The sequence below is a fragment of the Diceros bicornis genome, chromosome 15 (assembly GCF_020826845.1).
Source record: "Diceros bicornis minor isolate mBicDic1 chromosome 15, mDicBic1.mat.cur, whole genome shotgun sequence".
In the NCBI taxonomy this organism is placed as follows: domain Eukaryota; kingdom Metazoa; phylum Chordata; class Mammalia; order Perissodactyla; family Rhinocerotidae; genus Diceros; species Diceros bicornis.
The window spans coordinates 66,468,785-66,540,873 of record NC_080754.1 but is presented as its reverse complement, the minus strand read 5'-3'; the positions used below and the strand labels follow the sequence as shown (position 1 = coordinate 66,540,873).

General features: G+C 39.9%; 1 long non-coding RNA gene across 1 annotated transcript; it reads right to left on the bottom strand.

The window, feature by feature from the left end:
* Positions 1-13,516: 13,516 nt before the first annotated feature.
* On the bottom strand, positions 13,517-68,709 carry LOC131415032 (uncharacterized). Its single transcript, XR_009222303.1, has 3 exons — positions 66,455-68,709; positions 30,211-30,273; positions 13,517-13,928 (listed from the first exon to the last, which is right to left on the bottom strand). It is a non-coding gene; the product is annotated as an uncharacterized LOC131415032 (long non-coding RNA).
* Positions 68,710-72,089: the final 3,380 nt, after the last annotated feature.

Below are 72,089 nucleotides of genomic sequence, written 5' to 3'. Positions count from 1 at the left end.
TCTCTCCACATCCTCTCCAACACATGTTGTTTCCTGTCTTGTTAATTATAGCCATTCTGACGGGCGTGAGGTGATATCTCATTGTAGTTTTGATTTGCATTTCCCTGATAGTTAGTGATTTTGAACATCTTTTCATGTGTCTGTTGGCCATCTGTATATCTTCTTTGGAGAAATGTCTGTTCAGGTCTTTTGCCCATTTTTTAATTGGGTTGTTAGTTTTTTTGTTGTTGAGATGCATGAGTTCTTTATATATTTTGGAGATTAAGCCCTTATCAGATGTATGGTTTGCAAATATCTTCTCCCAATTGTTAGGTTGTCTTTTCGTTTTGTTGATGGTTTCCTTTGCTGTGCAGAAGCTTTTTAGTTTGATGTAGTCCCATTTGTTTATTTTTTCTATTGTTTCTCTTGCCCAGTCAGATGTGGTGTTTGAAAAGATGTTGCTAAGACCGATGTCGAAGAGCGTACTGCCTATGTTTTCTTCTAGAACTTTCACAGTTTCAGGTCTTACATTCAAGTCTTTAATCCATTTGGAGTTAATTTTTGTGTATGGTGTAAGGTAAGGATCTACTTTCATTTTTTTGCATATGGCTATCCAGTTTTCCCAACACCATTTGTTGAAGAGACTTTCTTTTCCCCATTGTATGTTCTTGGCTCCTTTGTCAAAGATTAGCTGTCCATAGATGTGTGGGTTTATTTCTGGGCTTTCGATTCTATTCCATTGATCTGTGTGTCTGTTTTTGTGCCAGTACCATGCTGTTTTGGTTACTATAGCTTTGTAGTATAATTTGAAATTCTTGATTGTCTGCAGAGAGAAGTGTAAGAAAATTGCTAACAGGCTTTGCTGAAATTGCTTCTGGCAAAACTAAAGGAGAGGTGACCGTAGCTCTCGTGTGAACAGACCCATCCACGTCTGCTGGTGTTAGCAAGGCCTTCGGTTCAAATGTCTAATTCCGCCTGTACAACAGTTTTTTCTCCTCAGTAGTAAATGACCTGTATTTCATAAAATGTATGAGGTTCTTGCACCTGAAACAGCCACTGACAGGTTATTGTCTGTTTGTCCATGATAATCTGCACCACCCTGTCTGCAGGGAGTGAGCTGAGCCCCTGGGCAGCACTGGCAGAGGGAGCCATCCCACGACTCTTCTGTGCGAGTGCTCCTGTGTGCAACCGCCCTAAAGAATGAGCCTCTACTATGTCTTAACAACTGTAAAGGGTTGGTTTGGTTTGGTTTTGTCTATAGCACAGAAGATCGAATAAGAGAAAATGAGATTAAAGTAGGAGAGATTTCTACTAGACTTAAGGAAGAACTTCCACACTGCCAGAATGAAAAAAATGCTGGAATGGATTATTGAGGGAGAATGCCTTGCCTTTTGTCAGGCACATCATTAAGAAAGACGAACTTTTCTAATGGGAGAAGACCAGGTCAGATACTCTCTCATAATCCTTTCCAGGTCTGTGGGTTTATAATAAAAAAACTAATATCACATCAGAATTCTCTTGTTTTCATGTATATCATTCAGTGTTGCTCATTGAGTGGTGTTGCTGGGGAATGGTTTATGCTACTTCTCTGGCCAAGCGAACACACACACACACACACACACACACACACACACAGAGAAGGGGAGTCAAATAATTCTTAAGCATTCCCACAGATTCCAAACTGTATGAATCTGGCAGAGGAAAGAAGTTCACCATTTCTCTCCTTATCAAACTGATTCATCTCTGAGCATGGTCCATGAGCACAGACCTCACTGACCAGACCTGGAGGGTATTCCCCCATGGATGTTCCCTTGGCAATGAAAGGTGTTCTCATAGACCCCATCTGTCATCACCCCACCTCCTTCACCCCTATCCTCACTGTGCTTTCATCTCCTTCTTTTCTCCCCCTATGTGGGAACCACCCTCCTTCTCCAGAGTGGCCCTTCTCCAACATTAGCAAGCCTTTGGCCTTCTCCTGTCACTTGGAAATCCTTTCAGTCCCTGCTACGGGCTATAAGTTACAACCTGTCTTTCTTCCACCTGTTCCTGCTACCGGATGGGAGAAGAGGGAAGGTTTATTTATTTTTTATTTTTTAATTAATTAATTTTTTTGTGAGGAGATCAGCCCTGTGCTAACATCTGCCAATCCTCCTCTCTTTTTGCTGAGGAAGACTGGCCCGGGGCTAACGTCCGTGCCCATCTTCCTCCACTTTATATGGGACGCCGCCACAGCATGGCTTGCCAAGCAGTGTGTCCCTGCGCGCCCAGGACGGGCCGGCAAACCCCACGCGGCTGCAGCAGAGCGCGCGCACTTAACCGCTTGTGCCACCGGGCAGGCCTCAGCGGGAAGGTTTAGATCCTGAAAGTGGAGATGTGGTCAGAAGGACATGGACTAGAGAGATTTGCTTTCTATTTCTTTTCTTCTTCTCTGCTTTGGCCATTCCATTTAAAATTTCAGACATCTAGCATCAGATTGTTAATCTCCTGCCAACAGCCCTCAACAGGTCCATATGTGGGAGCCGTGTTCCACTTGCTACTATAACTTAGGACCTCATCAATCAAAAAAGCACCACTTTCCTCCCAACCTTGTGTAACACTGCAAGGCCCTCTTTTATTAACTAGTCTTGGGACTAGCCATTGCCCTCTACTAACAGTTAAAGGAAAGGCATCCTCACCACACATGTAAGGTGTTATGTAAGTTGCAAAGGTCAGCAAACTGTGGCTCTAGCCTGTGAGCCACACCCAGCCCACTGCCTGTTTCATAAGTAAAGTCTCACTGGACACAGCCAATGCCCATTCATGTACCTACTGTGTATGACTGCTTCTGCTCTGCAACAGCAAAGTTTACTGGTTGCAACAATGATCATGTGGTCTGCAAAACCTAAAATATTTACTATTCGGCTCCTTATAGAAAAAGTTTGCCAACCCCTGATAGAGTGTATCATGTTCCAAAGGACGACCCCTTCAAACAAAAGGACTAATCTTAGCTGCTGCTTTTAAGGATTTGGGATAGTTCTTTCATTTTTTCTTTTGAATAGGAGACTTAGGCTCCGGAAAAGTTTATCTTTCCATTTTTCTTTCCCTGTACCCTGCATGCCTTCAATGTGCTAAAAGAGTTGTCATATTTAAAACGGCACAATAAAATTAACATCTTTCGTCTCTACTAGATATTTAACTTCGATGGGCAAGTTCATAAACTTGAAAGCTTGGAGTCGTTCTTGACTCCCTTTCCTCATCCCTTTACCTGTATCCAGCTAGTCACCAAGTTCTATTAATTCCACTTCCTAAATGTCTCCTACATTAATCCCCCTTTCTCTATTCTCAGTACCCTACTTGAAGCCCTTATTTCTAACCTGAACTATATCAGTGGCCTCCTACTTATGCTCGGGCCTCCAAGCCACCCACCCTTACTAAGTCATTCTCACTATGTATAGCTATAGGCTATATGGTACTAACCTTATGGGACCACTATGTATAGTGAGAATGACTTAGTAATTCTGTACGTATAGTGCTTCCCCTACCCTTCACTAAATCACTCACGATATGTACAGCCTCCTCTGACATACACTAGTTATTCTCACCACATGTATACCACTAATCTCAGAATTAGGGCTCTTCTGTCATTAAATACAGTAATGTGTCACTTAATGATGGGGATAAGTTCTGAGAAATGCGTAGTTAGGTGATTTCATCATTATGCAAACATCATAGAGTGTAGTAAAGGAGAACAAAATTTGCCACCCCAAAATGCATCTCTTTAACATGAGGATTATTTTAGGCTGATTATTTTTAAGAAACAAAAGACTCAGAAAGTTTTTCTTATTACTCCCCCTTAACTGCCTAAAAGAATTCAGATAAAAAAACCTGTCTTGGGAAGGGAGCTATCACCTTAGCAAAACATGAACAAGGTGGTACACAGGGAAGAACTCAGAAAAGCCTGTTTGTTGGGCTCCCCTCTGTGCTTTTCTGTTTCTGTGTGGCCACTTGTTTTCCAAACGTTTGCTTCTTTTCACTTACCTGTGAATTGCCCTCCTTCCCTTTGAAGTCCCTGACTCTCCCCACCCCCAAAATTTTTTTGTCTTTAGCTGAGGATGGTATTTAACATGAGGGCTTTGACCATTTTGGTGAGTTACTCAGTTTTCCTGGGTTCCTCCCATGTATACATGTTATTAATCTTTTGTTTCTTTTTCTCCTGTTAATCTGTCTCATGTCAATTTAATTCTTAGACCAGCCAGAAGAACCTAGAAGGATGGAGGAAAATTTCTTCCTCCCCTACAGTACTTACCCAAACCTAGATGGTATACCTACTACACACCTCAGCTATATGGTACTAACCTTATGGGACCACCGTCGTACATGTGGTCTGTGGTCGACAGAAACATCTTTATACAGTGCATGACTATAGTACCACTATTAACCTAGTCACTCAAGACAGAAATCTAGGAATCATCTTTGATTTGTCATTTTCTTTCATACCCCACAATTAATCAGGAAGCACTGTCAGCTCTACCTCCAAAAATTTATAGTAATTCTCACAGTCAGAGTTAAAGAAAGTTAAATTGACATTTATGTTGCCAGCCCAAGTTAAGAACCAACTGAAACGTAGACATGGAAGTCACACAAACGGAGATCAAAATATCATCTTTATCAGGAATAGAGCTAATATCGATAGCTCATTCTTCTACCTGCAGGTGAATGCATCCTAACACTGTGAGCCCACAGCTGGATAGACTGCCTATCTAGTCACAGGACGCATGGGTCACCGCAGACCTCCCTGTGCAGGGCAGAGGGCCTGCTCCTGAGGTACTCACAGCAGGAGGAACAGGGCGGAACACATGTGTGCAGTGGGCAGGCAGAGCTCCAAGGGCAAGGAGGAGGGAGGGAGTGGAAGAGCCTGCTGGTATCATCCAGCACTGCCTGTGTGGGCTGTAAGTCTGACAAGTTCTGGGAGGAGGAAAGACGAGGAAGTCTACCAAAAAGTCACAGGAAAGAAGATTCCCTTCATCCAACATTCCCAGACTTTTGTTCTCTTAACCGATTAAGCTTAACCATTAACTAGTAGTGTGGCTGCCTTCTAGGGGCAATCCTGGTCCCACTTTCAAAAGATTATTCCCCCAACACCAACTATAGCTCTTTGAGGATGCTAGTGGGCAGTGTTTTATTTTTTAACTCCAGGAGGCTCTAAAATGGGTCAGAATAACACATTAATTAAATTAACTCTAAAACCTGCATCCAAGGCTAGAAATTTTTTCTCTATTCTATTTCCCTTCACAAACTATGTCTAGCCACATTGTCCAATGTAGCTCAACAAAGGCCTGGCAACGAGACAATTTGACAACATAAACATTCCAATCATAAAAATGCCAGCAACATACAAAGTCCCAAATATTAACTGCCTTTTTTTTAACAGATTTTCCTGGGAGGAAATTAAAAGTCAAAAATTAAATTCCATGCAAATTAGTCCAAAGATTTCAGAGGTCAAAAGAATTAACGTCCAAAATCACATTCTCTTGCACTTGTGAGTTAAAGATCCAAAGAAATTTAAGCCCAAACTTCATTCTCTCCAATTTCTTATTTCTGCCTACTCTCAGCTAGAAGAGTCTTTGCTCTTTGCCCCAAGTAGAGCTGGGGTGTCTTTGGCTGCTACAACCCAGGCTATCTTCTATGGAATAGATGTAGGTCCTTAAGGGTGCATACTGAATGCATCTCCAGTATGTCCTGTGTTTAAAGGCTTCAAGACTTTACAGAAGACTAAAGACTATCACAGTACTGGCCCCAACCCACCAAATCTAGAAAATGACTCAATCTTGTTATCACAAGTAAAACTATGTTTCCAGAGGCCAGAGTTAGTGGTGCCAAAGACCTTAAGAAAGATTCAGCGGTAGTGGATAAAAGGAAGTGAGACCAAGAGAATAACTTGGTTTAACCTCTTCATGATGCCAGTGAGTCTAGGCTAGTTATCTGAAGTCCACAATCTCTGAGTTTACACTGAATCAGGGTCAATCTCCCATCTGGTAGTTAATTTTGACATCATATCTACATACGAGGGGGTCAGTACTAGGGACCTGCATATAGCCTTCTTTCTAAGATAGTAGCATTTGAGACATTACAGTCTTGCAGTTAGAAATTTGCAGCGGTGACAGCCCAAATCACCAGGCTTTATTTGACGTGCCACTGTCTTTCCACTTATTCATAATCTCTAATTTCCCGTTTTCTCTTTGAGCTCCATGTCTCTGGCACCCCAGTGCTGAACTGATTGTGGGCCTCATCAACAACCCATGAGCAGGCCTTTTTGGTCCTAGGCCACAGAGGGTGCTTCATTGCCTCTTTCTATAAAATTGCTTAGGACTCTAAAATCTGCCTAGGAAAGAGATTTTCGCCTACTGATCATATTTCATTCAGCTGAAGAATTACTCTTAGCAGATTCCTGAACTGAATTACTGTTGATGGTTTAGAGCTTGTGTTTCTCGTGGTCTACGGGAATCAGTTCCTTTCCAGTGATTCCTGGTTTTTCCTCTACTTTTGAATATTCTAGGCCTTGAGCAGCATCTATGTCTGGGGCATCTTTAGAGTGCTAGTATATGCCTCTAGTGCTTCATTCCCCTCTGCTGTTACCCAGTTCCTTCCAGAAAGACAGTTGAATTTCTAAAAGTTTAACTTACTTCTTAAATTGGTTCCTTTCTTTTTCTAACACACATAGGGCTGGAATCGAGGGCCTTCCTTCTTTTATTTTGTCTTTGCCTTCCAGCTCAGAAAATAGTTTTTCTAGCATATTCCTCTAGCATTTGATGTGTAGGGGTCCACCTTAGGGAGAAATATGAAATCAACAAATTCTAAGGCTACCAAAAGCCACACTGTTCACACAAATCTTGGCCAGCTTTTCCTGGCCATGTTGGATAGTCCCACGTGGAAGATACTATCCCATCAAACCAACAACCAATCCTGGCCTTCACTCAGTTGATTATTGTTCTGTCTGGCTCTCCATTTTTATTTCTCATCTCTGCGGTGACATGCCTTAAATGCCAATTCCATAAATTTCTCTGACATGTGCCCTCAAGGCACAGGCAAAATCTGCTTGCCACCTGCATTAACCGTCTGTCTCCAAATCTAACCCATATGACAATCATTTGAGTATGTTGTGTTTATCTTCCTGGTCTTCTCCTTTCAAATCTGTCCAAATTCTTTCTGACCACTTGGGTATGACTACCTCAGTCTTCAAAAGATTGCTTTTATTGTGGATTCTTCATCTGCTCCTTTCAGAGAAGCCTCTCAGCTCATTCTTGGATCTGGCTTCTTGCAGGCAGAGGGGATGACTTCAGTCAGCAGCCTTACCTCTTCTCATTTGTTTTTTAATGGGTCCAGTCACTACCACTGAACTAGTAATAATTAAAATGTCTTTATCTTTTCTAATACCCTCTTTATGAACAATTGAACCTGAGTACACCTCCTACTCCATTTGTATATATCGATCCTTGTCTCCAAGAGCTCATGTAGATCTTCCTATATGTCTAGTCTCTCCACTAAGTGCTCATTCTGTCTCTCCTATAGACTCAATGTTTACGTCCTCTCAAAATTCATGTTAAATCCTAGCATCCAATGAGATGGTATTTGGGGGTAGAGTCTTTGGGAGGTGATTAGGTCTTGAGAGTGGAGCTCTCATGAATGGGATTCCACCATGTGAGGTCACAGTAAGAAGATGGTTGTCTATGAACCAGGAAATGGGCGCTCACCAGACACCAAATCTGCTAGTACCTTGATTTCAGACTTCCCAGCTTCCAGATCTGTGAGAAATAAATTTTCATTGTTTATAAGCCACTCAGTCTGTAGTATTTTGTTATAACAGCCTGAATGGACTAGGAGAGTTTCCTAAGAAAAGTTTACTCTCCCTCTAGCTAATCATCTTGTCTTCCTTTATTTTGTTTTCATTCTTCCACTGCCTTTGCTCTTATAGTCAAACTGAAGCATAACTTTCAAATCACCCCAATTCTTCCTTGATTTCCTGAGGAAACTTCATTGTTGGGGATGGAGGGTCCAAGTACAGGCCTTTGAGTTGTTTTTTTACCTCAATCCAAGAAAACGGCACATTCTCTTTACCTTAAGAGCTTCCATTCCTGTGTATGAGTTTATTAATAAAATTTACCACCTTTTTATGGGTGGGATTTCCAACTTGAGCCTCCAAAATCCAAAGCCACGGTCAGAACTTGTGTAACAAATCCAGAGCCACTTGAGACCACGTGGTAGGGCTGATTCTTGAGTCTATGGACAAGCCTCATAAATGTTAATTGTGTCACAATTTTTTCTCTTGGTCTCAAAACAATATAAAGTGGAACAAAATTTGAAACAGCTGATCTAACACTGCCTACCTAGAGCTGGCAATAATAATTTAAAGCCAGAACCTTGTCTACCATCCAAGCCATCATCATCTCTAGCCAGAATCACTGCAACAATCCCTAACTCATCTCCCTGCAACAATTCTTGCCCCGCAAGAGTCCATCTTCCACATGGCTGTCAGAATGATGTTTTTTAAACTTATATAGGGTCAAAGGACACTATCAAGAAAGTGAAAAGATAACTTATAGAATGGGATAAAGTTTTTGCAAATCATATACCTGATAAGAGCCAAGTATCCTGAATATATAAAGAACTCTTAAACTCAACAACAAAAAACAAATAACCCAATTTAAAAATAGGCAAAGGACTTGAATAGACATTTCTCCAAAGAAGATATACAAATAGCCAATAAGCACATGAAATGACTCTCAGTATCGTTAGTCATTAGGGAAATGCAAATCAAAACCACAATGAGATGTCTCTACACATCCACTAGGATAACTGTCATCAGAAAAACAGACAATAACAAGTGTTGGTGAGGATGTGGAGGAACTGGAACTCTCATGCACTGCTGGGGGGAATGTGAAATGGTGAAGCCACTTTGGACAAGGATGTGGCAGGCCCTGAAAAAGTTAAATGTAGAGTTACCATATGACCTAGCAAGTCTACTCCTAGGTATATACCCAAGAGAAATGAAAGAATATGTTCATACAAAAACTTATATGCAATGTTCATAGCAGCATTATTCACAATAGCCAAAAAGTGAAACAGTCCAAATGTCCATTAACAGATGAATGGATAAACAAAATGTGGTATATACATACAATGGAATCTTATTCTGCCCTAAAAAGGAATGAAATACTGCTACATGCTACAACATGGATGGCCTTGAAAACACTATGCTACCTGAAAGAAGCTAGACACATAAGCTGTATGATTTGATTTATATGAAATGTCCAGAATAGGCAAATCCATAGAGACCAAAGCAGATTATTGTTTGCCAAGGGCCAAGGAAAGAGGAAAAAGGAGTAACTGCTAATAAGTACAGGGTCGCTTTTGGGGATGATGGAAAGGTTCTGGAATTAGTGCTAATGGTTGCACTCATTACAACATGCTAAAACCAATGAACTGTACACTTTAAAATAGTAAAATTTATGTTATGTGAATTATATCTTAATGTTCAAAAACACTAATAAGAATAAAAAACCTTAACATCAGACCATGATCTTCCAGCGGTTAAACTCTGCAATGGCCTCCTATAGCACCCAAATAAAATCCAATCTCATCCCCCAGGCCTACAAGGCTTATATGATATGACTCCTACCTGCCTCTCTTATCTCATCTCCTATCACTCCCTTAACTGCCCACCCCCTATTTATATTACATTCCAGGCTCACTGGCCCTCCCACTTTCAACTCAGGTCTTTATACTTAATCTTCCTCTTGCTTGGAGTATTCCTGCCTAGGGCTTTTTATGGTTGCCTCTTTCTTCTTATGAAGGTCTCAGATCAATGTCACTTCTTCAGAGAAGCCTCCCTCACCATCCCCATCACTTTCCATAATATTACCTTGTATTATTTTCTTCATGGCACTTATCACTATCTGGAATTATTTGTTTACACAGACATTCTCTGAGAGCAGAGATTTTGTCTGCCTTGTTCACTGCTATCACCCAAGTGCTAGGAATAATGCCTGGTATAGAGTAGACGCTCAAAAAATATATTTTGAATGAATGAATGGGACCTAATTTGTGCACTTTGGAAATGTAGACATTGTTTTGGTATTTGGGGTGCTGACAGAGCTGTACCTGATTTGAATGAGAACCTCAGAAACCCCATTCCTTGACACATTTAGGCCATGTGTATAGCATCTAGGGAGTAGGGTAAGAAACAAGAGGGGTAGAGATGTACCTCAGCATCATTTCCAAATTATCCAAAGAAAAAATTTTGTAGTTGTAGAAACCATGATTAAAATTCCCAAAGTTGATGAATCAGCTATACAAATCTTGCAACGTAATTCATGGTTCTGTTTGTTCTCTGAGAGGAGAGTTGAGGTGCATGTGCCTGATCTGAGTATATTGGAGATCAAAGGGAGGACGGCTATGAGGCAACACAGTGAGGTATTCCTGTGACTGCAGCTCAGCCCAGCTTCCAGGCTTATGTTTTGTTCCTAGAAAGTGGCAGTTATACAGAACATGGCCCCTGTAAACCACAGAGTACAAAGCACATCTGCTTTGGGCCCCAGGAAGAAGGTAAGCCAGGAGAAAGAGGTGGCGTAACAGCCATTAAGGATGGAATTAAGGGGGCTGGCCCCTGGGCCTAGTGGTTAAGTTCGGCGCGCTCTGCTTTGGCAGCCTGGGTTTGGTTCCCAGGCATGGACCTACAGCACTCACTGGCAGCCATGCTGTGTCAGCATCCCACATATAAAATAGAGGAAGATTGGCATAGATGTTAGCTCAGGTGAATCTTCCTCAGCAGGAAAAAAAAAAAAAAAAAGAATGGAATTAAGGAGCAACCATGTACATGCCTGTGTTGGGACTCAGGGGGATGTCAGGGTATCGGAAACGACAGGGCTGACATCAAGAGGGTAAATGAGGATGCTGGGAACCAGGAAGACACCTTCTGAAGCAGATACCCTCAGGCTTCTATGAAGGAGCTGAGGCCTGGGGTCTCCATATTTTGCTGGTGAAGACTGAGCCACACACGGCTGTTTCCTCAGTATGTCCTAAGGGAAATGTGGTTACACATATATATAGGGGACAGTGCTCATATTCTCTTATTCAAATGAGGAAATATCCTATCTTTATGTTGAGATGATCTATGAATCATATATGACATAAACTAAGTGGAAGCAACATTGGGGGGAAAATCATCACTGTATATTTTAGTGAGTTTGATCATCAGGCAAAAGAAAATGCTTACCTCCAAACTAAGCTAGATAGAAAAAGAATGTAAAGATAATTTAGGTTTAGATTATCAAATAAGGAGAAAAGTTTACTGAGGCAGGGAAAAAGGCTGTGAGGGATGAGAAAGTGAGGAGGTACAAGGAAATTACAGGTTAGTTTGGAAATAATAACCACCATTGTGAAAAAAGAGTCGAGTTTTAAGCTTGAAAAGATAAGGCTTTGTTTAAAATCAGTTTGAACAATTACATGCAAATTTTGAAAGTAAGTGAAAGTGATTTTTAGAAAGTTAAAATATAAGAAAATGAGCAGAACATGATGTGGCCCAGCTTGCCCAGACATTGAGGGATGTCTTAGGCTGTGAATGAGACGCATCTCAGGTTGTAAGCAGCCTAGTGCTAGCTTGTACAGAGTTGCACTCTCAGAACAGCCTGCTGGGTGGCCTCCAGTCTCAAGCCATCCTGCACACTTCATTGCCTAACTGACCTGCTTGAAACAGGCCTTTAGCCACTACAAGACCTTCAACACCTTTCCACATCTTACTAAATCAGCCGTGAACTCTGCCTGGCTCTCTCAGCCCCATCCTACCTTTTCAATCTTCCTTCTTAGTTCTCTCCAGCACACACCCCTCTCTCAGGCCTGACTCTGCTTGTCCTGCTGCTGGGCCTTTGCCCAGGACGCTGCCGTGGTCTGAAACGTACGCTGTCTCCTGTCTGCCTTGTCAGATGCCATCCACCAAGGCTAAGCTTACATTTAGTCTCACCGTGGGTCTTTCTTGATTACCCCTTTTTTTGAACCCCTAAAACACAACTGCTCGTTTATATACTGCCACGTATTAGTCACTATTCCTTTACACGTATTAGCACCAGGAACTGGAGGAAAGAGAGGAGAGAAGTTAATAACAGAAGAGTGAAATCCCCATTTTAGATTCCACCGCTGGGGTGGGTATTGCTGGAGAATGGGGGGCGCACAGCAAAGTGGCCCGAAGCCTTTGGGGCAGGAGGAGAAGTTGTAATGAGGGAGGGCCAGCTGTAACGAGCACCCTGTTGTCCAGGTCACTTGGCAATAACATCTTAAGTTCAGCACCATGAGGAATAAGAAATTTAACACATGGATGTTCTAGATAATGGAAGCTTACCATGCAAATTCTTGGACCCCCCTCCAGACCTACTGAATCAGAATCTCTGAGTGTGGCGCCCAGTAATCTGTGTTTTAATAGCACTCTAGGTGGTTCTGATGCCCAGTAATGTTAGAGAACCACCACTTTAGAGCATAAAAACTTGAAAAGCATTCTATTAAATTATTTCTATAATATATTACATACTTCCTTGCCTTCTGGAACAGAACAGACTAAACATAAAGTGCTCCTTTCCTGTGAGGCAAGAGTCACCATGATGAACACTCCTTGCCCAGGGCCAGTGTAACAGGCAGCACAGCAGACAAGACATTCAGGCACCACGCTGCCAGAGCCATGGTCCAGCCAGTCCCCTCACTCAGGCAGCTGTGGTTTGGGCCCCCAGCCCTGGTCATGATTCATAACAACAGTGCAGGGCTCTTCAGTGCAGGGCTTTCTGAAAACAATGCAAAGACTAATTGAAACTGAATCAGAGTACAAAAGAAAATGCATGTTGTTCACTAATTATACTTACATGTACTACTACAACAAATACTGCACAGAGGCATTCTGCTGTCATATTCCAATATCCCTTTATTAGAGAAGTGGTAGAAATTCTTAGGCAACTCTTAGGAAATGTTTCTGTTCTCAACTGGATTTCATTTCTTATACCATCTAGGCTTTACTGATCCTCTCCAGGTAACACTCTGTTCTTGCCCAGAAACAACTGCTTCCTCAGAAGTCATTTAAAAGAGTCAAAATCTGCATCTGCAATTGCTTGAAGTTCAGATGTTACTAAGATATCTCCCCAGACAACGGCTACAGGCATTTAGCTTTCTTTGAATACTTTGTGCTGAACCTGCCACCAGCATCCTCTTGCTTGGGACTGGCAGCTTTTCCACACTCACAGCTCTCTGTCAATCTCCACCACTATTTCTGTGCTCTGCCCATCCTGAGGCTTTCAGTGAGATTTACATCCAGTTCAGTTCCTTTTGGGAAGAAATAACGTCCAGACTGAGTCCAAACTGAATGAGATTTCCTTGGATTCAAGCAAAAATGCATATGACAATTTGACAGATACTGCCAGTGCCTCTCACAGGGGTTTACCGAGGTTCCCAGAGATGTAGAGGGTGCCTGTTTCCTCACAACCTCACCAGCAGAGACAGAACTTTCTCTTTCCTGTGGAACATCTTTGCATGACAGCCACCATTAGAACTTCAATCATCTCTCTTCAGATGCTGACCCTTCCTCTCGGATGCAGTTTTCTTTTTCAATTGAATTGAAAGAATTGAATTGAGAAGTTACTTTGAAACTAGTTCTCACAAGCATAAAATCACATAACTTGCAGCCTTGCTATGATATTTGTAATGACCTCTATTCTTTTTCGCTTTGAAGATGAGTTGAATCAAGAGTCTTAAAATCAGAAAATGAAGTTATAAATGATCCAGCCCCTGTTGGTATAACAGCGTTGGAGTCTTGTGGTATCTGTCTCCTATTCCAAGACATCTCTTTATTTCCATTTGTGGAAAAGCACTGTTATTTATCAAGAGTCCAAAGACTCCCTTCCCACACAGCACTGTTCCATTCTTCACTTCTAAGACAGCTGAAATAGAAAAGTTAATCACTAATGCAGAATGTTAATAATAAGGGAAACAGGGTAGAGGGGAGAGACATATAGGATCTTTCTGTACTTTTTGTTCCATTTTTCTGTAAACCTAAAACTGTCCTAAAAAATAAAGTCTATTAATTTTTTTAAAGTAAAAAACAGAATAGGCTGTGTAACAAAATGCTGTTTTTATAATTGAGAAATACACGCACAGAAAACAACCAAACACATTTTACAAAAGCTCATACAAAGAGAAGATACTCATTTAATACATTAGAATGGTTGTCTTTGGGAGCAGTGATAACGGAAGTGAAGCAATAAAATGGAATTAACAAAATGAGAGAGGGATATTGCATGGACCAACAATGATAATATACCATGAACTGAGTATGATAAAATCTGTCCTTGTGAACCTGAGGTCCAAAAAGAAAAAAAAAGTAGTAGTTCTCAAACTGGGCAGGGGGTAGAATTTAGAAAAATTTAAAAACAACACACATGCTTGAGCTCCATTTCAGACCAACTGCATCAGAAATTCCAGACATGGAGCACAAACTTGTGCGTTTTGCAAAAGCTCCTGTATTAGCCAGGACACTTTTAGTTACAAAAATACAACTCAAAGAAGTATAAGTAATAAAAGGGACTGGATTGGCTCGTGTGACTTGGAAGTCTGGGGAGTAGTCCAGCTTCAGGCAAAGATGAATCCAGGAGCTCAAGCAATCTCATCATGCTCTCCCTCACTGCGGCCTGTCTCCATCTTAATCACTCCTGTTGCAATAGGTTCTCTTTCCATCTAGTGGGGAAGGTGTTACTGACATTTCTGGTCATGTGGTCCCCTCTGTTCCTGGGGGCAGAGGGGAGTGAAATGGACCACTGTAACTGACAAGCCCTGGAGGGCCCTGGGAAGTGGAGTAGAAGTTCCCCAATAGAAGCACCGAGCAAGAGATAATTATCCTATGTTCCCAGGCAGTTTAATCAGAATAACTCAAACAGTCCCATGTACGGCAGGATGGATCTTCATGGCAAAAAAAAAAAAAAAAATCACTGGAAACATTTTCCAGGTTACCCATTCTCGTCTCTTGCTCACCTGGGCTCTGCTGCTTTGTTCAGTCTGGTCATGAACATGCCATCATGGGATGGTCACACCATCCCGTCCCAGGAATACAAAAATATTCATTTGAACTTGCCACAAGTCTGGCTTACAGCTCTCCTCAGTAGGCTTGGGATAAAAAAGTAAAGATATTTAGGGCACCTGGGTGTTCTGTGCTTTCCCATACATATTATTATCTCATTTAATTCTCACAACAATATAGATAATGAGTCTAAGATGGAGAAAGACTGGCTGAGTTAACTTATTTAAGGTCACAGCATGCAACAGTGAGAGTTGAGGGGGCTGGCCCTGTGGCCAAGTAAAGTTCCATGTGCTCTGCTTCAGTGGCCTGCGAACCTGGGTTCGCAGGTTTGGATCCTGGGCGCAGACCTACTCCACTCATCAGCCATGCTGTGGAGGTGTCCAACATACAAAATAGAGGAAGATTTGCACAGATGTTAGCTCAGGGCGAATCTTTCTCAAGCAAAAAAAGAGGAAGACTGGCAACAGATGTTAGCTCAGGGTGAATCTTCCTCACCAAAAAAAAAAAAGTGAGAGTTGGAATTTGATCCCATGTTTTATATCTCCACATCTTACCCCTGTCCAAGGTGCAATGCTGCATAGGTAGTATTAATAATAAAAATAATTATTACCATAAAAATTGCTGCTATTTATTGAGTCCTTCCTATGTACCAGGCAATGTTTTGCAAACATTATCTCACTAACCCTCACAACAGGCTATGAAGAAGGTATTATCATCCCCATTTTACAGATGGGAGGACTGAAGCTCAGAGAAGTTAAGTGATTATCCTAATCACATAGCTTGTAAGTGGTGGAGCCAAGACTTAAAACCAAGTACATCGAAGACAAAGGATGATTTCAAAAGGTCCTATACTTTATGATTTCATTTAAATAACATTCTTGAAATTACAAAATTAGAGAAATAGACAGCAGATTAGTGGTTGCCAGGGGTTATGGATAGTGTAACTATAAAGGAGCAGCATGAAAGAGATCTTTGTGGTGATGTAATAATTGTATATCTTGATTGTGACGGTGGTTACATGAATATAGACATGTGATAAAATGACATAGAATTACACACATGCATTGTACCAACATCCATTTCCTGGCTTGGATATTGTACTGTAATTACATAAGATGTAGCCAATGGTGGAAACAAGGTGAGACCTCTCAACATGGGACCTCTCTGTATTATCTTTGCAACTTCCTGTGAATCTATAATTATTTCAAAATTTTAAAAAATTATTTCAAAATTAAGTTTTTTAAAAAGTACATCTGATTCTAAAGCCCGTGTTCTTAATTGCTGTCCTACATCATGGGGTCATTATTTGAAGCTGAGACTAGCAGTCGAGCAGAATATAGCTCCAAAGAAACTGAACATGACTATACAAATCTAAGGTACTATCATTGGTGGTACTAATATGGAAATGTCAGTTCTCTAAGAAGATAACTTCAAATATATTTTGCTTCCAGATTTTTAATGCATAATAAATCTAGACAACGTGCTTTGCCCCATATACGTGTAACTAGTCTCAGTTATGCAGCTCAGCAAATTTGCTTGGCCTCTACCTATCCCCCGCCCCGCTCCACTTCTGCTACTTGCAACTACCATCACGCCATCTCCATCAACTTCTCAGCCTCCCCTGGAGATGGGGGCTGGGCTTCAGCACAGTCTCCATCAGAAGGAGCCAAAAGAGAAATTCCTTCTCCTCCCTCCAGGGGCTATTCTGAGTCTCAGGGGTTTTTCCTTCCTTGCCTACCACATTTCTCTTTTTCCCTCACTCTTGCTGCTCTGGGATTGCACCTGGTAAATCTTTAGTAGGCAAGGTTTGCCTCAGGTTTTGTTTTCTAGGGAAGCTGGACTAAGATAATGTGTATTACTGAAAAGCTACACTCAAACCAAATTTTATTAAATTGAATTATACTTTAAATGCATTTAAGGAGATTTTCTGCTTAAGATTATTTTAATGGAATAAGAACCTTTCTGTAATTCATATAAATACGTTCTCCTGTCATATTTACTTTTTCATAAGGTTAGATTTTTGCACATTAGATTTTTACAACTAAGTTTAGAGGGCATGGGCAAATGGCTAGTACTGAAACAAACACAATTTTTAAAAATATATTTTTAAGAAAGTTTCTCCCCAGTAGCAACAAGCACACCCAGTGCCCAGATTTTGAATTCTAATACCATTCTCTAATAAAAAGAACCAGGGCTCCTTGGAGAAATGGCTGATTCTAGGGCTCAGACAAGGAAAATACTAGATGGAGCATCCTATAGTGCTCAAAAAATGAAAGGACGGGCCATGTCAAGGAGATAAGGGAGCCAATGTGAAGGAGCTCCCAAAACAAACCTGGAAGAATTTGAGAGCAAAAATAATGTAGTATTAAATTATAACCCAAAGTATAAAATAAATGTCCAGGAATCCATACTGATATAAATAAATGATTGAAAAAATTAACAAGGGAGAAGAGACAAATCTTCCATTAGAATTTCAAATCAATTTTTGTAGATACTCCCTCTCCAGGAGGGAGAGCTTTATCCCTCTTCCCCCCTTGAGTGTGGGCTGAGCTCCGTCATCGCTTCTAAAGAATAGAGCATCTTCACAGTGAAGCAACCTGGCAAACTCTCCCTAGACTAAGTGATCAAGGTTAATAGAACCAGTGATAAGTCATATTGATAGCATATCTCCCTAACACAGTGTGTTGAGAAGGGGACCTCACCTCTGTGGTCATCCTCCCCATCCCATAACCCCAGTCTAACTAGAGAAAAAAATCAAATTGAGAGGCATCATACAAAATACCTGACCAGTACTCCTCAAAACTGTCAAGGTCATGAAAAATAAGGAAAGCCTAAAAAATTGTCACAAATCAGAGAAGGCTAAGGTGACATGATGACTAAATGTAATGTGGTATCCTGGATGGGATCCTGGAACAGAAAAAGGACATAAGTGGAAAAACTGGTGAAATCTGAATAAAGTTGGGAGCTTAGTTAAAAGCAATGTGCCAATGTTGGTTTCTTAGTTGTGACAAATGTGGCCTGGTAACGTAAGATGCTAACAACAGAGGAAACAGGTGAGGGGCAGACAGGAACTCTGCATTATCTTTGCAACTTTCTTGTAAATCTAAAACTATTCTAAAATTGAAAGTTAAAAAACAAAAAGGTTCTAACTTACCAAGTACTTATAATGTACTTAAAAAACAGAAACCAGAAAGGAGAAATATTGCATATAGATCCAGCAGGAGAGGAGAAAAAGTGCACTGCTTATTTTTTACATGAATTATTGTACTCCCTTTTTAAGCCTACTTTGCTTAACACTGTGACCCAGTTGGAATTGAGCTCAGTAATGCAGAAAGAGACATTCTGATGTATGAGGGAAGTCATTAAAATCTGGAAATCTCCATATCCCAGATTATCCAGAACTGTCTGGGTCAAAATCTGGATACAGGTGAGGTGGGGAGACACTAAGCTATCGAGGGAAAACTTCAGGTAAGATTCTATTTGCTCTTTGGCCCTGCAGGAGCTCACCATGGCACTGTCCAATTTTCTCAGATGAAAGATGTTTAGAAATATACAAACTACAGCATCATTTTCCCTTTCATGGATGGTGGTGATTTACATCCAAAAACTAATTAGAAAAAATAATTATTCCCAGTGATATACTGATTTTAATAGATTCCTATAGGTTAAGTGACTACAAATGCTACTCTAGAGGAAAATATTAGATAAGAATTAAAAACTTAGCTTATATTTACTTCCATGTTATAAACTGATCATCATATAAAGTTTATAATTTAAAAATTCTTAGCTAATTTTATCATATAAATCCAGTGATAGAATAGGTATTATTTTCATCTTATAAATAAGAAAATCTGAGGATCTGAATAATTAAGTAAATGGTTGCAGAGAATACAACTAGTAAGTAGCTGAACGAGGTTTAGACATTTAGCACCCAAGTTATCTGGCTTCAGTTCTTGACCCAATGCTGGTCACTCCATATTCTCGGCCTGCCTGGCACTGCCAGGTCCCTTTATAAGCTCAAACCTTCCAGCTTGAATGGGGTAAAGGTAGCTTCTGGTACATTCTAGGGATAAGTTGTGCCTCTCGCATGCTGGCAGGTGAGCTTAACTTTGCAGTTTGTACTGTCTTCATCATATGTTGTCAAGCAATGGGAATTGGCCTTTTTCACAGCCACAGTTTCACAAAAAACACTTGAGTTCCAGGGAAGGTGGAGGAGGTTTCCTACATGGCATTTAAAAATTCTCCAATGAAGGCATCACACTCCCTGACTTCAAAATATACCTCAAAGCTATAATAATTAAAACAGCATGATACTGGTACACAAAACAGACACACAGATCAATGGAACAGAATTGAAAGCCCAGAAATAAAACCACACATATACGGACAGCTAATCTTTGACAAAGGAGCCAAGACTATACAACGGAGAAAGGAAAGTCTCGTCAATAAATGGTGCTGGGAAAACTGGACAGCCACTGGCAAAAGAATGAAAGTAGACCATCTTCTTTCGCCATACACAAAAATTAACTCAAAATGGATCAAAGACCTGAAGGTGAGACCTGAAACTATAAAACTCCTGGAGGAAAATGTAGGCAGTATACTCTTTGACATTGTTCACAGAGGGATCTTTTTGAATGCCATGTCTACACAGACAAGGGAAACAAAAGAAAAAATAAACAAATGGAACTTCATCAGCCTAAAGAGCTTCTGCAAGGCAAATGAAACCAGGATCAAAATGAAAAGACAACCCACTAGCTGGGAGAATGTATTTGCAAATCACATATCTGACAAGGGATTAATCTCTATAATATATAAAGAACTCACACAACTGAACAACAAAAAAACAAACAACCCAATCAAAAAATGGGCAGAGGATATCAACAGATATTTTTCTAAACAAGATATACAGATGGCCAATAGGCACGAGAAAAGATGTTTATCACTAATCATCAGGGAAATGCAAATCAAAACAACACTAAGATATCACCTTACGCCCATCAGAATGGCTATAATCACCAAGACAAAAAACAACAAATGTTGGAGAAGTTGTGGAGAAATGGGAACCCTAATTTACTGCTGGTAGGAATGCAAACTGGCGCAGGCTTTATGGAAAACAGGATGGAGATTCCTCCAAAAATTAAAAATAGAAATACCTTATGATCCAGCTATCCAACTACTGGGTATCTACCCAAAGATCTTGAAATCAACAATCCTAAGTGGTTTATGCACCCCTATGTTCATTGCAGCATTATTCACTATAGCCAAGAAGTGGAAGCAACCCACGTGTCCCTCGACTGATGACTGGATAAAGAAGATGTGGTATATATATATACAATGGAATACTATTCAGCCACAAAAAAAGACAAAATCATCCCATTTGTGATAACATGAATGGACCTGGAGGGTACTATGTTAAGCAAAATAAGCCACAACGTGAAAGACAAACACTGCATGATTTCACTCATATGTGGAAGATAAACTAACACACAGACAGAGAGAACAGTTTGGTGGTTACCAGGGGCACGGGGGTTGGGGGGAGACTCAAGGGGTGCAGCGATGCATTTATATGGTGACTGACAAACAATAACGTACAACTACAATTTCACAATGTTATAAACTATTATGACATCAATAAAAAAAAAGAATGGAGGGAAAATGAGGAAGCAGCATCCTCTCACACTGCTGGCAGGAGTGAAGACTGTAATCTTTTTTTTTTTTTTTTTTTTTTAATTTTTTTTTTTTTTTTACATTTTTATTGATATTTTAATGGTTTCTAACATTGTGAGATTTTGGGTTGTACATTTTTGTTTGTCCTTCACCCCATATATGACTCCCTTCACCCCTTGTGCCCACCCCCCACCCCCACTTCCCGGGTAACCACAGTCCAGTTTTCTCTGTCCATGTGTTGGTTTATATTCCACATATGAGTGAGATCATACAGTGTTTGTCTTTCTCTTTCTGGCTTATTTCACTTAACATAATACGCTCCAGGCCCATCCATGTTGTTGCAAATGGGACGATTTTGTCTTTTTTTATGGCTGAGTAGTATTCCATTGTATATATATACCACATTTTCTTAATCCAATCGTCAGTCGAGGGACACTTAGGTTGCTTCCACTTCTTGGCTATGGTGAATAATGCTGCAATGAACATAGGGGTGCATAAGCCTCTTTGGATTGTTGATTTCAGGTGCGTTGGATAGATTCCCAGTAGTGGGATGGCTGGATCATAGGGCATCTCTATTTTTAATTCTTTGAGGAATCTCCATACCGTTTTCCATAGAGGCTGCACCAATTTGCATTCCCACCAGCTGTGTATGAGGGTTCCTGTTTCTCCACATCCTCTCCAACATTTGTTGTTTTTTGTCTTGGTGATTATAGCCATTCTAACGGGCGTGAGGTGGTATCTTAGTGTTGTTTTGATTTGCATTTCCCTGATGATTAGTGATGTTGAGCCTCTTTTCATGTGCCTATTGGCCATCTGTATATCTTCCTTGGAGAAGTGTCTGTTCATTTCCTCTGCCCATTTTTTGATCGGGTTGTTTGTTTTTTTGTTGTTCAATTGTGTGAGTTCTTTATATATTATGGAGATCAACCCCTTGTCAGATGTATGTTTTGCAAATATTCTCTCCCAGCTGGTTGGTTGGTTGTTCATCTTGATTCTGGTTTCATTTGTCTTATAAAAGCTCTTTAGTCTGATAAAGTCCCACTTGTTTATTTTTTCTTTAGTTTCCCTAGTCTGGGTAGGCATGTCATCCGAAAAGATTCCTTTAAAACCAATGTCAAATAGTGTGTTGCCTATATTTTCTTCTATGAGTTTTATAGTTTCAGGTCTCACCTTCAGGTCTTTGATCCATTTTGAGTTAATTTTTGTGAATGGCGATAGCACATGGTCCACTTTCATTCTTTTGCATGTGGCTGTCCAGTTTTCCCAACACCATTTATTGAAGAGACTTTCCTTTCTCCATTGCATGTTCTTAGCACCTTTGTCGAAAATTAGCTGTCCGTATATGTGTGGTTTTATTTCTGGGCTTTCAATTCTGTTCCATTGATCTGTGTGTCTGTTTTTGTACCAGTACCATGCTGTTTTGATTACTATTGCTTTGTAGTATGTTTTGAAGTCAGGAATTGTGATGCCTCCTGCTTTGTTCTTTTTCTTTAGGATTTCTTTAGCTATTCGGGGTCTTTTGTTGCCCCATATAAATTTTAGTATTCTTTTTTCTATTTCTGTGAAGAATGTCATTGGGATTCTGATTGGGATTGCATTGAATCTGTAGATTGCTTTAGGTAATATAGACATTTTAACTATGTTTATTCTTCCAATCCACGTGCATGGGATATCTTTCCATTTCTTTATGTCATCGTGGATTTCCCTCAATAATGTCTTGTAGTTCTCATTGTATAGGTCCTTCACCTCCTTGGTAAGATTTATTCCTAGGTATTTTATTCTTTTTGATGCAATTGTAAATGGTATTATCTTTTTGAGCTCTCTTTCTGTTAGTTCATTATTAGCATATAGAAATGCAACTGATTTTTGTAGATTGATTTTGTACCCTGCAACTTTGCTGTAGTTGTTGATTGTTTCTAACAGTTTTCCAACAGATTCTTTAGGGTTTTCTATATATACACTCATGTCATCTGCAAATAGTGAGAGTTTCACTTCTTCGTTACCTATTTGGATTCCTTTTATTCCTTTTTCTTGCCTAATTGCTCTGGCCAAAACCTCCAGTACTATGGTGAACAGGAGTGGTGAGAGTGGGCAGCCCTGCCTCGTTCCTGTTCTCAGAGGAATGGCTTTCAGTCTTTCCCCATTGAGTATGATGTTAGCTGTGGGTTTGTCATATATGGCCTTTATTATGTTGAGGTACTTTCCTTCTATTCCCATTTTATTGAGAGTTTTTATCATAAATGGATGTTGTATCTTGTCAAATGCCTTCTCTGCATCTATTGAGATGATCATGTGGTTTTTATTCTTTGTTTTGTTGATGTGATGTATCACGTTGATTGATTTGCGGATGTTGAACCATCCCTGCGTCTCTGGTATAAATCCCACTTGATCATGGTGTATGATCTTTTTAATATATTGTTGTATTCGGTTTGCCAATATTTTGTTGAGGATTTTTGCATCTATGTTCATCAGCGATATTGGCCTGTAATTTTCTTTCTTTGTATTGTCTTTGTCTGGTTTTGGTATCAGGGTGATGTTGGCCTCATAGAATGATTCAGGAAGTGTTCCATCTTCCTCTATTTTTTGGAATAGTTTGAGGAGGATGGGTATTACATCTTCTTTGAATGTTTGGTAAAATTCACTGGAGAAGCCATCTGGTTCTGGACTTTTATTTTTTGGGAGGTTTTTGATTACTATTTCAATCTCTTTACTTGTTATTGGTCTATTCAGATTCTCCATTTCTTCTTGGTTCAATTTTGGGAGGTTGTATAAGTCTAAGAATTTATCCATTTCTTCTAGATTGTCCAATTTGTTGGCATATAATTTCTCATAGTATTCTCTTATAATCCTCTGTATTTCCATGGTATCCGTTGTAATTTCTCCTCTTTCATTTCTAATTTTATTTACTTGAGCCTTTTCTCTTTTTTTCTTAGTTAGCCTGGCTAAGGGTTTGTCTATTTTGTTTATTTTCTCGAAGAACCAACTCTTTGTTTCATTAATCCTTTCTACTGTTTTTTTGGTCTCAATATCATTTATTTCTGCTCTGATTTTTATTATTTCTCTCCTTCTGCTGGCTTTGGGCTTTGTTTGTTCTTCTTTTTCTAGTTCTGTTAGGTGTAATTTAAGGTTGCCTATTAGGGCTTTTTCTTGTTTGTTAAGGTGGGCTTGTATCGCTATGAGTTTCCCTCTCAGGACCGCTTTTGCTGCATCCCATATGGTTTGATATGGCATGTTATCATTTTCGTTTGTTTCCAGATAGTTTTTGATTTCTCCTTTAATTTCATCAATGATCCATTGGTTGTTCAGTAGCATGTTGTTTAATCTCCACATTTTTGTCACATTCCCAGTTTTTTTTTCCTGGTTCATTTCCAGTTTCATAGCCTTATGGTCTGAAAAGATGCTTGTTATGATTTCAATCTTCTTAAATTTATTGAGGCTTGCTTTGTTTCCCAACATATGGTCTATCCTAGAGAATGTTCCATGCGCGCTTGAGAAGAATGTGTAGTCAGCTGTTTTTGGGTGGAGTGCTCTGTATATGTCTACTAGGTCCATCTCGTCCAGTTTTTCATTTAAGTCTAATATTTCTTTATTAACTTTTTGTCTGGATGATCTATCCATTGCTGTAAGTGGGGTGTTAAGATCCCCTACTATTATTGTGTTGTTGATTTCTCCTTTTAGGTTTGTTAATAGTTGTTTTATGTACATTGGTGCTCCTGTGTTGGGTGCATATATATTTATAAGTGATATGTCTTCTTGATAGAGTGTCCCTTTTATCATTATATATTTCCCTTCTTTGTCTTTCTTAACCTGTTTTATCTTGAAGTCTACTTTGTCTGATATGAGTATGGCAACACCTGCTTTCTTTTGTTTGCCATTAGCTTGGAGTATTGTCTTCCATCCTTTCACTCTGAGCCTGTGCTTGTCTTTAGTGCTAAGATGTGTTTCCTGAAGGCAGCATATTGTTGGGTCTTGCTTTTTAATCCATCCTGCCACTCTGTATCTTTTGATTGGAGAGTTCAATCCATTTACATTTAGGGTAATTATTGAAATATGAGGGTTGAATGTTGCTGTTTTGTCACTTATTTTCTGGTTCTTTTGCATTTCCTTTGTTTCTTGTCCCATTTGTTTTGGACTGCCAATTCAGTTTGGTTGTTCTGTCTTATGATTCTTCTAGTTTTCTCTTTGTTTATCATATGTGGTTTTAATTTGATTATTTGTTTAGTGGTTACCTTGAGGTTTGGGCGAAAAATCTTCTGTATGAGATAGTCCATTATCTGATAGCCTCCTATTTCCTTATACTAAGTCAATTCAGTCACTTTCCTCTTCCCCTTCTAAGTTGCTCTTGTTATACCTTATTCTATCTTGTGTTGTGGCTGTGTGTTTACAGTGATGAGGTTAAATTTATTTTTGGTGAATTTCTTCCTTTGATCTTTGAGTTTAGTATTTAAGTGGTTGCTAACCTATTCCGGTAAAGATCTACTATTTCTCTGATTTTGTCTACCTACTTTTCTCCTTACTCCAAGCTTTGTGTTCCCTTTCTCTTCTTGTTTTCAGGCCTGAGGGCCTTCTTGAGTATTTCTTGTAGTGGCGGTCTCGTGGCCATGAACTCCCTTAGCTTTTGTTTATCTGGGAGAGTTACTATTTCTCCATCATATTTGAAGGATATTTTTGCTGGATAGAGTATTCTTGGCTGAAAGTTTTTGTCTTTTAGTATTTTGAATATATCATTCCAGTCTCTTCTAGCCTGAAAAGTTTCTGTTGAGAAATCCGCTGAGAGCCTGATGGGAGTTCCTTTGTACGTTATTTTTTGTTTTTGTCTAGCTGCCCTTAATATTGTTTCTTTGTCGTTGACCCTGGCTAGCCTTACCACTAGGTGTCGTGGTGAAGGCCTTTGTCTGTTAATATATATAGGAGTCCTGTTGGCTTCGCTTACTGGTATTTCCTGCTCCTTCCCCAGATTTGGGAAATTTTCAGCTATTATTTCCTTGAATAGGCTCTCTGTTCCTCTTTCCCTCTCCTCTCCCTCAGGAATACCTATAATTCTTATGTTACATTTTCTAATAGAGTCCGATATTTCTCGGAGTCTTTCTTCATTTCTTTTTAGTCTTAGTTCTCTCTCTTCTTCCATCTGGAGTATATCTGTATTCCTATCCTCTAAAGTACTAATTCTTTCCTCCATATTGTCAGCTCTGTTCTTTAAAGATTCCAGATTCTCCTTTATCTCCTCCATTGTGTTCTTCATCTCCATCAGCCCTGATAGGTTTTTCTTTATGATTTCAATCTCTTTTGTGAAGAAACTCCTAATCTCATTGAATTGTTTGTCTGTGTTGTCTCGTATTTCGTTGAGTGTTTTTATGATAGCTATTTTGAAATCTCTGTCATTTAGTTTATGGATTTCTGTGTCTTCGGGGTTGATTTCTGGGTGCTTGTCATTTTGTTTCTGGTCTGGTGATTTCATATATTTTTGCATTGTGGTTCCTGTGTTGGTTTTGATTTTCCTCATCCTGGAAGTCTCTGGTTGCACTTTCCACCTGCCGCCACTGTGTGGTGGTGAAGGGCTGTGTAGTCTAAGCCCCCTGCGCTCTGCCCCAGTTTTTCTGCTGCGATCCGCAGTTTTGTTTTGTTTTGTTTTGTTTCTTTTCCCCACTGCGATCCACGGGTCCAGTCCAATTTATTCAGGTCTGCCTCGGACCGCTAGATCTGGTCGAGCTGCAGACTCCGGGTTGTGGGGAGGGGGGAGCTCTCTCTTTTGCCCTCTGGGTCCCTGACATGGGAGGCTTCTCGTTTGCCCCTCTTTATCCGCTCTCTGGGTTGCTCAGATGTTGATGGTAGCCCTGTGGCTCCTCTGAGCCCTCTGTGCGGGAGTTTCCCACTGGCTGAGAGCGCCCGAAGAGCTACAGTTTCCCGCCGAGGGCCGCCCCTCCCCCCTCTCTGGGAGCCGTGCGGACCGGGTCGCTGATCTGATGGGGAGGGAGCGGAGTTCTCCTTACCTCTCCCCACTACCTCCGGGGGCCCAGCACGTTCCGCTCTCAGATGTGCGGCAGTGTGGATCCCTCCGCTCCAGCTTTTGACTGTCTGGGATTCCGTTGTTTGTCTGTGGCTGTTACTTTTGTTGTATTTTGTGGGGGAAGAATTCACGGGAAAGCTCACTCCGCCATGATGCTGACGTCACTCCAAGACTGTAATCTTTTCTGATTGATTTGGCCATTGGGCAGCATGCATGATACCCGTGGACTCACCAATTCCATTCTAGGACTCCAGCCTACAAAAATACTCACCTACTTCACAAAGGTATGTGTACATGGGTATTTGATGCAATGCTATTTGTAACAGAAAAAAAATCAAAAATAACCTAAGACTGGAAAGTTTAAATAAATTATGGACCACTTGCACACACACAAAATCTCCAGTGAAATGAATGATGCTTGAGATTCTGAGATTTGCTTTAAAATAATCCAGGAGGGGGCAGACAGGAAAGAAGGTACCAATGACATAGGAATGGCCATAAATATGTAGGAAATGGCATACACATAAGAAATAGGAATGGCCTTATAACACAAAGGTTGAAGCTTAGTGATGGGTACATAAGGCTTCATTATATGATTTCCTCTACTTTTGTATGTTTGAAATTTTACAGAATGAAAAGTTAATAAATTACCAAACAAATACAGAAGTAAATAACATCAAGACTAGACCCTGGGTAAAAAATTAAGTATCTAAATTTTTTTTTTTTTTTAATTTTTTGTTTATTGCAGTAACATTGGTTTATAACATTGTAAAAATTTCAGGTGTACATCATTGTACTTCTATTTCTGCATAGATTACATCATGTTCACCACCAAAATACTAATTACAACCCATCACCACACACATGTACCAAATTATCCCTTTCACCCTCCTCCCTCCCCCCTTCCCCTCTGGTAACCACCAATCCAATCTCTGTCCCTATGTGTTTGTTTATTGTTGTTATTATCTACTACTTAATTAAGTATCTAAATTTTGAAGAAAATAACTAACTAGTTAGGGTAGGCTCACTTGTTTTAATACATAGACCTTAAAAGAGAATCACTCAAACACAACAGAAGCTTATTTCTCTCTAACAAAATGGTTCAAGGGGGTGTTCCAGCCTGAAGGAGTAGAGGCTCTGCTCCATGAAGTCATTCAGGGTCTCAGCTGAACAGAGTTTCTGCCATCTTCAACATGTGGCTTCCAAGGTCACTCTGCTTGTCACCATCCTGGCCCAGGATTAAGAGGAAAAGAGCATAACAGCCATTCTCTTGAAAGCACAGTTCAGATGGGCAGGCACATGCTACTTCTGCTGCATTCCATTAACAAGAGCTTAACCACATGAAACAAACACTTAGCTGCAAAGGAGGCTGGGCATTGTGGCTCATGGCTGGACAGGCATGACCTAGTTACAGCCTTTGTGGAAGAAAGAAATAGCAAATTTTGGTGGAAAACTAGCTGACTTTGCCACAACAATCTAGTAGACTTAGCCATTAACACAGGCAGAGCCCAATTTATCATAAAGCATATGAAACTCAAACTTCCAGGCCTCTCACTGGCTCGGGCCTCTTCCAAGGCCCTATGAGGGACATGCATAAGTTACCAATGTCTGTATAACAAATTACTCCAAAACTTATTAGCTTAAAGGAATAACCTTATTATATCACAGAGTTTCTGAGTCTGGAATCTGGGAGGGGTTTCTTTGAGTGGTTCTGGCTCAGAATATCTCATGAGGTTGTAGTCAAGGCTGCAGTTATTTAAAGGCTTGACTAGGACTGGAGGATCCACTCTCAAAATGGCTCACTCATATGGCTGTGGGCTGGAGGCCTCGAGTTTCTCACTACATGACTCCTTTACAGGGCTGTCTGAGGGTTCTCATAACATGGTAGCTAGGGTCCCCAGAGTGAATGATCCAAAAGAGAAAGAAGTAGAAGTCACAATGTCTTTTATAACCTAGCCTCCAAAGTAACATCGCTTCTACTATATTCTATTGGTCTCACAGACCAATCCCAATACAATATGGGAGAGGAATTACACAAGGGCATGAATACCAGAAGACAGGGTTAATTGGGGGAAATCTTCATAATGGGAGGCTGGCTGCCACCAGTCCCCAGCAATGTGTTCACATGTTTTTGTAGCATTTTGCAAAAGTAAGATATTTTTAAATTCTTTTTCTTAATGAGCCACCCCCCACGAACTGTATAAGCTTTTGGCCCCACAAAATGTGAATCCTTTTCTTATATGACCTTACTTGACACTTTCAAAATCATTTTAGAACTTCCTGAAACTATTCCACAAACCAAAGTCATAATAACCAAATTCTGAAGGGAATGAAGTACTTTTTCAAAACGTGTTTGTTTTGATTACGGTTAATTTTATCTAGTTTGTGCACTACTGATTTATTATCCAAGCTAGAGGAGAAGTTAGGAGATCTGGATTCCAATCCAGATTTGACCTCTAACAAACTGAGTGACCTCTTTCATAAGATGCAGGCTGCTTTCTGGGCTGGCTTTTTTTGTCAGCAGTGAGGGGTTGCATTAATTCATCTATACAGGTGCTTCCATCAAGTTCTTTAAAAGTCTATGATTTCATGCTATGTCTCCCTATGCCATAAATTCCTCATCCCTAAAATGGGGATAACAGAATCTACTTCATAGAACTGTAGTGATGATTAAATGAGGTAGCCTACATACAGTGTGAGGAATACGCCTGGCAAGCATTGCATGCTCAATAAATATTAGCCATTCTTATTATTTTATGGCTGAAAACTAACCAACTCAAGAAGCCTATTTTGAATGCTTTTATACTATCATGGTAATTTCAATTTTCATCTCAGATGATTATGCAAATTTTTTTTAATTGTGAAATTTTTGTTGTACATTATTGCTTATCAGTCACCATATAAGTGCATCCCTCCACCCCTTGTGCCCACCCCTCACCCCCCTAGCCCCTGGTAACCACCAAACAGTTCTATCTGTCCATGTGTTGGTTTATCTTCCACATATGAGTGAAATCATGCACTGTTTGTCTTTCTCTTTCTGGCTTATTTCACTTAACATAATCCCCTCCAGGTCTATCCATGTTGTTGTAAATGGGTCAGATGATTATGTAAATTTTTATAAGTTGGTAAAAGATAATATGAAGAAATATCAAGGATGTGGAACAATTGGAACTCTCATACATTTATTGATGGGAGTATAAATTGGTATAATGACTTTGGTAAAATATTTGATAATATATCCACTTAAACTAAACTTATGCATATCCTATGATAATGCAAATCCTCTCCTGTCTATACACCTGACATAAATTAGTGCTTATGTCCCCCAAAAGACATACACAAGAGTATTCATAATAGCTTCATTCATAATAGCTCAAACTTGAAACAACCCAAATATCTTTCGACAGTAGATGGATAAAGTACAATATAGTCATACAATGGAATGAATACAGCAATGCAAAAGAACAAAACTCACCAACATGATGTTGAGTAAAAGAAGCCATTTCATTATGCAGAGTTCAAAATCAGGCAAACAAATCTGTGTTTAAGAAGAGATAAGAGGTCAGAAGCGATTACCTTTGAGAGGAGACTGATTGGAAGAGGGGGTGAGGAAGCCTTCTGGGGTGCTGGAAATGTTCTATATATTGATCTGAGTAGTGGTTACAGAGATGTATACATATGTAAAAAGTCAATCAAGCTTTAGATTTAAGATTTGTACATTTTATTGTAAGTTGTACCTCAATAAAACATTTTTTTTAAGTTGGTAAGAGTATAGAGAAACACACTGCTGGTATCATTGATGTAGGAAAAAAGGCTTGACTATGATGTAGATTTATGCAACTCTGTTTCATTTTAGCTAAATCTTTAACAATTATGGCCACTAGCCAGTAATTAGTGAACAATTAATTATTACTCCCCATCATATACTACCTTATTAACTGTGTCAACTGTTCACTCACTTCACAAAATTTAACTGCCAGGTACTCTGCTAGGTGACGGGGCCATTAATAATGAACAAAATAGACACAGCTGTTGCCTCCACAGAGCTAGGTGTATCAGGGCAAGACAGAAAAGCAACCAGGAGTTACAACTGCAGGTCTCAAATGTATTATTATGGGTAAGTAGAAGGCATTTCCCTGCTGTTGGAGAACAAAGCAGGGGCAATGAGCCAGAAGGGAAAGACTTGTTGAAGAAAATAATATCTAAGTTGAAATCAGTTCCTTTAGAGCAGAAATAGCATGCTGTTCCACAGGCCAAAGAAAGCATGGCATATTCTAGGACCTGAGAGGAGTTCAGTATGGCTGGATATCAAGTGTGCTGGAGAGGAAGCAAGGAGTGCAACAAATGATGCTATAGAAGCCGACCCATGGAAGACCCTGCAAGCCCTGTGAAGGGGGTTAAGATGTTATTCTACAGACAGGGAAAAGACATGACTTGGCATGTGTTCTGAATGTATTAGTCTGCCTTGAATGTGAAGAATGAACTAGAAGGAGGCAAGATTGGAGGAAGAGACTGGTTAGGAGGCTGTTGCAGTAAACTAGGCTGGAGTTGATGGTATCTAAAACTAAGGCAGTAGAGAAGAATTGAGAGATATTTGGAAAGTAGTAATGGTAGGACTTGAAGACTGGTTGGCTAAGCAAAGGAGAGTGATGAGTGAAGCTTGACACCTAGTTTCTGGCTTGAACAATCCTGTTGACAGTAATGCCACTTACCAGGATAGGGAATGCAATTAAGAAGTAGTTTTCTAGTTTGAGGGATTTTGATGAGGTGAGAGGAGGAAGCAAATGAGTTCTGTGTTTAAAGTCCTTAGGAGCCACAGAAACAGAGATATTCAGAATGCAGTTGGTGCTTAGGAGAGAGAACTGTCCTGAAGAAATAAATTTGGGAGTCAGCATTATAAAGAAATTCATTAAAGCCAGCCCTGGTGGTCTAGTGGTTAAGATCTAGTGCTCTCACCATGCCACCCAAGTGTGTTTCCCAATTAGGGACTCACACCATCCGTCTATCAGTTGTCACACTGTGGTGGGTGTGTGTTGCTGTGACGCTGAAATCTCCAACACTGGTATTTCAAATACCAGCAGGGTCCCTCAGGGTGGATAGGTTTCAGCGCAGCTTCCAGACTAAGACAGACAAGGAAGAAGGACCTGGCCACCCACTTCCCCCAAAACTGGCCATGAGAACCCTATGAATAACCGCAGAGCATTGTCTGATACAGCACCGGAAGGTGAGAGGATGGTGCAAAAAGACTGGGCAGGGTTCCGTTCTGCTATACACAAAGTCTCTAGGAGTCAGAATCACCTTGATGGCACTAACAACAATTAAAGTCATGGGAGTAGAGAAAATCTAAAATCACCCTTGAATAATATGTAGAGTGAGAAGAGAAACAGATTTGGTATAGAACACTGAGGAATACTCATCTTTAAATAATCAGCAGCAGACAGAAGGTCCCTCAAAGAATAGTGAAGAGAAACAGAGAAAAAGGAGGGAAACCAGAAGATCGTATATACAGAAGCAAAAAGAAGTGAGATTTTTTGAAAAATGTTAAGTGGGCAACAGGGTCAAATGCTGCCAGGAGGTTCCATCAGGGAAGTCTTGGTGATCTTAACAAAAGCAGTAGCACAGGAGGTAGATGCCAAATTTCAGTGGTTGAGGACTGAATGGGAGATGAGGGGGTTACTGTATCTGATTCTCAAACATCCACCCCCTCTCTGAAAGTGGAGAATCCTATTCCCCTTGCCAATGACTAGTTTAGAAATATATTAAAGTACTAATTTTAGACAACAGAGTTGTCTAAACTAAACTAAACTCACTAGTTTAAACTTTCAGAAAGGGATTTATTACAGAGTATTGGTTAGTTTCAGGATGTCTGGGAAGGCCAAGGAACCAAGCTTGGTTGTTGCATGTTGACAACACAGCCAGGAGAAAGGCCCAACCATATCATGGGAACTCTGTAGCAGGTCTGTCCTTGCTGCCATTATCTGCTGCTTGATACTCATGAATCCAGGATCTGGTCACTCGAACCTCTCTACAACAGCTGCAGCAGAAAAGTACGAAAGCATATCCATCTGTGCTCCCCAGAAGCACTGTGTGGCTTCTGCCTTGCGATGCTCACTCTGCCTGCCAAGACTGACAGGGGTGCATCTGCCTGGCAGAAAGCACGAGTAACCCTTGCTACACTTCAAATGAGTCTTGGAAATATAGTCTTTAGCTTTCCAGCTTCTAAAGCCCAGGAAGGCATACTACAATGGATTGAAAAGGTATGGAATGAGCCAGTCAGTAATATTTGTCGCTGTCCATCCCTCTGACTATTCAGCATCTGTTCATCCTTCTCCCCACACTTAAAATTACAAACCACAAATTGCAACAACAACATTGCCTCTCATAATGCAATTATTTCTTGTACAAAAGAAGTTACATTCATTCTCTCCCTTCAAGACACAGAATCTCATCAATAACTTCATTTATCTTTAGCTAATGTTTTTTCCTCCTCTGGTTAAGTCACAACTCAGTACTGATATTGTGAAATCTATGGACTAAATTGTGAAGTTAACCACAAACAAAAAGGGCAAGGAAAAAAAAACAGACCAAGGAAGAAGATAACGATAGCTACTCTAGGCCATGAGGCTGTATCTGGCATTTATAACTTTCTTCTACCACTACTTATTCTATGCTTCCTTTGCTATCAGCAGAAGCTTCAATGGTTGAAATCATTTACCTGATGAGATGACATAAACCTTCCTTCCTAAAAGGTCTGAGCCTTTTTGACTCTGAAATATAGATTCCTGAGGTTTTCCATTGGCTTTACCACTGGGCATAGTAGGAAGAGGAGGCAAAGGATTCCAACATGGTTCCTAGGTTCCAAACATGCTTCTCCTTGCCTTCATTGTATGGTAGAAATCCTATTTATCCTAAAATCAAAATCAAGCACCTCAGCCAAGACATGTAATTTCTCTCCTCCCTTGTTCATGAGGCATGAGGAATCCAAAAAGACCAGGCGTCAGTCTCAACCTCCAGCTCAATGTACCCACTTTTGTGTCTCCTGATGGACTCATTCCTCCCTTGGATAATTAGACTGTGAGACCAGCAGAGTTAAAAGTTGCAGGGACAAGAAGCAAAAATTTGGGGAGAGGGTCATTAGGTTTATCAGTGGGAGGTGTCACTTCTACTTCATATCCACTAGTTTCTGAAACCATGTATCATGGCCATGGAAGACATGCATTTACTGCATCCTGACCGATGGCATTACAACCTCACAAGGTGTTGTTTCCCAGCTAGTACCTTAACTGGGTCTCCCAAAGGGCTGTCTACCTTTCTAAAAGTCCCTCCACTTCTGGGCAATGAGATACATGGTAAGATCAGTGAATCTCAACAGTATTAGCTCAGTGCTTTAACTTCATTCACGAATAAACAAATTCCCTGGTCAGAAGCAATGGTTAATGGGATACCATTACAATGAATTAGGTAATTAGTAGAACTATAGATGATGATGCAGGTAAAAATTTGGCATGCAGGGAAAGTAAACCTATATCTATAGTAAATATATGTTTACAATGAGGAAAAATTGCTGCCCTCTCCACGATAGAAAGAGGCTTATGTAATCAATCTGCCACTAGTTGGCTGGTTGATATTCCAGGGCTGGGGGCTGGATCAGGGCTCAGATATTGGTCACTGCAGCAGGTATGTTACACACTCAGAAGTTGAAGTAGTGAGTCAGCCCCAGGGGTGAAGTTGATGTTGGACCTATGCATAATCTCCTTCCCTGCCACCATTTCAACCTTTTCAATGAGCCTATTGAGCAAACATTTAGAGACCTGGGAAAAGGCCTTTTGTTCACCTAATTATTGAGAATCTCCTCTGCAGGAGTGCTTGTCAAGCATCCTCACAGGACACAGTTATTCTCATACTCTGGGCACAATCCATAGATCTCCATCCATGCACTTCTTTCCCCATATCTCTTTGTTTCAGTCTTTCAATCTTGTTTTTTTCATGATCTGACTTAGCTCTGCCCAGGAATCAACATAAATCCACACCGCAGAACATCTTCCATAAAAAATACCATGAGATGGTCCTTCTAAAACTCACACATGTGCATCTGCTTGGCAGAAAGAAGCTTGTTACATGAAAAAACCTTGATGATTTCTTTTTTCCTGTGAAGAGGAGGCAAGGTCATCTGCTAAGAGTGACGAAGAAAGTGGCATAGTCAGACATTTGAGGAATTCAAAAGGTTTAAAATAGCCACACATCAGAGAGAGCTGACTTGGAAAACAAAGACATGATTTGGGGGATAGTTTTGAAGGTGTCAACTTACAGGCTTATGTGATTTTTCTCCAGAAGCCCTACTGTAAGCCACCAAGAAGCAAAAACTACCACAACAGACAAACGTAGCATTATACTGCAACCTCAAGACCATCCATTCACCTGTGCTTAAAAAGAATTGCTAGCTCACAAAATCAATTTACTGGTGATTTTTTTTTAGCTAAATCAGGGTTATTATTTAGATATGAGACTTTTAATAGTAGCTTTTGTCTAAAGCACAAGAATAATGTATAAAAATTATTTTTCCAAATAAGTATTATTTGGAATAATTATCTTTTAAAATATGTAAAATCAATTGGTAACAATATTTGCCTCTGGGAAGGGGAACTAGGTGGCTGAAAGACAAGAGTGGAGAGAAATTTACTTTTCACAAGATACCTCTTTGTAGCTTTCAAATTTATACCTATACATAAAAATACCCATGCAGTCCCTTGATGTGTCCAGCCTTTCCTGATATAAGTGCCCTTCTCTGAGAGGACAGGGATCTGTGCAACTGGCCTTCTGCCCATTAGGTCCACTCTATACCAAATGACACCTTTGGTGATATTCTAAGCCATTTCTCGACATCAGCTAATCAGACAGATATTTTCCAAAATCTATGTAGTGAGAATATGAATTACTTATTTTTTCCCTGTATTTTCCAAACTTTCTATAACACACACAGTCAGGAAAAAATGCATCATAAATATTTTGTCATGTACTCATTCATTTATCCATGTATTCACAAATTTTTATTGAATAGTAGTGTATGTGTATGTTTTCTAAAAACCCCTATGTGATGTGCTCTAGGAAATACAGAGCTAAAAGAGGCAGCCTCTAGTTACTTCAATCTTTTTTCAATGGGGAAGAATGTAAATAAGGAGCGATCCCTGACTTCCAGCTGTTTACAGACAGATATGCAGAAAAGTACCTAATAAAACAGAATGATGTAAAAGCTATATGTAACAATTATTGTACTATGGGAGTGAAGAAGAAGAAACAATTCATCCTGGGTATATCAGGAGAGGTTTCACTGAAAGGAACACAATTGAGCTAGGTTTTGAAAGGTGATTAGAATGTTAGAGTAGAAAAAGAGATGGAAAGTGCATTCAGGTTGAGGAAACAGCATGGGCAAAGGCATGGCAAGTCTGGAAAAATGGTCACCATCCAGTGAGATAAGAATACAGTGTGCATGGAAACACTTATGGGAGCAGGATGCTGAAAGGAATGGACAGATCATATTGCCTGAGGAATGCTGTGGGAAGCCACTGAGTGTAAAAAGGAAGGAACAAGTTCCACTCATGTTTAGGAAGCCATCATGTTTAGGCAGTGTGATAACACAAAGATCACAGGCTTTGAAGTTAAGCAGACCTAAATTTGAATCCTGTATTATACTCACTAGCAATGTCATTTGGGGCAAGTTGTTTAACATCTCTGTTTCTCGATTTCATCATGTCAGACAAGAGCTGACAAATAAGTTGACACTCAACACTGGCATGGCACATAGTAGAGGCTAAATGAATCATAAGTATTATTCTTTTTATGGTAACGTGGAGGGTGTATTAACAACGTAGGATATTGGATAAATGGGCTAGTTCAGGGACTGATGTGGAGACTAGGTGAGAGGTGATGAGGGCCCAAAATAAGTAATGACTGTGAGAATAGAAATGACAGAACATAAGATATTGGCATCTAGTGGGTGGAGGCCAAGGATCCCACAATGTACAGGATAGCCTTCAACAACAAAGGATTATCTGGCCCAAAATGTCAGTAGTGCCAAGGGTTGAGGAACCCTGTATTAATGGAAAGAGATCAGAGAACAAGTTGTGTGACGTTTACTCAAAAGTTTTTTAAATTATGAAATATGTAAAACACACTTAAAATATAATAAACACTCATACACTTACTACCAAAATTTAAGAGATATTCATAACATGGCTCTTCCACATCAATGAGAAAGAAGTGGAGCCATGAGTCTGGATAATCCTTGAGGAACACTCTAGCCCTCTATGACTGGGAATCAGTTGTATCTGACGGAAGAGGACTTAAATACCTTCAGGTAAAGGCCCTTTGTTCCTCCTTTACAGAACTTTAAAGTGGAACGTTTCTGAAAGGAATAACTTATTAAGTAAAGAGTAATAATTTTCTCTTTGGCTCATTAAGCAATATTAATGAATAACATTAGGATAGCATAATATCTGGAAAAGAAAGAAAAATTGCAATATGCTCTGATGAAAACTTTCAATAAATGCGGCATAATGTTTCCTGGGGACTTTGCTTAAATGGATTCAGACAGGAGAACTCATTCTGGTCTTACAAGCCCCTCACAGTTCTATCAAAATCCAACACTGATGAAAGAGTCAGTCTTAGTATGGGCATGCCCCCCCAAGTCTGTATATTCTACTATGCATGTGATTTCTCCCATAAAATGCCACAAATATAAATCATAAAAACGGTGACTCCTTTAGGGTTTTAGTGAACACTAATGTTTATGAGATAACTTATTGTGCTAGGAAATGTTCTAGGTGCTTGGAATACAATGTGAACAAAAACAGGTGAGGTCTCTGCTCTCATGGAGCTATAATAGTGGGAAAGATGGACACTGAATGAATAATTGAACAAATAACCATATAATTATTACTGATGATAGGGACAAGAATAGAGTGCTTTGAGAAAAATATAACAGGGGAATCCAATTTAGCCTGCAGGATCAGGATTGAAGGAAGAGTGACATTCAAGCTATGATCTGAAGAATGGGTTTCCACACCAAGAGGTGGAGAAAGGACAGGGCAGCAGAGGAAACAACAAGTAAGAAGGCTCTGAGATGGGAAGGGTTTGAGGTGCACTGAAAGAGGAGGGAAGCCAATATGGCTGGGGCATGGTGACCAAGGGCTCAAAATGTCAGTAGCAATCATGTAGGACCTGATAGGCCATGCTAAGGAGTTTTACATTTTATCTTATGAGCAATGAGAAGCTACTGAAAGATTTTAAGCAGAGAAATGACTGCTATGGTCTGAATGTTTGTGTACCCTCCCAAATTCATATGTTGAAACCTAACCCCCGAAGATGATGGTATTAAGAGGTAGGGCCTTTGGGAGTTCATTAGGTCATGAGCGCAGAGCCCTCACGTATGGAATTAGTGCTCTTACAAAACAGCCTCCAGAGAGATCCCTAGCCCTTCAATCATGTGAGGACACAGGGAGAAGGCGCTGGCTGTGAACAAGGAATAGGATTCTCAGACACTGAATCTGCTGGCACCTTGATCTTGGACTTCCCAGCCTCCAGAACTGTTAGCAATAAATTTCTGTTATTTATAAGCCACCCAGTCTGTGGTATTTTGTTATAGCAGCCCAAACAGACTAAGACAAGTGACATAAAGTGATCTCCCTTTAAACCATCACTCTCATACCTATTGAGGATTGGACTGGATTGGAGAAACAGCAAGTGTGGACAAGCAGCAGCCAGTGAGAAAGTTTTCACAGTTGTCCAGAGGGATACAATGGTGGCTAGGACCAGGGCAATGACAATGGAGATGGAGAGAAGTAACAAAATTCAACAAATATTTTGAAGGTAGAAAAGTCACTTATTGGAAGTGAAGTACAGGGAGATGGAATTTTCAAGCATGACAACCAGGTTTCTGGCATGAGCAACTGGGTGCACAGAGTTACCATTTACTGATAAAAAGAACAACCAGATAGCAATAGATTTGGGGAGAAGTTCAAAAGTCTTCAATTAAAAGATGTAAGATGCTCCCTCCTCTTGCCTATGGTAATAATAATAAAAATAATAAAAGATTGTAGTGATTAGGTAACAATTGAACCACATGATTTTTGCTTTTCAATATAAAATATGCCTTAAGAGTTGGGAGGTAGGGGGCGGCCCCATGGCGTAGTGGTTAAGTGCATGCACTCCGCTGCTGGTGGCCCGGGTTCGGATCCTGGGTGTGCACTGATGCACCACTTGTCAGGCCATGCTGTGGCAGCGTCCCATGTATAGTGGAGGAAGATGGGCATGGGTGTTAGCTCAGAGCCAGTCTTCCTCAGCAAAAAGAGGAGGATTGACATGGATGTTAGCTCAGGGCTGATCTTCTGCACAAAAAAAAAAAAAAAAAAGACTTGGGAGGTAGAACATACATGCCATAGAAGCAGACCATACTACAAAGCAACCTTTGGACTTTTTCTTCAATTTATTTCTGAACGGAAATGCTAATGACACTATCTTAGTTTAGCAATATTCCCCATAAGGAACTCTAGCAAGTTAGTATTAGCCAAAGCAAGTACCCCCAGTTGACTAATCTTACCCTCGCTGATGTAGTAGCTACCAGAAAGTGAAACCTTTGGAACTAGGACAAAACAACTCTTTCAGAGTTTGAAGAACACAAATAAAAATCAAGAGTGACCAAACATTCCTTTTCTGAATATAACAGAAGAACATTTCTGAGTTCTCATCCAATTACGTGAGGATAGCAGGCAACTGTTTCTCTAAGCAAGAATAAAGCTTATTCTGCCAACATTATTATTTTGTTTCACTGCCAAGGTGTTGTCCAGATTGTGAATATTTCTGTATTAACATTTCATAAATTGATTTGTTCAAGTGTGTTTTGCTTTTCCATGTTGGTTGGCCTCTCAAGTCAAACATTGTGAAGCTGCTAGAAAAGGCACTGTGTCGTATCCAACTTTGAGCCATAGTGGATACTCAATGAATGTTTGCTGGATAAAGAAATGAATGTGTAATAGGCAGTACGCTCTTCGACATTGGTCCTAGCAGCATCTTTTCAAACACCATGTCTCATCAGACAAGGGAAACAAAAGAAAACATAAACAAATGGGGCTACATCAAACTAAAAAGCTCCTGCCCAGCAAAGGAAACCATCGACAAAATGAAAAGACAACCGAACAGCTCAGAGAAGATATTTGCAAACCATATATCTGATAAGGGGTTAATATCCAAAGTATATAAAGAACTCACACATCACAACAACAAGGAAACAAACAACTCAATTAAAAAAGTGGGCAAAAGATCTGAACAGACATTTTTACAAAGAAGATATACAGATGGCCAACAGGCACATGAAAAAATGTTCAACATCACTATTCATTAGGGAAATGCAAATCAAAACTATAATGAGATATCACCTAATGCCCGTCAGAATGGCTACAATTAACAAGACAAGAAATAACAAGTGTTGGAGAGGATGTGGAGAAAAGGTAACCCTCATACACTGCTGGTGGGAATGTAAACTGGTGTAGCCACTATGGAAAATAGTATGGAGATGCCTCAAAAAATTAAGAATAGAACTACCATATGATCCAGCTATTCCACTGATAGATATTTATCCAAGAAACATGAAAACACGAATGCATAAAGATATATGCATCCAATGTTCATTGCAGCATTATTCACAACAGCCAAGACTTGGAAACAACCTAAGTCCCCATCAAGGGATGAATGGATAAAGAAGATGTAGTATATATACACAATGGAATACTACTCAGCTATTAAAAAAAGATGAAGATCAGAGTAACATCAGCATCATGGTGGAGTGAGCTGTTCCTGTAGCCTCTCCCATCTAAGATACAACAAAAGGGACATTCATTAACAAACAGAAGACATCTACACAGCACAACAGACGTTGGAGCGATCCATGCAGCCATACGTCTGAAGGTGGGGGTACTGGATCCCCAGGAAGCAATGGAAGGAGATAAGCAGATCTCCTCCCTCTCCCCAGTGGCAGCAATCTAGGGTGTGGGACCTCATGCAGTGGCCAGCACGCAACTCTGAGAGGAGAGGGGGAAAAGGTAGCCCTCTGAGGGAAAGTGTTCATTCTTGGAGTTGCTTCCCAGCCCACAGGAATGCTCCACACCGAGGTGGCTCAATCACTGTGGGGATGCCCCCACCAAGCTGAGCAGCCCAGGCATGCTGCCAGTTAGTGCAGAGCAAGAGGGTGGGCAGGAAGAAAGTGCCCCTTCCCGACATCCTCCCTGGTGCACCAGCTTAGCTAGTCAGTCAGGGCAGGGGATCTGCACCAGAGCACCTGTACCTGTGTGTGTGAAGCAGTGGTGGCCAGCAGGCAAACACAGATGGGCCCTGTCAGCACAGATTCCAAAAGATGGGCACAACTGCCAGAAGATGTGGCAGGCTCAGAAAACACAGCTCCAGTCCCCCACAGTGGTGGCAGGTCGAATGTGAGACCAGATACTACCACTATTCACCAGCAAAGGTCCACCACATCAAAGAGTATGATGAAATACATTTTTCAGACCAGAAGGAAAATGACAAGTGTCCAGAAACCAATACTGAAGTCAAAGAAATTTACAATCTAAATGACAGAGAATTCAAAACAGTTATCATAAACAAACTCAATGAGTTACAATAAAACTCAGAAAGACAGTTCAATGAACTCAGGAATAAAATTAATGAGCAGAAGGAATCCTTCACAAAAGAGATTGAAACTCTAAAAGAAAACCAAACAGAAATCCTGGAAATGAAGAACACAATGAATGAGATAAAAGACTATCTAGAATCCTTAAAAAACAGAGCTGAGGGGCTGGCCCTGTGGCGTAGCAGTTAAGTGCACACGCTCTGCTGCTGGTGGCCCGGGTTCGGATCCCGGGTGCGCACCGATGCACTGCTTGTCAGGCCATGCTGTGGTGGCGTCCCACATAAAGTGGAGGAAGATGGGCATGGATGTTAGCCCAGGGCCAGTATTCCTCAGCAAAACGAGGAGGATTGGCATGGACGTTAGCTCAGGGCTGATCTTCCTCACAAAAACAAAAACAAAAAACAGAGCGGACATTAAGGAGGACAGAATTAGTAATTTAGAGGACAAAAATTTAGAAATGCTTCAGATGGAGGAGAAGAGAGAACTACAATTAAAAAGAAATGAAGAAATCCTCCAAGAAATATCTGACTCAATTAGGAAATGCAACATAAGGATTATAAGTATTCCAGCAGGAGAAGAGAGGGAAAAAGGAGCAAAGACCTTGTTTAAAGAAATAATAGCTGAGAACTTCCCAAACCTGAGGGAGGAGCTGGAATTACATGTAAATAAAACCAATAGAACTCCTAATTATATCAATGTAAAAAGACCTTCTCCAAGGCATATATTGGTAAAAGTGGCAAAAGTCAATGACAAAGAAAAAATATTAAGGGTAGAAAGGCAGAAGAAAATAACCTACAAAGGAACCCCTACCAGGATTTCAGCAGATTTCTCAGCAGAAACCTTACAGGCTAGGAGACAGTGGAATGATAATATTCAAAATACTGAAAGACAAAAACTTTCAGCCAAAAATACTCTATCCAGTGAAACTATCCTTCAGATATGATGGAGAAATAAAAACTTTCTGAAATAAACAAAAGCTGAGGGAGGTCTTTGCCAGAAGACACCCCCTACAAGAAATGATCAAGAAGGCCCTAATACCTGCAAAAAAAAGAAAGGTTTACAAAGCCTTAAGCAAGGAGATAAATAGACAGACAAAACCAGAAAATTGCAGCTCTCTATCAGAACAAGTTAGCAAACAATTTTAACATTAAACATAAAGGGAAGGAAAGCATCAAAAGTAACTATAATCACTTCACTTTAATCACAAACTCACAACACAAAACAGAATAAGTTGTGACAACAATAACTTAGACAAGGAAGAGGAGTGGGATGGAACCTGCTTAGGCTAAGGAGATAAGAGGCTCTCAGAAAGTGGGCTATCTCATCTACGAGATCTTTTATATAAACTCACAGTAACCACTAAACAAAAAAAAAATCAGAACAGAGACACAAAAGATAAAATAAAGAGAAAAGCATCATAGAAAATCACCAAACTGAAATGGCAGTCAGAAATACATGGGATGAGAAACAAGGGAAATACAGAACAACTGGAAAACAAGAGATAAAATGGCAGTATTAAGCCCTCATATATCAGCAATCACTCTAAATGTAAATGGATTGAATTCTCCAATCAAAAGACACAGAGTGGCAGGATGGATTAAAAAACAAGACCCAATAATAGGCTGCCTTGACGAAACACAACTCACCTCTAAAGACAAACACAGGCTTAAAGTGAAGGGATGGAAGATGATACTCCAAGTCAATGGCAAACAATTGCCATTGTTGCTATCCTTATATCAGACAAAGTAGACATTAAGATAAAAAAGACAATGAGAGGGGCCAGCCCTGTGGCATAGCAGTTAAGTGCACGCACTCTGCTGCTGGCGGCCCGGGTTTGGATCCTGGGCACACACCAATGCACCACATGTTAGGCCATGCTGTGGCGGCATGCCATATAAAGTAGGGGAAGATAGGCACAGATGTTAGCCCCAGGGCCAGTCTTCCTCAACAAAAAGAGGAGGATTGGCATGGATGTTAGCTCAGGGCTGATCTTCCTCACCAAAAAAAACAAAAAAGACAATGAGAGACAAAGAGGGGCAGTATATAATGATAAAAAAGACATTCCACCAAGAGGAGATAACACTTATGAATACATATGCACCTAACACAGAAGCACCAAAGTACATAAAGCAACTATTAACAGATCAAAAGGGAGAAATTGACAGCAACACAATAATAGTAGGGGACCTCAACACCCCACTTACATCAATGGATAGATCATCCAGGCAGAAAGTCAACAAGGAAACAGTGGAATTGAATGAAAAACTAGACCAGACAGACTTAATAGATATATAAAGAACACTCAATTCAAAAACAGCAGAATCGACATTCTTCTCAGTGCACATGGAACATTCTCAAAGAGAGACCATATGATGGGAAAAAAGGCAAGTCTCAATAAATTTAAGAAGGCTGAAACCATACGAAGCATCTTTTCTAACCATAATGCTATGAAACTAGAAATCAACTACAAGAAAAAAACTGGGAAAGTCACAAATATGTGGAGAGTACATAACATGCTACTGAACAACCAATGGATCAATGAAGAAATTAAAAGAGAAATCAAAAACTACCTGGAGACAAATAAAAATGAAAATACATCATACCAACCCACGTAGGATGCAGCAAAACCTGTCCTAAGAGGGAAATTCATAGCAATACAGGCCCACCTTAAGGAACAAGAGGGGCCAGCCCCAGGGCTTAGCAGTTAAGTGCGCACGCTCTGCTACTGGCGGCCCGGGTTCGGATCCTGGGCACGCACCGACGCACCGCTTCTCCGGCCATGCTGAGGCCGCGTCCCACATACAGCAACTAGAAGGATGTGCAGCTATGACATACAACTATCTACTGGGGCTTTGGGGGGGATAAAAAAAGGAGGAGGAGTGGCCATAGATGTTAGCTCAGAGCTGGTCTTCCTCAGCAAAAAGAGGAGGATTAGCATGGATGTTAGCTCAGGGCTGATCTTCCTCACAAAAAAAAAAAAAATTAAAAAAATTAAAAAAAAAACTGTTAATAATAAAAAAAAAAGGAACAAGAAAAATCTCAAGTAATTAATCTTAAACTACACCTATCAGAGCTAGAAAAAGAAAAAGGCCCAAAGTCAGCAAAAGGAGGGAAATAATAAAATTTAGAGCAGAAATAAATGAAATAGAAATCCTTCCCAAAAAAAAAAAACAAACAAAACAGTAGAAAGGATCAATGAAACTAAGAGCTGGTTCTTTGAGAGGATAAACAAAATTGACAAACCCTTAGCCAGACTCACTAAGAAAAAAAGAGAAATGGCCAAATAAAATTAGAAATGAAAGAGGAGAAATTACAACAGATACCACAGAAATGTAAAGGATTACAAGGGAATACTATGAAAAACTATATGCCAACAAATTGGACAATCTAGAAGAAATGGATAAATTCTTAGACTCATACAACCTCCCAAAACTCATTCAAGAAGAAATAGAGAATCTGAATAGACCAATCACAAGTAAAGAGATTGAAATAGTAATGAAAAACCTCCCAAAAAACAAAAGTCCAGAACCAGATGGCTTCTCTGGAGAATTCTACCAAACATTCAAAGAAGATTTAATACCTATCCTTCTCAAACTATTCCAAAAAATTGAAGAAGACAGAATGCTTCCTAACTCATTCTATGAGGCCAACATTACATTGATAGCAAAACCAGGCAAGGACAATACAAAGAAGGAAAATTACAGGCCAACATCGCTGATGAACATAGATGCAAAGATCCTCAACAAAATATTGGCAAATTGAATACAGCGAGACATTAAAAGGATCATAAATCATGATCAAGTGAGATTTATACCAGGGATGCAGGGATGGTTCAACATCCACAAATCAATCAATGTGATAAACCACATTAACAAAATGAGGAATAAAATTCACGTGATCATCTCAATAGATGTGGAGAAAGCATTTGACAAGATCTAAAATCCATTTATGATAAAACTCTCAATAAAATGGGGATAGAAGGAAAGTACCTCAACATAATAAGGGCCATATATGGCTAACCAACAGCCAACATCATACTCAACTGTGAAAAACTGAAAGCCATCCCTCTGAGAACAGGAATAAGACAAGGATGCCCACTCTCACCACTCCTTTTCAACATAGTACTGGAGGTTTGGCCAGAGCAATTAGGCAAGAAAAAAAGATAAAAGGTATCCAAATTGCTAAGGAAGAAGTCAAACTCTTACTGTTTACAGCTGACATGATTCTATATATAGATAACTCTAAAGAATCCATCAGAAAACTATTAGAAATAATCATGTGGAAATAAATATTTATCCTAACTAAAAAAGAAAAAAAAAATAATCAACACCTACAGCAAAATAAACTTACAAAAATCAGTTGCATCTCTATACTCTAATAACTAACAGAAAGAGAAGTCAAGAATACAATCCCATTTACAATTGCAACAAAAAGAATAAAATATCTGGGAATAAATTTAACCAAGGAGGTGAAAGACCTAGACACTGAAAACTATAAGACATGACTGAAAGAAATCAAAGAAGATATAAAGAAATGGAAAGACATTCCATGCTCAAGGATTGGAAGCATAAACATAGTTAAAATATCCATACTACCTAAAGTAATCTACAGATTCAGTGAAATCCCAATCAGAATCCCAATGACATTCTTCACAGAAATAGAACAAAGAATCCCAAAATTCATACGGAACAACAAAAGACCCCAAATACCTAAAGCAATCTTGAGGAAAAAAAGAACAAAGCTGGAGGCATCACAATCCCTGACTTCAAAATATACTACAAAGCTATAATAATCAAAACAGCATGGTCCTGGTACAAAAACAGACACACGGATCAATGGAACAGAATTGAAAGCCCAGAAATAAAACCACACATCTAAGGACAGCTAATCTTCAACAAAGGAGCTAAGAACATAAAATGGAGAAAGGAAAGTCTCCTCAATAAATGGTGTTGGGAAAACTGGACAGCCACATGCAAAACAGTGAAAGTAGACCATTATCTTTCGCCATACACAAAAATTAACTCAAAATGGATTAAAGACTTGAAGGTAAGACTTGAAACCATAAAACTCCTAGAAGAAAATACAGGCAGTACACTCTTTGACATCAGTCTTAGCAGCATCATTTCAAATACCATGCCTACTTAGGCAAGTGAAACAAAAGAAAAAATAAACAAGTGGGACTACGTCAGACTAAGAAGCTTCTGCAAGGCAAAGGGAGCCAGGAACAAAATGAAAAGACAACCCACCAGCTGGGAGAAAATATTTGCAAATCATATATCTGACAAGGGGTTAATCCCCAAAATATATAAAGAACTCAACAACAAACAACCCGATCAAAAAAGGGGCAGAGGATATGAACAGACATTTCTCCAAAGAAGATATACAGAAGGCCAACAGACAGACGAAAAGATGTTCAACATCACTAATTATTAGGGAAATACAAATCAAAACCACAATGAGATATCACCTTACATCTGTCAGAATGGCTACAATTACGAAGATAAAAAATAACATATGTTGGCAAGGATGTGGAGAAAAGGGAATCAACCCTCATGCACTGCTGGTGAGAATGCAAAATGGTGCAGCCACTGTGGAAAACAGTATGGAGATTTTTCAAAAAATTAAAAATAGAAATACCATTGGATCCAGCTAGCCCACTATTGGGTATTTATCCAAAGATCTTGAAATTAACAATTCAAAGAGATTTATGCACCCCTATGTTCACTGCAGCATTATTCACAATAACCAATACGTGGAAGCAACCCAAATGCCCATCAACTGATGAATGGATAAAGAAGATGTGGTTTATATATACAATGGAATACTACTCAGCCATAAAAAGACAAAATTGTCCCATTTGCAACAACACGGATGGACCCTGAGGATATGATGTTAAGGGAAATAAGCGAGACAGAGAAAGACAAACACCGCATGATTTCACTCATGTGGGAGATCAAGACAAAGAGAATACATTACTGGTTACCAGAGGGGAAGGGAGTTGGGGGGTGGGCAAAAGGGGTAAAGGGTCACATATATATCATGACTGATAAATAATAATGTACACCTAAAATTTCACAATCTTATAAACTATTATGACTTCAATAAAATTTAAAAATAAATAAAAAACGATGAAATCTTGCCATTTATGACAACATGGATGGATCTTGAGGGTATTATGCTAAATGAAATAAGCCAGACGGAGAAAGTCAAATACCATATGATCTCACTCATAAGTAGAAGATAAAAACAACAACAAGAAACAAGCACACAGATACAGAGAATAGATTGGTGGTTACCAGAGGGGAAGCGGGGAGGGAGGAGGGTAAAAGCGGTGACAGGGCACGTGTGTATGGTGACGGATGGTAGCTTTTGGATGGTGAATATGATGTAGTCTACACAGAAACTGAAATATAATGATGTACACCTGGAACTTATGTTATAAACCAATGTTACCTCAATAAAACAATTAAATAAATAAATTTAAAAAAATGAATGTTTATTGTGTGGATTGTAAAATGCAGTTACGATCAATAATGGCTCTAAAAAATCCAGAAATATGACAGGTCAATTCAATATAGATAAATGTTAAGATAAATGCATTGGAAGACAATAAGTCAGATCATACTAATGAAATATTAGGTTCTGAGTTATCAAAATACAATCAAAAAAACCTGGAACATAACTTATTTACAGAAAATATCTATTCTATGTTCTCTCTAGGGTTGCAGCTTAATGCAATCAACCGTAAAGGGAGACTACACTCACTATGATTTTAGAAATGTAGTATTCAGATATCAAAGACAAGCAGGTATTGACCATGAAAAGACAAGGAATTTCTTATGTGGAAAAAAAAATCAAACAGCAGTGAATAAAAAGACAAACATTTACAATTAGGTTTATAAATATAGAAAATGGGTTTATCTTGTAAGACATCTACCTCTTTGGAAACTCCCATTAAAGATAACAATTACTTTATACAGACATTGAGGGAAGAGGTATTTTCCAGAAACTATAAATTAAAATGAAATTCTTTAAAATCTCTGATTAATGTTTCACTTACTACCATTTGTTTCCATAGTTTGGTTTCTTTAGCATGGTTAAATTGTAACCTGAGTGGTACCTATTCAATGATCCACAACAAGACATTCTAATTTTTATTGTGCAATCATTTATAAACCTGGATCATATCCACTTTGTATGTAAGCAACACCAATGATGACTCTTAGGAAACCAATGCTATGTGGTTCTTTCCAACAGTGCTGAGGAATATAGCCCAATATGCTGTTTTGTTAAGTCTTTAAAGACTAGGATTGGGGCCGGCCCAGTGGCGCAAGTGGTTAAGTATGCACACTCCACTTCTGCGGCCCAGGGTTCGCCGGTTCGGATCCCGGGCATGCACCAATGCACTGCTTCTCACGCCATGCTGTGGTGGAATCCCATATAAAGTAGAGGAAGACGGGCACAGATGTTAGCTCAGGGCCAATGTTCCTCAGCAAAAAAGAGGAGGATCAGCATCGGATGTTAGCTCAGGGCTGATCTTCCTCATCAAAAAAAAAAGACTAAGATTGAGTTGCAAAAGGATTAATTCACGACCTGCTCATCAACCTTAGCTTCAGAAACTGTTGCCTTTTTCAGAGGGAGTCTTGAAGATTGGGGAGCAGATCTGCGAGGAAGATTTGTTTTTCACTGGATAACCTCCTACTGTGTGATTGTCTTTATCTATTTTTACCACATGTATGTATTCTCTTACAATAACTATGAACCACACACACACACACACACAAATATGAAGTTAGCTACATTAAAATAAAACTACATAAGTCGTTTTTTGTATTTGCCTTGGGATAGTCAGTGCTTTCCCCAAAGTTCCATAAAACTTACTGATATTCTTACTATAAAATTCTCTATTATATTATGTAAAAACAAAGCAGAACCTCTACATAGTCAACAGGAACAAGTTAATTCTCTGTATTCCCAGTGTCATGATGCCAAAAATAAACTGGACTCTTCAAAATTCAGATCTCTTTTTAATCAAATATTTTGCTCCAATAACTTTCTGTTAAACTTGCTCACAAGAAATACAATAGGCTGAGACAAAGAAATTGTCTCTCATTTCTTAACTTCCAAGCTCCAATGAATGTGCCATGAGCAGTGAAAATGCACTAAAAAAAAAACAAAAAAAAAGGCAGAGAATCTGGCCAAGTCATGACAGCATTTAGTCTAGGTAAGAGAGGACTGGCTGTGTAGCGCACTGACGTGCAGGGGTGAGGAGCAAAGCAGGCAGAGTTCACTTGGGGTCCAGGGTCCAAGTTCACCCCAGATATTAGCTCTAGATAAACTAACTAATGTTATCTGTGCTCATCCGTGGCTCAGTTGTACTAGTAAATTAACTGATTAATGAATAATGGGCAAAGAGATCTAGGTCACCTCCATTTCCTTTCTTGGTGAGGTGGGCCTATTTAGGACTCTTAAGTCCAGATCCAAAATTGTTTTGGAGAAGTCCAAATCAGAACTTAGGACTCCTCTGTTTACCAAAATCTGGTTTAAAAAAACTTTTTTTTCTGTCTCACCTCTCTGTTGGTTTAAAGAAATGGAAACAGTTACGGAAAATTTAAAAATAATTTCCTGACAATCCTTTTTCCTTTAAGACTTTTCAACATTCATTTAACTTGATGGTTTTGTGCAAAAAATTTTAAGGGTAGGAAAGTTTTCCAGGATAATCTACAATAGAATACATAAACTCTGCACATAGTCTAAATATCTTTCCAATTTGCCTTACTATTTCATATTTGTGGTTTTTCAACCCGTGTGGCATAGGCTTGACCTATGTACTAGAGTTTGGAAAACTGACCACCACGATTTGAATATACTGAGTCTACACCTATCCACCTCCAGTGTACACATTCACACATGTGTGCACACAGCGGGGGCTGCGTCACTACATCTCAGATTGTACCCTATTTCATTACAGTGCCTTCTCACAGCAAAACAACTCATCCACCAACCCAACAGATCTTACCAAATTTAATTTTCTTGGGTTGTATTAGGAAAACAATAGTCATATTCAACACATTTTTTTAAAACTACACATGCTCTTCCCCCCTGAGAATGATTGTTCTAAGTTTACCATTCAATTCTTCTGCTAACAGCACCTTTTTCTTAAACCTATTCCTTACACCTTTATGATGGCAAAATTCCAATTTATAATAATGCAATGTGATATTACAAAAGATTGCCATAATAAATTTTGGCTGAGTTTCTATATAATATCTCTATAATATATTGACATTTGCTGCCACTTATTAAATTCACTTTTATGGTTTTGGCTTCCAAAAAAATTTTTATTTGCTTTTCACAAAATCATATTTAATGTAGTGAGGCACCACAGTCTTGGGGCTGAAACCACAAGGCCTGAGACTTAAATTCTAATTCTCTACTGAAGCAGCCAGAAAATTATAAAATAAAATTTTCATATTTTATTTAAAATAATCATCTTTACTGAAATCACTCAACATTTATTTAAAAATCTTTTAAAGCCACTGTTGAAAGTAAAGAACCCCAGCACTTGTGTTAGCAAAGCTGGCGGCAGCTGCCGCGGGGCTGCGGCGTGTCCTCGTGCACACCCCAGAGCCAGGCTCCTGAGCAGGAACCTCCACTCGGCTGCGTCAATTTCTAATTCTTTCCTGAGTTCTGTCACTTCCTTTTTAAATTCTATTTTGCTTTTTCATTTCTTACATAATTTTCTTAATGTACTTACCTCATTTTGAAATAATATGGTGCTTCGGATCTGTGTTTTGAGTATGTCTTTCTGGCATGATTTTATTGTCTGTATGGATGTTATTTTAAAACACCTTATTCTTGCTCCTTACAATATCTTCATATGGCATCAGACCTTGATATTTTTCTGTTGCTCATTTTTATGTGAATTTAGTTTTCCTGAACTTTAAGAAGGAAGCTTAGTTCAGATTTTATACCTTCGGTTGTTAAAAATATGGCAGCTTGCTTTTAGACATTTCCTGACTGTTCCCCTCTCCCACATTAGTCTGGACCTTCTCTGTCCTTCTTCACTCTCCCTGTCCTGCTGAACTTTTTTTTTTTTTTTTTGTGAGGAGATCAGCCCTGTGCTAACATCTGCCAATCCTCCTCTTTTTTTGCTGAGGAAGACTGGCCCTGGGCTAACATCCATGACCATCTTCCTCTACTTTATATGGGACGCCGCCACAGCATGGCTTGACAAGTGGTGCGTCAGAGCGCACCCGGGATCCGAACCCGTGAACCCCGGGCCACCACAGCGGAGCGCGTGCACTTAACCGCTTGCGCCACCAGGCCAGCCCCTGTCCTGCTGAATTTTGAAGGTGCTCCGGCCATTTCTCCTCAGTATGAGGCCCCAAGCTTGAAGTGAAACTGATGGGTCAGTCTTGAGAGTTGATGGGATTAAACCACTCTGGCCCCTGTCGGTCTTCCCTTGAGATCCTCAGTTCCCTAGTCACCTACTAGCTGTGTGACTTTGGATAAATTGCTCTACCTCTCTGTGCTTCCATTTCCCCCTTTTTTTTTATCCCCCCCCTCCAAAGCCCCAGTAGATAGTTGTATGTCATAGATGCACATTCTTCTAGTTGCTGTATGTGGGATGCAACCTCAGCATGGCCTGAGAAGCGGTATGCCAGTGCGCGCGCGGGATCCGAACCGGGCCGCCAGCAGCGGAGCGCTCGCACTTAACCACCAAGCCACGGGGCCGGCCCAATTTCCCCATTCTTAAAATGGAAAAAGTAATAGAATAATGAGTTTTCATTCAAGGTGGTCAAAACATAATTTGACATTCAGTGATCACTTTTTGAATGTTTAATAAATATCCATCTGCACCTTCTTTATGAACTCACTTTTAAGTTGTAGAAGCTCTCAGGTCAACTGATTGCAACTCTCTAAAATCCTCAGCGCCTCAGAGTCCATTCATGTGCTAACCATAGTTAAAGCTTAATTTACCCAATTAGCATACTTCTCATTATTTTCATTATTAATAAAAGATTCAAGAGAAAGGAAAGCTGCTCAGTGTCATCCTACTAAGAACATAAATGCCCTGTCTCCAGTGTTGAGTCATTTCTCATTACACCTGTTTCATTTTTTCCCTCCCTAGGCTCTGTAGGAACTTACATGAGAGGTAACTTTATTTGTATATAATCAAATAGGACTTCTTAACACGTGGTACCATTAGCAAAGGTCACAAATAATCTTTTTAGAAAGGCTCTAAAAAATTTTTCTTTTTCTTTTTTTTTTGTGAGGAAGATCAGCCCTGAGCTAACATCTATGCCAATCCTCCTCTTTTTGCTGAGGAAGACTGGCCCTGAGCTAATATCCGTGCCCATCTTCCTCCACTTTACGTGGGACACCGCCACAGCATGGCCTGACAAGTAGTGTGTCGGTGGGCAACTGGGATCCAAACCCGGGCTGCCAGCAGCAGAGTGCACGCACTTAACCACTACACCATGGGGCTGGCCCCCTAGAAATTTTTTTCTTAAAAGTCCAGAGCAGGGGCTGGCCTGGTGGCATAGTGGTCAAGTCCACGTGCTCCACTTTGGCGGCCCAGGGTTTGCCAGTTTGGATCCTGGGCGCAGACCTACTCACCGCTCATCAAGCCATGCTGAGGTGGCGTCCCACACAGAAGAACTAGAAGGACCTACAACTAGGATACACAGCTATGTACCGGGGCTTCGGGGAGAAAACAGAAAAAAAAAAGGCGGGGGAAGATTGGCAACAGATGTTAGCGCAGGGCCAATCTTCCTAAAAAAAAAAAAATAAATAAATTTTTAAAGGTCCAGAGCATTTTTAAAAGATTTTTGAAATTTTCATTTTCTATAGCTTATGATTTACTGCTGAAAACTTCTATTATCTATAGTCAGAATGTGCCACTTTAACTTGTTGGAGCTTATTTTTTCCTTTTTAAGCAACTTTGCTTTAAAACATATAAATATAAAAAAAAAAAGCTAACCAACCAGATTTTTGCAATTTAAGTTGCTAAAAAGTATTTCTCTATGTCAACCTAGGATTTATGTAGAAAAATATGACCGAAAAAAAGGTGTGTGTGGTGCGGGAACTCATGACAACTAATTGTAATGTGTGATCCTGGTTTGAAGCCTCCACCAGAAAAATTTTTTTTTTTTCTATAATGGAAATTATTGGGAAAACTGATGAAATTTAAGTGTCTACAGATAACAATTTTGTATCAATTTTCCCAATTTAGATAATTATACTGTGATCATATAAAAGAACGAACTTAAAACATGTGGGGTGGGCCGGCCCCGTGGCTTGGCGGTTAAGTGTGCGCGCTCCGCTGCTGGAGGCCCGGTTCGGATCCGGGTACGCACCGACGCACCGCTTCTCCGGCCATGCTAAGCCGCATCCCGCATGCAGCAACTAGAAGGATGTGCAGCTACGACATACAACTATCTACTGGGGCTTTGGTGGAAAAATAAATAAATAAAATTAAAAAAAACAAACAAACAAACAACAAAAAAAAACATGTGGGGTAAAGAGGCGTCATGTCTACAACTTATTCTCAGAGTTTAGAGAAAAGAGAGAGGATGTGAAAGCAAATGTGGTAAAATTTTAATTAACATTTGGGGAATCTGGGTGAAGGGTATACAGGAATTCTTCGTGCTATTCTCTTACAACTTCAGCGAAAGTCTGAAATTGTTTCAGAAAAAAGGTGTTTAGAAATTGGGTGGTTAAGAGCAGAAAGATAGTAAGATCAATGTCCCTGAGGGTCTCTTTGAGCACTTACAGAATCCTTGAATGTTACACATGAAAAGCAAAAACCTTATTTTAAAGGAAAAGTTGGGGAGTTAGAGTGCCTCAAATATTTGATGAGGAAGGCCAGTACGAAATCAGTCCCTGGAAGGTACTCACTTTGATCGGTGCACTGATGTTTGATTCAATAAACTGCCATTCCATATTAGCAGAATCAGTGATATCTTAGTGAGCTAATAATTCAGGCTAAGGCCATTAGAAATAGCAGCACTATCAGACTGGCAGAGACGAAGTTGAGTTATTATGCTCAGTTAGCACAAGGGGCAACAATGGTGCTTGTAATCTGTTGGTAGGACTTAGACTGGTATAATCTAGCATAATTTTTTTGAGGAGCAATCAGGTAGTACGTATCACATTTTAAATGTTCATATCCTTTGACTCAGCAATTCTACTTCTAGAAATCTCTGCTAAGAAAATAGTGGGGCAAGTGAACAAAGATGTATATTCAAGGATGCTCACTCCATGGGCCAGCCCCATGGCTTAGCGGTTAAGTGCGCTCACTCCGCTGCTGGCGGCCCGGGTTCGGATCCCGGGCGCGCACCGACGCACCGCTTCTCCGACCATGCTGAGGCCGCGTCCCACATACAGCAACTAGAAGGATGTGCAACTATGACATACAACTATATACTGGGGCTTTGGGGGGGAAAAATAAATAAATAAAAGAGTTAGTTTAAAAAAAAAAAAAAAGGATGCTCACTCCAACACAGCAAAGAACAGGAGACATTATATGTCCATCAGTAGGAGATTAAATAAATTATGATTTATCCTTACAAGAGAATATTCTTCTTAAGTCATCACAAAGTATGAGATAAATGACAGGGAGCAATATCCCTAGTATATTAAATGAAAAAGTAGATTGCAGAATAGTATGTATAGTATGATCCTAAGTATACTTACATTACTAATTTACATTTAAAATAGAAATATTATATATGCTTTTTTTTCAAAGACTGAAGGAACATTTGCCATAAAGAATTGTGGATAGGTAGAGAGTTTGAAGAATACACATTGCATGATCCATGGCAGACTACATAATTTGCAAGATCCAGTGCAAAATGAAAATGTGGAGCCACTGGTTAAAAAATTAAGAATTTCAAGATGGTGACAGCAGAGCATTAAGCCAAGCGTGGTGCCCTTCTGAGTGCAGGGCCTTGTGCAACTACATAGATCGCATGTCCAGGAAACTGACCCTGGCTATACACTACACTATACTCTTAGATATATGTTCCACTATAGTATAGATTACACTACCAAGTATATGCTAAGATACACACTATATACACTACAATTAGTGGTAGTATATGGATGGGTGGGTGGAAATATACATGTTGTTAATCTCCTCCCCACCTCTGTTATTTTGGGTACTATAATAAGGGCAATACTTTGTCATAAGGGCAATCCAAAGTGTGTTTAAATTATTCCTAAAAGGAGCTAGCACATTAAGGATGCTGAGATGAGTGATTTGCCGGTGTACCCTTTGGATTGCTTCGCATGCCACAAGAGTGCCTCCAAGAGGACTGAGCGAGATTCAGTGAGGAGACAGAGACATCAGCTCTCAAAGGAGATTTCTACAAGACATTTTAATTACTTTTAAAGAGGTTCCATGATAATGACCATCAGGACAAATAAATGATGGGTAACTTTTTTCCTCTTTTCATGTGGCAAGTAGAAGTACAAGAAAAAAATAAGAACAAAAAATATAAACAGGAATTTCCTATCTCTAGAAATTAAATAGCTCTTCTAGGCCACCTAGGTATTGATAAATATTTTTCTACTGCTCTAAATGGTTCTATGATATCCTTGAATTAACCAAATAATAGTATTACTAGTCATTAGTTGACTTGATCTGTCTACTAGTTAAATGTTTCCTCTGATGCTTCTATTTATAAGTAGAACTCAAAACCTGGGAAGTCTAATTTGGGATCAGCACAGTAGCTTATGTTCTTCCATGTAGAACGCCAAGGTTTGATTAGGCAGATCTTACGGTGATAGCCAAAAGGCAAGAGAACAAGATGTTCTAATATCTAATGGGCTCTAACTAAGATGGTCTAACACTTACCGGGCTCTGATTCTCATTAGTCACAAGGAGAGCAACTTTTACCAGGGCCTACTGAGTGCTGCGATAAGTGCGCAGGTGAAAGGACAAGCGTTTCTAGGATTCAACTGAGTGGGGAAGTGATGAGAAAAACATTAAAAGATTTGTTGTTAGAGATTTTTTTTGAAGTTCGTCATAAGGTAATCAGTGGTAACTAAGTCTAAATGACACTGGGAGCTACAGGCATCTGGAGAATCTGTCGAAACTATTTGAGAAGTTCTCCAAGAGACTTCAGGGTTTTGTATAACATAGTGACAGATTATAAATAGAAAGCTGATAAATCCTGTGAGGTGTTGTGTGTTTCAAGACTAATTTCTGTGCCTTAAAAGTGTTCAATCTTGTACTATTTTAAATTCATCTTCCAGAATTATATGTGTCTACATGGTACCATATGTCACATATAATCTATGTTCAGTAACAGGGAAAAATAATAAATACATCAGAGTCCTACATATATATGATTATCCAAGACAGTCATCTGTTTTAGGGCATCACTTCTATCTTCATTAAAGTTAACAAAATCACTTATACTCACCAGTCTGACTAGCACTACTATTCCCAAATTTCAAAACAGGACCCATAATCCAGGTGTAAGATATTACTGAAAACATGAATCTATCATTTTCACAAATGCAAAAAATAGCTCTATTTAATGCATTTGCCCTTTGTTATCTCCACAGATACTTAACTGCTTCTACCTTAAATATTAGTGACTTTTTTAAAAATATTATATACACACACATTTGACATGAAGAACTTTCTAATGATATACTCTGAAGACTGAATGGGTTATGATTCAAGAAATATTGGGCCGGCCCCGTGGCTTGGCGGTTAAGTGCGCGCACTCCGCCCGGGTTTGGTGGCCCGGGTTTGGATCCCGGGCGCGCACCGATGCACCGCTTCTCCGGCCATGCTGAAGCCGCATCCCACATACAGCAACTAGAAGGATGTGCAGTATGACATACAACTATCTACTGGGGCTTTGGGGGAGAAGGAAGGGAAGGAAGGAAGGGGGGAGGGAGGGGGGAGGGAGGGAGGAAGGAAGAAATATTGAGTTTCCCATTAATAAATGTATTGTACTTGATGAGAATGTTGAAGTGAGAATTCAAGCACAAAATAGGTGGTTGAACTAGACAACATTTGTGCTCTTTTCCAACTTTGAGACATCATGAATGTGAAACACCTCTTACAGGTCTTGAACAGGTCAGAGGATGACAGCAGTGAGAATGGAGAGGAGACAGACCAGAGAGAGACTGTGAAGAAATCCTATTTGTCCAATATAGCTTGCCACTGACTGAACATAGAAGGCAGGAGAAAAGGAGGAAGAATCAAAAACATTTAAATGTTTTCAGCTAGAGAAACTAAGCAGAATAGCATCATTAATAGAAATAAGAAAGGATTAAGAACTAACAGGTTTTTCTTTTTTTGTTGTTTTGATTGTGAAAGAAGCCCCCTGAACAGGGTGACTAAAAATAGAGAAGTTAACCCTGCACTTTTGTTTTGTTTTTTGGTATCAGAGATGGTTCCAGAAGATCAATCTGGATGTGGGAGGAGTCTCACTCCTGAATGGACCTGTGAGGGCATGGCCCTGAGGAGGAGGCTGGGAGAGAGAAATCAGAATGCCTGGCAAATGGGCTGGAATTCAGGGGCAGAGGAAGAACAGTTAACAGAAACATGTTCTGCCTCTTTGGGAATTGACTCAAGAACTGGTAAAGGCCTGAGCTTTCAAGGAACTAGGGAATGCAATGGCAGAGTATATGAGATTTAAGCTAACACCAAGGAATTCAGAATAAACTTCACAGGCTCAGTGGAGCCAGTCTTTTAGAAGAATGTCATCAAGAAAACAGTAGTTGAAAAGAGAAAAAACTAGAGGCAGAAAAGGGCTCAGGAAAATATTGCATAAATCTATTCAGAAAAGTAAAATGGAATTAAATATTACTGGCCTGTAAATTCTGTCTTTGAAACATTATTTGGGTAGAGAAGTCAAGATGGCGGCATGGGCAGACTCTGAACTCACCTCCTCCCACAGACACAGCCAATTTACAACTACTTGTGGAAAACTTACCCCTGAGACAGCACTGAAAACTGGATAAGAGGAACTCCTGCAACAACGGACAATCCTAATTGAGGTGGAAGAGGCAGAAACTCCCTTTTGGAGAGGAAAAAGGCCACCTTCACAAGCCGCCAGCTTCACGGCCTCCCGGGAGGAGCCCAAAGGTCCAAAGCCCTCCCTGAAGGAGGGGGCCCTGAGCTGGGGAGCGCCCCCGCTGTGGGCATTTTGTGGACCCAGCACAATCGAGACAAGTGGCATAATATCTGACTTTGCCTGCTACTAAAACACTGGGGAGTACCCCCAGAAAAGCTGGTTCACAAAGAAATTAAAACCGGCTCTTAAAGGGCCTACACGCAAACTCACCCGTTTCCGAAAGCAACCTGAAATCACCAGAAAGAAAGGTGCACAGTGCTTTGGTGAAAAGAGACTCACCTGATAGGCTCTGAGGGCATCTCAGTGAGACGTGAGACCTCTTCAGGGACTGGGACATTGGCGGTGGCCATTGTTGTGGCCTGGTGTGGGCGTGCTGACACAGACCCCGCTGGCACAGGCCATTGGAGTTCTCCCTGGGGCCTGCTAGCCCAGGGTCTGCCCCACCCACTAGAGCACTGATTTAATCCAGCTCAGCCAGGGCAGGCAGCCCACCCTAAGGACTGGCCCCACCCAATAACAAGCCCTCGGACAACTTGTGGGCCTGCTAAGTGAGCTGCCTGGATTCTCCACAGCCTGGCAGTGGGTCCACCTCTGTGGGGCAGAGGTGCACAAGGGGTAGGTGGAGAGTGTGGGGCGGTGGTGGAGTGTGTGGGGCTCCTGCCTTAGAAAGACTGGGTCCACTTCAGGAGGTTGGGGCACGCACACAGGGCAGGACTGTGTTGACTGTATGTGTGGACCTGTGGGCAGAGGGGCTTGCAGCTGCATAAGACTTGTGCTTCTCAAAGACCACACAGGGGACTGGCCCTCCCTTCCAAAGCCTGAAACAATTGGGTGCTCCCATGCCTGAGGCCAGCCCCACCCAGCTGCAATCCTCAGAGAGCTGACGAGAGACCTAAAGACTGGAGGCTTATAGCAATTGTAAGCCCCTGAGCCTAACAACCTGCCATGCTGGGGGCCTACTCACTTAATAGAAATAGGAATGTGCTATTAGACCTTGCAGCCAACTGTGCTGGGGCTCCCCACACCCAATAAAGAGACTGAAAGGCCCACAACTACAAGCAGCTGAGCATTACAACAGCTGGCCAGGGGCATAGGTCAGCCTCCCTGGGCACCTATGGGAAGAGCAACCACGCCACAACAGGACACATGTAGCCCACATAGGGGTCACTCCTGGAACATTCGGAACTGAGGGAAGCACACTGGTGGGCCTCATAAAGCATCACTTATATGAGGTCACCTCTCCAAGATCAGGAGATGTAGCTGACCTACCCAGTACATAGACACAAGCACAGGGAAAGAGGCAAAATGAGGAGGCAAAGGAATAGGTTGCAAGTAAGGGAACAGGACAAGACCCCAGAAAAGGAACTAAGTGAAACAGAAATAAGCAACCTACCCAACAGAGAGTTCAAACAGTGTTAAGGATGTTCACTGATCTTGGGAGAAGAATGGACGAACTCAGTGTGAGTGTCAACAAAGAAATGGGAGATACAAAAAACAACAAATCAGAAATGAAGAATACAGTACTGGAAATGAAAAAATTCACTAGAAGGACTCAAAAGCAGAGTAGAGGATACAGAAGAATGGATGTGTGAGCTGGACGAAAGACTAGAAGAAATCTCCCAAGCTGAACAGGTAAAAGAGAAAAGAATTAAAAAGAGTGAGGACAGTCTAAGGGACCTCTGGGACAACACCAAGTGCACTAACATCCGTGTTATAGGTGTCCCAGAAGGAGAAGAGCGAGACAAAGGGGCAGAGAATCAATTTGAAGAAATAATAGCTGAAAACTTCCCTAACCTAAGGAAGGAAACAGACATCCAGGTACAGGAAGCACAGAGAGCCCCAAACAAGATAAACCCAAAGGCACCCACACCAAGACACATCATAATCAAAATGTCCAGAATTAAAGAAAAAGAGAGAATCCTAAAAGCCGCAAGAGAAAGACAAGTTACATATAAAGGAAACCCCACAAGGCTATCAGCTGAATTCCCAGCAGAAACCTTACAGGCTAGAAGAGAGTAGCACGATATACTTAAAGTGCTAAAAAGAAAAAAACCTACAGCCAAGAATACTCTACCTGGCAAGGTTATCATTCAGAATGGAACGAGAGGGGGTCTGGCTCAGTGGCGCAAGTGGTGAAGTGCGCATGCTCCGCTGTGGCGGCCTGGGGTTCACCGGTTCAGATTCCGGGTGCGCACCAACACACCGCTTGTCAGGCCATGCTGTGGCGGCGTCCCATATAAAGTGGAGGAAGATGGGCACAGACGTTAGGCCAGGGCCAGTCTTCCTCCCTAAAAAGAGGAGGATCGGCAGATGTTAGCTCAGGGCTGATCTTCCTCACAAAAAAAAAAGAAAAAAGAAAAAAAAATGGAAGAAGAGATAGAAAGTTTCCCAGACAAGCAAAAATTAAAGGAGTTTCTCACCAAGAAACCAGTACTACAAGAAATGCTAAAGGGACTTATTTAAGGGGAAAAGAGAAGACCACAAATAGGAAAAATTATCTATTTCCATGATAAGAGGGTAATGGATACAAACGCACAGAAAAGAGGTTAGATATGATATCAAAAACATAAAATGTGGGAGGAGGGGAGTTAAAAGAGTAGAGCTTTCAGACAGAGGTCAAACTAAAGAGACCATCAACTGAATATAGCTTGCTATTTACAAAGGTTACTGTATATGAACCCCATGGTAATCACAAACCAGAAACCTATAATAAATACACAAAAAACTAAGAGAAAGAAAACCAAACATAATATTAAGAAAGCAATCAAACCGCAAGTGAAGAGAGCAAAAGAAGAAAGGAACAGAGAAGAAGTACTAAAACACCAAGAAAAAAAAGTTTAAAAATGGCAGTAAGTACATACGTATCAATAGCTACTTTAGTTAATGGACTAAATGCTCCAATTAAAAGGCAAAGGGTGGCTGATTGGATAAAGAAAGCAAGACCCATATATATGCTGCATACAAGAGACCCACTTCTGACCTAAAGACACTCACAAACTGAAAGTGAAGGGATGGAAAAAGATACTCCATGCAAATGGCAATGAAAAGAAAGCTGTGGTAGCAACACTCATATCACACAAAATAGACTTTAAAATAAAAACTGTAAAAAGAGACAAAGAAGGGCACTATAGAATGATCAAGGGAACAATCCAACAAGAGGATATAACACTTGTAAATATCTATGCACCCCACCTAGGAGCACCTAAATATATAAAGCAACTATTAACGGACATAAAAAGAGAAATAGACAGTAACACAATAATAGTAGGGGACTTTAATACTCCACTTACACCAATGGATAGATCATCCAAACAGATCACTAAGGAAACATTGGCCTTAAATGACACAGTAGAACAGAAGGACCTAGTAGATATATATAGAACATTCCATCCAAAAACCAAAGAATACACATTCTTTTCAAATGCACATGGAACATTCTCCAGGATTGATGACATATCAGGGCACAAAACAAGTCTCTATAAATTTAAGAAGACTAAAATAATACCAAGCATCTTCTCTGACCACAACAGTATGAAACTGGAAATCAACTATAGGAAGAAAATCAGAAAAGCCACAAATATGTGGAGATTAAACAAAATGCTACTGAACAACGATTGGGTCAATGAAGAAATCAAAGGAAAAATCAAAATATACCTGGAGAGAAATGAAAATGAAAATACGACGTGCCAGAATTCATGTGCTACAGCAAAAGCAGTTCTAAGAGGGAAATTTATAGCAATACAGGCCTACCTCAACAAACAAGAAAAATTTCAAATAAACAATCTAACAATGCACCTAAAGGAAATGGAAAAAGAAGAACAAACAAAGCCCAAAATCAGTAGAAGGAGGGAAATAATAAAAGTCAGAGCAGAAATAAATGAAATAGAGACTAAAAAAAATAGAAAAAATTAATAAAACCAAGAGCTGGTTCTTTGAAAAGATAAACAAAATTGACAAACCTTTAGCTAACTCACCAAGAAAAAAAGAGAGAAGGCTCAAATAAGTAAAATCAGAAATGAAAGAGGAGAAATTACAACAGATACCTCAGAAATACAAAAGATTATAAGAGAATACTATGAAAAGCTATATGCCAACAAATTCGACAATCTGGAAGAAATGGATAAATTCTTAGAATCATACAACCTTCCAAAACTGGATCAAGAAGAAATAGAGAATTTGAATAGACCAATTACCAGTAAGGAGACTGAAATAGTAATCAAAAACCTCCCCAAAAATAAAAGTCCAGGACCAGACGGCTTCCCTGGTGAATCTACCAAACATTCAAAGAAGACTTAATAACTATCCTTCTCAAACTCTTCCAAAAAACTGAGGAGAGGGGAAGCTCCCTAACTCATTCTACGAAGCCGACATTACCCTGATACCAAAACCAGACAATGACAACAGAAATAAAGAAAATTACAGGCCAGTATCACTGATGAACATTGATGCAAAAATCCTCAACAAAATACTAGCAAATCGCATACAACAATACATTAAAAAGATGATACACCATGATCAGGTGGGATTTATTCCAGGGATGCAGGGACGGTTCAACATTCGCAAATCAATCAACGTGATACACCACATTAATAAAATGAAGAATAAAAATCACATAATCATCTCAATAGATGCAGAGAAAGCATTTGACAAGATACAACATCCATTTATGATAAAAACTCTGAATAACATGGGTATAGAAGGAAAGTACCTCAACATAATAAAGGCCATATATGACAACACCACAGCTAATATCATCCTCAGTGGTGAAAAACTGAAAGCTATCCCTTCAAGAACAGGAACCAGACAAGGACGCCCACTCTCACCACTCCTATTTAACATAGTATTGGAAGTCCTAGCCAGAGCAATCAGGCAAGAAAAAGAAATAAGAAGATCCAAATTGGAAAGGAAAAAGTGAAACTCTCGCTATTTGCAGACGACATGATTTTATACATAGAAAACCCTAAAGAATCCATCAGAAAACTTTTAGAAGTAATAAACGAATGCAGTAAAGTTGCAGGATACAAAATCAACATACAAAAATCAGTTGCATTTCTATACACTAACAACAAAGTAGCAGAAAGAGAAATTAAGAATACAATCCCATTTACAATTGCAACAAAAAGAATAAAATACCTAGGAATAAACTTAACCAAAGAGGTGAAAGATCTGTACACCAAAAAGTATAAAACATTGCTGAAAGAAATTGAAGAAGACACAAAGAAATGGAAAGATATTCCGTGCTCTTGGATTGGAAGAATTAACATAGTTAAGATATCCACACTTCCAAAAGCAATCTATAGATTCAATGCAATCCCTATCAAAGTTCCAACAACATTTTTCACAGAAATAGAACAAAGTACCCTAAAATTTATATGGAACAACAAAAGACCCCAAATAGCTAAAGGAATCCTGAGGAAAAAGAACAAAGCTGGAGGCATCACAATCCCTGACTTCAAAATATACTACAAAGCTATAATAATCAAAACAGCATGGTCCTGGTACAAAAACAGACACACGGATCAATGGAACAGAATTGAAAGCCCAGAAACAAAACCACACATCTAAGGACAGCTAATCTTCAACAAAGGAGCTAAGAACATACAATGGAGAAAGGAAAGTCTCCTCAATAAATGGTGTTGGGAAAACTGGACAGCCACATGCAAAACAGTGAAAGTAGACCATTATCTTTCGCCATACACAAAAATTAACTCCCTGATTTCGAAATATACTACAAAGCTATAGTAACCAAAACAGCATGGTACTGGCACAAAAACAGACACACAGATCAATGGAATAGAATCAAAAGCCCAGATACAAACCCACACATCTATGGACAGCTAATCTTCGACAAAGGAGCCAAGAACATACAATGGAGAAAGGAAAGTCTCTTCAACAAATGGTGTTGGGAAAACTGGACAGCCACATGCAAAAAAATGAAAGTAGACCATTACCTTACACCCTATACAAAAATTAACTCAAAATGGATTAAAGACTTGAATGTAAGACCTGAAACTATGAAACTTCTAGAAGAAAACATAGGCAGTACGCTCTTCGACATCGGTCTTAGCAACATATTTTCAAGCACCAAGTCTGACCGGACAACAGAAACAATAGAAAAAATGAACAAATGGGACTACATCAAACTAAAAAGCTTCTGCACAGCAAAGGAAACCATCAACAAAACAAAAAGACAACCTAACAATTGGGAGAAGATATTTGCAAACCATACATCCGATAAGGGGTTAATCTCCAAAATATATAAAGAACTCATGCATCTCAACAACAAAAAAACTAACAACCCACTTAACAAATGGGCAAAAGACCTGAACAGACATTTGTCCAAAGAAGATATACAGATGGCCAACAGGCACATGGAAAGAGGTTCAACATCATTAACTATCAGGGAGATGCTAATCAAAACTACAATGAGATATCACCTCACGCCCGTCAGAATGGCTATAATTAACAACACAGGAAACAAGTGTTGGAGTGGATGTGGAGATAAGGGAACTCTCATACACTGCTGGTGGCAGTGCAAACTGGTGCAGCCACTATGGAAAACAGTATGGAGAGTCCTCAAAAAATTAAGGATAGAACTACCATACTATCCAGCTATTCCACTGCTGGGTATTTATCCAAAGAACTTGAAAACACCAATGCATAAAGACACATGCACCCCTGTGTTCGCTGCAGCGTTATTCACAATAGCCACGACTTGGAAGCAAGCTAAGTGCCCATCAAGGGACCAATGGATGAAGAAGATGTGGTATATGTACACAATGGAATACTACTCAGCCATAAGAAATGATGAAATCCAGCCATTTGTGACAACATGGATGGACGTTGAGGGTATTGCGCAAAGTGAAATAAGTCAGAGGGAGAAGGTTAAATACCATATGCTCTCACTCATTAAGTAGTAGAGAATAACAACAACAAACAAACACATAGAGACAGAGATTGGATTGGTGGTTACCAGAGGGGAATGGAGATGAGCATTCCGGGCAAATGGGATAATTAGGCACATGTGTGTGGTGATGGGTTGTAATTAGTATTTCGGTGGTGAACATGAGAACATGATGCAATCCATGCGGAAATAGAAGTATAATGATGTACACCTGAAATTTATACAATGTTATAAACCAATGTTACTGCTATAAAGAAAAAATTAAAATAATTTTTTAAAAAAGCAACATTTCGTACTTTTTTCAAGTTAAGAGCTACATAACCATTATTTTACATATTCAGTACTTTGAAATTTTGCACAACATATCATCTATTACCATGATGCCTAATTACCCATATTTTAACTCTGTCTTTACCTTAGGCTGAAACCACCCTATACAAGAGATATTAGGCCAGCAGTTATCTAGTAGTTATCAAAGTATGTTCTGGGAACCAGTATCATCAGCATAGCGTAATCTTCAGATGCTATCCCAGACCTCCTGAATCAGAAACTCTGGTGATGGAGTCCACCAATTTGGGTTTTCAGTCTTCCAGGTGGTTCTAAAGCACTCTAAAGTTTGAGAACAACTGCCATAGGCATTTCAAGACTAGACCTCTTTAGAGCCTGTTTAGGAAAAAACACTCTTCTGTTTTCTGTCTACTCATAGCACTACTCTCACTTCTGATCACCAAATGTGTGGTAGGTCTTTCTCACACCAAAAAATTTTGCAACACCAGTTGGGTGTCCTACAATTTAACTCAGTCCTGACACTACCTGGAGATAGCACCAGATTCCACAGGGCTCAGTTCCACAAGACTGCATGCCGGCTCGCTGCCCCCAACACACTTTAGACACCAAGTCTAAGTCCAAGTTGTCACCCGTGCTTCTGACCAACCAGCTATAAATTGGAGGTTTCTATAACCCCCTCCTGGGGTTCAATTAATTTGCTAGAGCAGCTCACAGAACTCACAGAATAGTTTACTTACTGGATTACCTGTTTATTATAAAAGGATATAACTCAGGAATAGCCAGACAGAAGAGATGTGTAGGGTGAGGTATGCAGAAAGGCACAGAGCTTCTATGCCTTCCCCGGGTGCACCACCCTCTCAGCACCTCCACGTGTCCAGCAACCCTGAAGCTCTTCGAACCTGTCCTTTTGGGGGTTTTATGGAGGCTTCGTTTAGTAGGCATGATTGATGTAAATCATTGGCCACTGAGTCAACCTCCAGTCCCTCTCCCTCCCCAGGGGGTTGGGGGATGGGACTAAAAGTTCCAACCCTCTAGTCACATGGCTGGTTCACCTGGCAACCAGCCCCCCTACCCTTACAGGCTTTTCAAATTCATGTATTAACATAAACTCAGGCGTGGTTAAAAGGGGCTTGTTATGGGGCCGGTCCCATAGCCTAGTGGTAAAGTTCGGTGCGCTCCACTTTGGCAGCCTGGGTTCGGTTCCCAGGAACACACCTACACCACTCATTGGCGTCCACGCTGTGGCAGTAACCCACAGACAAAATAGTGGAAGATTGGCACAGATGTTGGTTCAGGGCGAATCTTCCTCAAGCAAAAAGAGGAAGATGGGCAACAGATGTTAGCTCAGGGCAAATCTTCTTCAGCAAAACAAACAAACAAGAGGCTTGTTATGAATAACAAAGGATACCCATTTCACCCTGGAGCTATTTCAGAAGCAGTGAAGGAAAGATGCTCCTGTGACTCTTATCACTTAGAAAACTACAAAGGTTTTAGGAGTTATGTACCTGAAACGGTGGAGGAAGACCAAATATATATTTCTTAATACAAACCACAATATCACAGAGGTCCAGCAGAGATCTGTATTATAGGCCAGGGAGGCAGCACGGTTGTTTTGTCCGTTCCAGCTGCTATAAAAAAATACCATAGACTGGCTGGCTTATAAACAACAGAAATTTATTTCTCACAGCTCTGCAGACTGGGAAGTCAAAGATCAAAGTGATGGCTGACTTGGTGGCTAGTGAGAACCTGCTTCCTCATAGGCTGCAGTCTACTCACTGTAATGTCACATGTTGGAAGGGATGAGGGCTCTCTCTGGAGCCTCTTTTATAGGGGCACTAATCCCATTCATCAGGGTTCAACCATCATGACTTAATTATCTCTCAAAGGCCCCATCTCCAAACATTATCACATTGGGGATGAGGTTTCAACACATGAATTTGTGGGGGGACACAAACATTCAGTCCCTAGCAATGGTCAACTAGGAAAAGTGGAGGTTTTGCAACTAGCCAGGCCTGGAATCAAACTGGAGCTCCAGCACTTGTTAGTTTTGTAGGGTCTTGAGCAAGGTGCTTAGCCTCTCTGAACCTCAGGTTCCTCATATAGAAAATGGAAATAATAATACCCACCTTGAAAGGTTACGATAAACACTGAAGTTTATGTACCTACATGATGATCAGGAGTATTGGCTCTGGTGTCAGACCCAGTTCAAATGCCAGTTCTTCTACTTACTGTGTGATCTTGGGCAAATTACTAAACCTTTCTGTGCTTAAATTTTTTCATCTGAAAAGTGAGTTATAATAGACTTGCCTCAGAGTTTTTATGAGGATTCAATGAGTTAATACATATCAACTGCTTAGAAGATTGTTTGCTACATAATTGCTCAGTAATTACCTGCTTATAATAGTAGAAATACAGATAACAACAATGATAGTAATAAAATTCCTCACGTAGATAAAACACTTGGAATATAGTAAGTACTCAATATTCTGTAACATTATCACCATTATTACAAAATTCTTTCTCATAAAGCATACAGTTATAAGAAGTTCCAGTACATAAGCACCCTCTAATACTTTCATACATTCTTTACTTTCTAATGTCTTCCCTCACCTCTGAATAAGCTCTATGGATTTTATCAATAGCAATTTCCTGGTTTTGATAGTGTACTATAGTTAGGAGTATGAGTATGAGTGAAGGGTATATGGGACCTCTTTGGTTTTTTTTGCAACTCTGTGAATCTGTAATTGTTTAAAAATAAAAAGTTTTTGGAAGGGACGTCAGCAACATGGCACAGTGAACTGTTTCCTTTCTCTTTCCTCTTTTGCACTACAACTAAATGAACATTCATTGATCAACAGAGGATACCCACATTGCACAACAGGATACCTGAGAGACCCATGCAGCTATATCTGAAGGTGGATGGACTGGCTCCCCGGGAAGTGGTAGAGACAGGTGAGCACTCCCCTACCCTTAGCCCAGCCCTGTGCACAAGCCCGAACACTTTGCCAGCTGGCGCAAGCATCCATAGTACTGCTGCAGCCCCAAAAGTGGGAACGTGCTTCAGTGTGACTGTGGGAAGGGGCAGTGGCAGCCTGAGGCCCAGGCGCAAGTGGTTTTCCGGCAGGTGGGAGAGCCCATCCTGCCACTGTGGTCCCGAGTGGCCCAGGCTTGGACCCTGTGAAGAAGCTCCGCCCACCAAGCACAGCAGCTGGTGCGACCAGAAGAAGAGGCAGCAGCAGATATATGCTCAGGCAAATGCTTTCCTGGCCGGCACGAGCACCCATAGTACCACTGCAGCCCCACAAGCAGGAACACACCTCAGCACAGCAGCAGCCCTGAGCCAACAGGCAAATGTTCTCCCAGCCGGTGGGACCATCTACCATAGCCACATAACTTCCAGCAGATGGAGTGAGATCAGAAACACAGCTCCTGCTTTCCCCCAGTGGTTGAAGGAGGAATCTGCAACCTGATACTACCACAAATGCACAGCCAAAAGATTAATTCATCAAACACCATGAAAAACTACAACAACTCAGAGCAGAAGGAGAATTACAAATCCCCAGAAATCAACACTGAAATCAAAGAAATTTATAATCTAAATGACAGAAAATTCACAATAGCTGTCATAAAGTAATGCAGTGAGTTAGAACATAACTCAGAAAGACAGTTCAAGGAGCTCAGGAATAAAATTAATGAGGAGGAATACTTCACCAAATAGATTGAAACTATAAGAAAAAAACAAGCAGAAATTCTGGATATGAAGAACTCACTTAATGAGATAAAAAATGATCTCAAATCTTTAAAAAATTGAGCTGACATTATGGAGGAAAGATTTAGTGAGTTAGAGGAGAGAAATATAGAAATGCTTCAAGTGGAGGAGGAGAGAGAAGTAAGATTTTTTAAAAATGAAGAAATTCTTTGAGAAATATCTGACTCAATTAGGAAATGCAACATAAGGATTACAGGTATTCTAGAGGGCGAAGGGAGGGAGAAAGGAGCAGAGAGCTTGTTCAAAGAAATAATAGCTGAAAATTTCCCAAACTTGGGGAAGGAATTGGACTTACAAATACATGAAGCCAACACAACTCCTAATTACATCAATGCTAAAAAACCTTCTCCAAGGCATACAATAGTAAAACTGGCCAAAGTCAACAACAAAGAAAAAATATTAAGAAAAGCAAGGCAGAAGTCAATAACCTACAAAGGAACCCCTATCAGGGCTTTCAGCAGATTTCTTGGCAGAAATCTTACAGGCTAGGAGAGAATGGAATGATATATTCAAAATACTCAAAGACAAAACAGCCAAGAATACTCTATCCAGCAAAACTATCCTTCAGATATGATGGAGAAATCAAAGCTTTCCTAGATAAACAAAAGCTGAGGGAGTTCATCACCACTATCCTTCCCCTATAAGAAATTACTAAGGATGCCCTCATACCTGAAAAATTAAAAAAAGGCAAAGGTCTACAAAGTTTTGAGCAAGGAGATGAATAGACAAAATAAAAAAACTGCAGCTCTCTTTCAGAACAGGGTAACAAACACTTAATTATAACTTAAGAGATAAAGAGAAGGAAAGCATCTATAAACACAACTATAAACACTTCAACTTAGTCACAACAAACTCACAACACAAAACAGAATAATTTGTGACAACAATAACTCAGAAGGGGAAGAGGAAAGAGATGGAACCTCCGTAGGCTAATGGAGATAAGATGCTATCAGTAGAAAGAGGACTATCTCATCTATGAGATCTTTTCTACAAACCTCATGGTCACCACTAAACAAAAAATCAGAGCAGAGCCACAACTACAAAAAAAAAACAGAGATAACTGAGAAAACCTCCACAGAAAACCACCACACTGAAATGGCAGTCAGAAACACAAAGGAAGAGAAAAAATGGAAATATAGAACAACCAGGAAAACAAGAGATAAAATGGGGGTATTGAGCCCTCATGTATCAATAATGACTCTAAATGTAAATGGATTGAATTCTCCAATCAAAAGGCACAAAGCAGCTGGATGGAGTAGAAAATAAAACCCAACAATATGCTGCCTCCAGGAAGCACATCTGAGCTCTAAAGACAAACATAGGCTCAGAGTGAAGGGATGGAAGACTATACTCCAAGCAAACGGCAAACAAAAGAAAGCAGGTGTAGCTTTCTTTTGTTTAGATCAGACAAAGGAGACTTCAAGATAAAAAAGACAATGAAAGACAAAGAGGGGCAGTAGATAATGATAAAAGGGACTTTCCACCAATAGGACATAATACTTGTAAATATATATACACCTAACATAGGAGCACCAAAGTACATAAAGCTACTATTAACAGACCTAAAGGGAGAAATGAACAGCAACACAATAATAGTAGGGGACCTCAACACCCCACTTACATCAATGGATAGATCATCCAGACAGAAAGTCAACAAGGAAATTATGGATTTAAATGAAACACTTGAGCAGGTAAACTTAATAGATATATACAGAACATTCCACCCAAAAACAGCAGAATACACATTCTTCTCAAGTGCACATAGAACATTCTCAAAGATAGACCATATGTTGGGAAACAAGGCAAGCGTAAATAAATTTAAGAAGACTGAAATCATATCAAGTATCTTTTCCGATCACAATGCTATGAAACTAGAAATCAACTAGAAGAAAAAGGCTGGGAAAGTCACAAATATGTGAAGCCTAAACAACATGCTACTAGACAATCATCGGTTCAATGAAGAAATCAAAGGAGAAATCAAAAAATACCAGGAGACAAATGAAAACGAAAACACAACATACCAACTCTTATGGGCTACAGCAAAAGCAGTACTAAGAGGGAGAACTGTAGCTATACAGGCCTACCTCAACAAACAATAAAAATCTCAAACAAGTAATCTTAAACTACACCTAACAGAACTAGAAAAAGAAGAACAAATGAAGCCCAAAGTAAGCCAAAGGAGGGAAATGATAAAAATCAGAGCAGAAATAAATGAAACAGAGACTAAAAAAAACAATACAAAGGATCAATGAAACTAAGAGCTGGTTCTTTGAGAAGACAAAAAAAAATTGACAAACCCTTAGCGAGACTCACTAAGAAAAAAAGAGAGAGGGCTCAAATAAAATTAGAAATGAAAAAGGAGAAATTACAATGGATACAGCAGAAATACAAAAGATTATAAGAGAATACTATGAAAAGCTATATGCTCACAAATTGGATAACCTAGAAGAAATGGATAATTTCTTAGACTCATATAACCTCCCCAAACTCATTCAAGAAGAAATAGAGAATCTGAATAGACCAATCACAAGTAAAGAGATCAAAACAGTAATCAAAAAAACAAAAGTCCAGGACCAGATGGCTTCTCTGAAGAATTCTACCAAACATTCAA